This window comes from Myotis myotis, unplaced genomic scaffold (genome assembly GCF_014108235.1).
Source record: "Myotis myotis isolate mMyoMyo1 unplaced genomic scaffold, mMyoMyo1.p scaffold_m19_p_4, whole genome shotgun sequence".
Taxonomy (NCBI): Eukaryota; Metazoa; Chordata; class Mammalia; order Chiroptera; family Vespertilionidae; genus Myotis; species Myotis myotis.
In genome coordinates this window covers 81402680-81474768 of record NW_023416346.1, presented here as the reverse complement: position 1 = coordinate 81474768, position 72089 = coordinate 81402680, and the positions used below count along the sequence as shown (strand labels likewise).

The 72089-nt window shown below is 44.1% G+C and overlaps 1 protein-coding gene and 2 pseudogenes across 1 annotated transcript; 2 read left to right on the top strand and 1 right to left on the bottom strand.

Annotated features, from left to right (window-relative positions):
- Window positions 1-10163: 10163 nt before the first annotated feature.
- LOC118653495 lies at window positions 10164-11907 on the bottom strand (annotated as a pseudogene).
- Window positions 11908-35318: 23411 nt separating this feature from the next.
- LOC118653494 lies at window positions 35319-56854 on the top strand (annotated as a pseudogene).
- A 4779-nt stretch (window positions 56855-61633) lies between these two features.
- Window positions 61634-64350, top strand: LOC118653493 (uncharacterized protein CXorf49 homolog). The gene is made up of 3 exons (XM_036304172.1): window positions 61634-62830; window positions 64094-64170; window positions 64233-64350. Exons 1-3 carry the CDS (start codon window positions 61634-61636, stop codon window positions 64348-64350), a joined length of 1392 nt encoding a protein of 463 aa, XP_036160065.1.
- The last annotated feature ends 7739 nt before the right edge of the window (window positions 64351-72089 follow it).

The following is a 72089-nucleotide window of genomic DNA, read 5'->3' as shown; positions in this document are numbered from 1 at the left end:
CAATGAGTGAGATCATGTGGTATTTTTCTTTCATTGACTGGCTTATTTTACTTAGCATAATGCCCTCCAGTTCCGTCCATGCTGTTGCAAATGGCAAGAATTCCTTCTTTTTTACAGCAGCATAGTATTCCATGGTGTAGATGTACCAGTTTTCTAATCCATTCATCTGCTGATGGACATTTAGGCCGTTTCCAGATATTAGCTATGGTAAATTGTGCTGCAATGAACATAGGGGTGCATATATCCTTTCTGAGTGGTGTTTCTGGTTTCTTGGGATATATTCCTAGAAGTGGGATCACTGGGTCAAACGGGAGTTCCATTTTTAGTTTTTTGAGGAAACTCCATACTGTCTTCCATAGTGGCTGCACCAGTCTGCATTCCCACCGGCAGTGAGGAGGGTTCCTTTTTCTCCACATCCTCTCCAGCACTTGTTGTTTGTTGATTTGTTGATGATAGCCATTCTGACAGGTGTGAGATGGTACCTCATTGTTGTTTTGATTTGCATCTCTCAGATGATTAGTGACTTTGAGCATGTTTTCATATGTCTCTTGGCTTTCTGAATATCCTCTTTTGATAAGTGTCTATTTAGGTCCTTTGCCCATTTTTTTTATTGGATTATCTTTCTTTTGTTAAGTTGTATGAGTTCCCTATAAATATTGGAGATTAAACCCTTATCAGTGATAACATTGGCAAATATGTTCTCCCATGCAGTGGGCTTTCTTGTTGTTTTGTTGATGGCTTTTTTGTTGTGCAAAAGCTTTTTATTTTGATGTAGTCCCATTTGTTTATTTTCTCTTTAGTTTCCAATGCCCTAGGAGCTGTATCAGTGAAGAAATTGCTTCGGCATATGTCTGAGATTTTGTTGCCTTTGGATTCTTCTAGTATTTGTATGGTTTCCCATCGTATATTTAAGTCCTTTATCCATTTTGAGTTTATTTTTGTGTATGGTGCAAGTTGGTGGTCTAGTTTCATTTTCTTGCATGTATCTGTTCAATTTTCCCAGCACCATTAATGGAAGAGATTGTCTTGACTCCATTGTATGCTCTTGCCTCCTTTATCAAATATTAATTGAGCATAGTGGTTTGGGTCAATTTCTGGGTTCTTGTTCTGTTCCATTGATCTTTATGCCTATTCTTGTGGCAGTACCAGGCTGTTTTTATTACAGTAGCTTTGTATTATAATTTGATATCCAGTATTGCGATCCCTCCAACTTTGTTCTTCTTTTTCAAGGCTATTGTGGCTATTCGGGGGTTTTTGTTTCCATGTAGATTTTTGGTATATTTGTTATAGATATGTGAAATATGTTGTTGGTATTTTATGTGAGTTTTTTCCTCCCTATATCAGGGAAATTTTCTGTTACTATTTTTTCAAACAGGTTTTCTATTCCTTGCTCAGTTTCCTCTCCTTCTGGCACCCCTATTATTCGGATGTTGTTTCGTTTAGCATTGTCCCAGAGTTCTCTTAGGCTCTCCTCCTGCTTTTTAATTTTTTTTTCTAGAAGCTGTTCTGTTTGGGTATTTTTTTCTACCTTGTCTTCTAGCTCGCTGATGCGGTCCTCTGCTTCTTCTAGTCTACTGTTGATGCTTTCTATTGAGTTCTTTATGGCAGTGATGTCGTTTTTCATTTCTTCTTGGTTTCTCTTCATTTCCTCTTGGTTCTTCTTCATTTCCTCTTGGTTCCTACACATATTGTTGAATTGGTCTTCCATTTTTTTCATCCACCTTATGACCATTACTCTGAATTCTTTCTCTGACAGGTTGCTTGCCTCCATTGCCTCCATTTCGTTTACTTCCTTTTCTGATGATGCCTGTTTTTCTCTCATATTTGGGTTGGTTCTTTGTTTCACCATGATTTCTCTTCTCAAGGTGTTTGGTTATGTAGTTCTCTCTCTGCTGCACTGATTCAAAGGCACACAATACAACACAACAAGGCACGACGTACAAGGCAACAAACTAAATGCATTCACGATATTAATAACCCCAAATAAAGGTGACCCCCCGAGCGAAGAGAATTAGGGGATATAGAAGAAAAAAGAGAAAAAGATTAAAGAGAAAAATAAAAAACAAAAAGGAGTGCCGAAATGAGATTGGGAAAAGGGAGAGAAGAAAAAAAAAAAACAAAAATACAAAAAAAAAAAAAAAAAGTAAGAGAATGAAATAGAGGTGGGGAAGAGGCTATTTGTATGGGGAGAGCGAGGGATTGGAAATTAGATATATAAGTAGGGTGAAATTTAGACAGTGGTTAGAAAGAAGGAATAGGTAAAATCCAAAGCAGGAATAGGGTAAGAGAAACAGGACAACAAAAGGGGAAAAGTGAGGAAGAGAGTTTTGGCTTAAGGGTAAATGTGAGCTAGAGAGAAATGATGCTAAAGGAACGATGAAAATAGTGTGTATAACACTAATCCCAAAATAAAATAAAGAAAAATAAAAAAAAAATAAAAAAAAATAAAATGACACTTGAAAAAATGGTAAAAGGATAGCAATAATACTGGTTAAAAAAAAGTAGTAATTAAAAAGGTAAAATCAAGTGATGAAAAAAATAAAAAATAAAAAAAAAATAATAAAATAGGTTCTTAATGAAATGGTGGAAAAAGAATTTAAAAAAATATATATATATATATATATATATATATATATATATATATATATATATAAAAATATTCGGAAGTGAAGGTGCTTCAGATCTTCCACTCTTCTTTTTGGCACGCCTCAGTCCTGCCAGGCATTCAGGGAAGTGATGAACTTCCCTGCGATACACTGTCCCTCCGTGCAGTAAACCACAGACCTGATTTTAAGGCAGCTTGTATTTGTTTACCAGACTGCCTTTATTTGTGATCGCAGAAGAGACAGTTCGTGGCTCTGCCTCTGGGTGGCAGTGTGTCTGGATTGACCTCCGAGGCTATAAGTCCTCTCTATCAGTAGGATTTTTTTTTTTTTTTCCTCTATGGTATTGGGAACTGATTCAGGAAAGACCACTGCCCAGAGCTGGTTCCTTGCCACTGCCCGCTGTTTCCCAGGCTCCCCAAAAAGAACTTTCCCCTACAGGCTCTGTGAATGACCCCAACTGGGGAATCCCATGCACTGGGTTTAATAATCAAATGCACGGATCTAAGGGGAACTGTAACAAGAGCCTGATAGTTGTGCGAATTCGCAAGCCTCCACCTTCCAGGTCTGCGCACAGTCTCCGCGCGCAGTCTCCGCGCGCTCACTCGCCCCTGGCACCAAGCAGCCAGCAGATTGGCAAAGTCCAAGGCTGCTCCTTTACATCCAGTCCAGCTATGGGCTCATTTTTCGCGTTCCCTTCTGCCAGCAGCCCTGTGGGGCCCCTTCCCCACTCACGGGTCACGCTGGTCCCAACTGCTGCAGACTCTGTGGGGCGCAGATTCCGCCCCGCGCGCGCACGCGCGCGCGCGAGCTCGGTCCTCCCTCCAACCCGAACTGCAAACCGCACCTTTAGGGGATGTCCAACCTTTCCGTGAGAAGAAGCAGTGCTCGTCTGAGTTCACGCAGTCACGCTGCCTGCGATCCCTTGCTCCCGGGTCAGTAGCTGGTCTCTGGATGCCGGCAACAACCACCCAAGATGGCGCAGTCTCCGCTGCTTAGCTGGCGCACCACGAGAGGCTTCAGCCGCAGTCTCCAACCGTCCTTTTTTTCCTGGGGGTTCTCGGTCTTTCCTAGCTGCAGACAGTCTCTCAGCTGAAAATCCTCTGCCTATTCGGGCTGCATGTTACCCGTTTCAGCTGCTCACCCTTATCTGCTCCAGGACAAGGCACAGGACACGTCCGTTTATACCGCCGCCATTTTTCCTCCTCCTGTTGTTGGTATTTTAATAGGGATTGAATTGAATGTATAGATTGCTTTGGGTAGTATGGACATTTTAATTATGTTAATTAAACCAATCTATGAACATGGTGTATTCTTCCACTTGTTTATATCTTCCTCTATCTCTTTTTTTCAACGTCCTATAGTTTTCCAAGTACAAGTCTTTTACCTCCTTGGTTAAGTTTATTCCTAGGTATCTTAATTTTTTGTTGCAATGGTAAGTGGGATTTTTTTTTTGTATCTCTTTCTGAGTGTTCATTATTAGTGTGTAAAATGCATCAATTTCTGAGTGTTAATTTTGTGTCCTGCTACATTCCCAAATTGATTTATTACATCTAGTAGCTTTTTGGTGGAGTCTTTAGGGTTTTTTTGTACAACATCATGTCATTTGCAAATAATGACAGTTATACTTCCTCCTTTCTAATTTGGATGCCTTTTATTTTTTTCTTCTTGTCTGATAGCTGTGCCTAGGGCTTTCAGTACTATGTTGAATAAGAGTGGTGAAAGCAGACATCCCTGTCTTGTTCCTGTTCTTAGGGGAAATGGTTTTATTTTTTGTCCATTGAGTATGATGTTGGCTGTAGGTTTGTCATATATGGCCTTTATTATGCTGAGGTATTATCCCTGTGTTTCCACTTTGCTGAGAGTTTTTATGAAAAATGGGTGCTGGAGTTTGTCAAATGCTTTTTCTGCATCTATTGGTATAGTCATGTGATCTTTGTCTTTCAAATTGTTTATATGATGCATCACATTTATTATTACTTTTTTTTTTAATTAAATCTTTATTGTTCAGATTATTACATTTGTTCCTCTTTTTTTTCCCCCCATAACTCCCCTCCTCCCAGCTCCCGCCCCACCCTCCGCCCTCACTCCCCACCCACTGTCCTCTTCCATAGGTGCACGATTTTTGTCCAGTCTCTTCCCGCATCTCCCACACCCCCTTCCCCCCCAAGAATAGTCAGTCCATTCCCTTTCTATGTCCCTGATTCTATTATGATCACCAGATTATTTATTCACTTGATTCTTAGATTCACTTGTTGATATATGCATATTTGTTGTTCATAATTTGTATCTTTACCTTTTTTTTTTTTCTTCTTCCTCTTCTTAAAGGATACCTTTCAGCATTTCATATAATACTGGTTTGGTGGTGATGAACTCCTTTAGCTTTTCCTTATCTGTGAAGCTCTTTATCTGACCTTCCGTTCTGAATGATAGCTTTGCTGGATAAAGTAATCTTGGTTGTAGGTTCTTGGTATTCATCACTTTGAATATTTCTTGCCATTCCCTTCTGGCCTGCAAAGTTTCTGTTGAGAAATCAGCTGACAGTCGTATGGGTATTCCCTTGTAGGTAACTGGGTTTCTTTCTCTTGCTGCTTTTAAGATTCTCTCATTGTCTTTTGCTCTTGGCATTTTAATTATGATGTGTCTTGGTGTGGTCCTCTTTGGATTCCTTTTGTTTGGGGTTCTCTGCGCTTCCTGGACCTGTAGGTCTATTTCTTTCACCAGGTGGGGGAAGTTTTCTGTCATTATTTCTTTAAATAGGTTTTCAATATCTTGCTCTCTCTCATCCTCTGGCACCCCTATAATTCTGATGTTGGTGCGCTTGAAGCTGTCCCAGAGGCTCCTTACAGTATCTTCGCATTTTCGGATTCTTTTTTCATTTTGCTTTTCTGGTTGGGTGTTTTTTGCTTCTTCGCATTTCGAATCTTTGACTTGATTCTTGCGCTCCTCTGGTCTGCTGTTGGGTGTCTGTATAATATTCTTTATTTCAGTCAGTGTATGCTTAATTTCTAGTTGGTTCTTTATCACAACATCGAGGGTCTCATTAGATTTCTTGAGGATCTCATTACATTTATCGGCGGTCTCACCAGTCTTTTCGAGGGCCTTACTAAGTTTATCGGCAGCTTCTAGACAGTTCTTAAGAGACCTTAAAAGTGTGGTTCTGAACTCAATATCCTCCATTGACAGTTTTGTCCTGTTTCTTTGTCTCCGCATTTTTTATGCTTTCTTGGTTCACCCCCTAGTGGTCTTTGACCGCAGTCTTGTTGCCTTTAAGCCTTGATTGATGTCGGCAATACCGGGGTGATTTGACCTCCAGGCTAACTGGCTAAGAGAGTCTGCTGTGTCTGTAGTGGGAGGGCTTCTGTGCTGGATTTCTAGGGCGGTGCTAATCTAGCGTTTGCCTGAGGCTATCCGGCAAATGGTTCTGTGCAGGGCTTGGGCGGGGCGGGTCCCCGGGGATCTACAGGGCGGGCGGAACAAGCAGTAATGGCGACTCTCAGTTCCTTCCCCAGGGGCTCTGCCTCTCAGAGCCCCAGCAATGGCTGCAAACCTCGGAGAGAAAGCTGCCTTCGAGTTCCGACCGAAGCCAGACAGTCCCGTTTCTCCCGTTTGAGTCTCGGTCCCCAGAGACTCGCCCGGATCTGGAGCTCAGAGTCTGAAACTCCCTCCCGATTGAAAACAACAACCGCGCCCTCCGCCGCCAGCCCGCTCCGCGCGCACACTCCGCACCTGAGTATTTCACTTCAGCACTGCGCCTCCTCTGAGTCTGGGTATGATATTCTCTTTCCTCCTAGTTGTAGAATTTCCACTCAGCCAGCCTTCCCGTGGTTCTGGGTGATGTCCGTTCTGTCCTTTAGTTATATCTCTGAAGTGGTTGTTTGAGGCAGCGATCTCCGGTTAACCTATGCCGCCATCTTGGTTTTTCTTATTATTACTTTTTAAAAATATGTTTTTATTAATATTTAGAGAGAGAGGAAAGGATAAGGATCAAGAGACAGAAACCTCAATGAGAGGGAAATATCAAGGATTGGCTGCCTCCTGCACGCCCCTTGCCAGGAATTGAGCCTGAGACCCAGGCATGTGCCATAACCTGGAATTGAACTAGTGATCTCCTGGTGCATAGGTCAATGCTCAACCTCTGAACCATACCCACTGGGTGTGTATCACATTTATTGATTTATGAATATTGTACCAGCCTTGTATCCCTGGAATAAATCCCACTTGGTCATGGTGTATGATCTTCTTAATACATTGCTGGTTCAGATGTGCTAATATTTTCTTGAGGTTTTAGCGTCAATGTTCATCAGGGATATTGGCTTGTAATTCTCTTTTGTTGTATTATCCTTATCTTGTTTTGGAATTAGGCTAATGCTGGCCTCATAAAAAGAGCTTGGAAGTGTTCCTTCCTTTTGGATATTTTGGAATAGTTTGAGGAGAGATGTGTTAGTTTTTCTTTGAATATTTGTTAATACACCCCTGTGAAGCCATCAAGACCACGGCTTTTGTTTGCTGGGAGTTTTATGATTACTGCTTCAATTTCATCAGCTGTTATTGGCCTATTCAGGTTTTCTGATTCTTTCTGATTCAGTTTTGGAAGAATGTAGTTTTCTAGGAATTTGTCTATTTTATCCAGGTTGTCCAACTTGTTGGCCTATAATTGTTCCCAGTATTTTCTTACATTCCTTTGTATTTCTGCGGTGTCAGTTGTTACTTTATCTCTTTCATTTCTGATTTTATTTATTTGGGTCCTCTCTCTTCGTTTCTTGATTAGTCTGGCTAAATGTTGATCAATCTTGTTTATTTTTTCAAAGAATCAGTTCTTAATTTCATTGATATTTTGTATTTTTTTTAGTGACTGTCATTTATTTCCACTTTTATCATTATTATTTCTTTCCTTCTACTTTGGGCTTTTCTTGTTTTCTTTCTAATTCTTTAACTTGTAGGGTTAGATAGTTTATTAGAAATTTTTCTTGTTTTTTTTTCAGGTAGGCCTGTAGTACTATGAAATTCCCTCTTGAGACTGCTTTTATTGTGCTCCTTAGATTTTGAGTTGTTGTGTGTTCATTTTCATTTGTTTTCAGGAACTTTTGTATTTCTTCCTTGATGTCATTGATTTCCTCATTGTTTTCTTATTTATTTATTTATTTATTTATTTATTTATTCATAGCTCTGTGTGTTTTTTGTTTGTTTGTTTTGAATATTTTTTTAAAATTGATTTTAGAGAGAGGAAGGGAGAGGGAGAGAGGGATAGAAGCGTCAATGATGAGAGAGAATCATTGATCGGCTGCCTCCTGTATGCTCCCTACTTGGGATTGAACCCACAACCTGGGCATGTGCCCTGGCTGGGACTCAAACTGTGACCTCCTTGTTCATGGGTTGACATTCAAGCACTGAGCCACACCAGCTGGGCTCCTCATGATTTTTTTTAATAAAATTTTCTTTTCTCTATCTTACTTTATTATAAGAATACAGCATATAATACATATAAACATACAAAGTATATGTTAATTTACTGTTTATGTTATCAATAAGGCTTCCTTATGTTCAATAGTAGGCTATTAGTAGTTAAATTTGGGGGGGTCAAAAGTTATATGTAGATTTTTGACTGCACAGGATTGGTTCCCTTGACCCCCACATTGTTCAAGGATTAACTGTAACATTCCACAATAAAGATTAATTTTAAAAAAATACCACATGATCTCATTCACTTGTGGAATATAATGATCAACATACACTGATGAACAAGTACTGATCCAGAGACAGAGAGGCATTGATTGGACTGTTGGGCCTTGGAGGGAAGGTAAGGGAGGGTGGGGGTAAGGGGGAGAGATCAACCAAAGGACTTATATGCAAGCATATAAGCCTAACCAATGGACATGGACAACAGGGGGGTGAGGGCATGAGCAGGGGGTAGGGGATAATGTGGGGATAAGGACACATATGTAATATTTTAATCAATAAAAAATATATTTAAAAAAAAGAGCGCAAGAGAAATAGAGGGGGAATTCTAAGAAATCATTGCCTAATACATGATTATAAAGATTTCCTTCTAAGTTTTCTTCTAACAGATTTATAGTTGTAGCTTTGACATTTAAGTCTCATATTCATTTTCGTTTAACTATTGTGTATGGTGTGAGGTAAGGGTCTAAGATTGTGTTTTTGCATGTTGATATCTAATTGTCCTCACACCACATGTAAAAAGACTATCCTTTCACCATTGAATTGCTTTGGTGCCTTTGTTGAAAATTAATTGACCATAAATATTAGGATTTATTTCTGAACTTTAAATTCTGTTCCATTTATCTATCTTTATGCTAGTCACAGAAGAACAAATACCACACTAACTTGATAACTATAGTTTTATAGTGAGTTTTAAAATTAGAAAGTGTAAGTCCTCCAAGTTGATTTTTTAAATATTCAAAATAGTTTTTAGGATCCCCTTCTCTCCCCCCCACCCCCTTCCCTCTGGCAACCGCCACACTGCTGTTTGTGTTCATGAGTTTCAGTTTTATATCCCACACATGAATAAAATCATATGGTTCTTAGCATTTTCTGACTGACTTATTTCACTTAGCATGATGTTCTCAAAGTCCATCCATGTTGTTGCAAATGGCAGTATTTCATCCTTTCTTATGACTATTATTCCATTGTGTATATATACCACATGGTCTTTATCCAGTCCTCTATCTTGGGACACTTTGGTTGTTTCCATGTCTTGGCCACCATGAATAATGCTGCAATGAACATAGGGGTGCATATATCTTTGCAAATACATGATTTTGAGTTTTTCGGGTATATACCCAGGAAAGGGATCATATGGTAGCTCTATTCTTAATTTTTTGAGGAATCACCACACTACTTTCCATAGTGGTTGTATCAGTCTACATTCCCACCAGCAGTGAATGTGGGTTCCCTTTTTCCCACAACCTCTACAACACTTGTTATTGCTTATCTTGTTGACAATTACCACTCTAACAGGAGTAAAGTGGTATCTCATTGTAGTTTTGATTTGCATTTCCCTAATTGCTAGTGAGGTTGAACATCTATTTGCAGGGGTTCTCAAACTACGGCCCGCGGGCCACATGCAAATAAAAATATTGTATTTGTTCCCGTTTTGTTTTTTTACTTCAAAATAAGTATGTGCAGTGTGCATAGGAATTTGTTCATAGTTTTATTTTTTAAACTATAGTCCGGCCCTCCAACGGTCTAAGGGACAGTGAACTGGCCCCCTGTTTAAAAAGTTTGAGGACTCCTGATCTACTGGCTATTCATATGTCTTCTTGGGAGAGGTGTACTTTAAGGTCCTCTGCCCACTTTTTGATTGGATTGTTTGTTTGGTGGTTAGTTTTATGAGTTCTTTATATATTTTAGAATTTATTTATTTATTTATTTTCTCATTAAACTTTGTTATTTTAATGGGTCTCAAAATTCTGTGACAGATTTTTGGTCATGTTGTTTCCATTAAAAAGTACTGATTTTAAAAACTAATAACTTAAAAACTGCCACACACACAAAAGAACCAAATGGTCCACAAAACATTCTCCTTTTCTTCTGAAGGTTTTACGATGCATTGTAATCATTAACCAGTCTTTTACTATTAAACTTAAATGGCCAATTGAGACAAACAGTTCTGAGACTGTTCACGCCACTGATAAAGACTGGGGTGGCAGGTGTTGGGAATAATATTCGTTTAGCCTTCTGAGCTTTCTGGGCGGACTTGGTGACTTTGCCAGCTCCAGCTGCCTTCTTGTCCACTGCTTTGATGACACCCACAGCAACTGTCTGTCTCATGTCACGAACAGCTAAACGGCCCAGAGGAGGGTAGTCAGAGAAGCTCTAAACACACATGGGCTTGCCAGGAATCATATCAACAATGGCAGCATCACCAGATTTCAAAAACTTGGGGCCGTCTTCCCAGAATGACAATCAATCTTCTCCTTCAGCTCAGCAAATTTGCAAGGAATGTGAGCTGTGTGACAATCCAGCACAGGTGCATAGCAAGCACTGATCTGGCCTGAGTGGTTCAGGATAATCACCTGAGCTGTGAAGCCAGCTGCTTCCATTGGTGGATAATTTTTTAAATATATATTTTTATTGATTTAAGAGAGGAAGGGAGAAGGAGAGAGACAGAAACATCAATGATGAGAGAGAATCATTGACAGGCTGCCTCCTACACACCCCACACTGGGGATCGAGCCCGCAACCCAGGCATGTGCCCTTGACCGGAATTGAACCTGGGACCTTTGAGTCTGCAGACCGATGCTCTATCTACTGAGCAAAACCAGCTAGGGCTGGTGGATCATTTTTGCTGTCACCAGTCACATTGCCATGGCGAACATCTTTGACAGACACATTCTTGACTTTGAAGCCCACATGGTCCCCAGGAAGAGCTTCACTCAAAACTTCATGGTGCATTTCAACAGACTTTACTTCAGTTGCAATGTTGACCGGAGCAAAGGTGACCACCATGCCGGGCTTAAGAACACCAGTCTCCACTCAGCCCACAGGGACAGTACCAATACCACCAATTTTGTAGACATCCTGGAGGGGCAGACACAGGGGCTTGTCAGCTGGACGAGTTGGTGGCAAGATGCAATCCATAGCTTCAAGCAGTGCGATTCCACTGGCATTGCCATCTTTATGGGTGACCTTCCATCCCTTGAACCAAGGCATATTAGCACTTGGCTCCAGCATGTTGTCTCCATTCCAACCAGAAATTGGCACAAATGCTACTGTGTCAGGGTTGTAGCTAGTTTTCTTAATGTAGGTGCTGACTTCTTTAACAACTTCCTTGTGCTTTTCTGGCTGTAGGGTGGCTCAGTGGACTCCATTTTGTTAACACCAACAATCAGCTGTTTCACACCCAGTGTGTAGGCCAGAAGGGCATGCTCACGGTCTATCCATTCTTGGAGCTACCTGCTTCAAATTCACCAACACCAGCAGCAATAATCAAGACAGCACAGTCAGCCTGAGATGTGCCTGTAATCATGTTTTTGATGAAGTCTCTGTGCCCTGGGGCATCAATGATGGTCACATAATACTTGCTGGCCTCGAATTTCCACAGGGAGATATCAATGGTGATACCTCGCTGGCATTCAGCTTTCAGTTTATCCAAGAGCCAGGCGTACTTGAAGGAGCCCTTCCCCATCTCAGCAGCCTCCTTCTCAAATTTCTCGGTGGCTCTTTTGTCGATGCCCCCACATTTGTAGATCAGATGGCCAATAGTGGTAGACTTGCCGGAATCTACGTGTCCAATGACGACGATGTTGATGTGAGTCTTTTCCTTTCCTATCTTGGGTTTGAGTTACTGGTGGTTTTCACGACACCTGTGTTCTGGCGTCAAACCCGTTGCGAAAAAGCTATATTTTAAAATTTAAACCTTTGTTGGAACTACTGTTTGCAAATATCATCTCCCATCTAGTTGGCTGTCTCTTTGTTTTGTTTTCAGTTTATTTTGCTGTGCAGAAGCTTTTTAGTTTGATATAGTTCTTTTCATTTATTTTCGCCTTTTCTTCCCTTGCCTTTGGGTCAAGTTCATAAAATGTTCTCTATGACCAAGGTCTATAAGTTTGGTACCTATATTTTCTCCTATATTTCCTCCTTATAGTCTCAGGTCTTATATTTAGGTATTTGATCCATTTTGAATTAATGTTTGTACATGGGTATAAACTGTAATTTAGTTTCATTCATTTGCATGTGGCTTTCCAGTTTTCCCAGCACCATTTATTGAAGAGACTATCTTTACTCCATTGTGTATTTCTGGCTCCTTTGTCGAAAATTATCTATTCCTAGACACGTGGTTTTATAGCTGGGCTCTCTATTCTGTTCCATTGCTCTGTGTGTATTTTTCTCTGCCAGTACCATGCTGTTTTGATTACCAGGTGTACCAGTTAATAATGCAGATTTTTTTCAATAGATGGAGTTACACATATGTTGATATATATGCGATTTGATATGTATGCTATTTTGTTGTATTGACAGCAAGCTTCAAAACTTCATATGTCAAATTTGCTGAAGGTGTTAACATCATAGATATTTTTATGCTTAAAAATGTCGAATTTTGTGCCAAAAAGAGCATTTGAGGGAAGTTTTAATTTATTACTTTATTTTGAAGAAAAAGTTATTGTATACTTCGGGAAGCTTATGGTGAACATGTTCCATCTCAAGATACTTGTAAACACTGGTTTAAACGCTTTAAAAGTGATGATTTTGATGTGAAAGACAACGTTCAGGTCAACCGAAAAAGTTTGAAGACCAACAATTACAAGCATTATTGGATGAAGATGCGTGTCAAAAACAACTTGCAGAAAGATTAAACATTGCTTAGCAAACAATTTCTGATTGTTTACAAGCAATGGGAAAGATTTTAAAGGAAGGAAAATGGGTGCCACATCAACTGAACTACAAATGGAAAACTGAAAAGTCATCAGTAAATTGTTGCTTCAACGGCACAAAAAACAGTCTTTTTTTGCATAGAATTGTGACTGGTGATGAAAAGATTTATTTTGAGAATCCCAAATGCACAAAATCATGGGTTGACCCAGGTCAACCGTCAACATCTACTGCAAGGCCAAATCGCTTCGGAAAAAAGACAATGCTCTGCGTTTGGTGGGATCAGGAAGGTGTGGTGTATTATGAGCTTCTAAAACCAGGTGAAACCATTAATACTGATTGTTACCAACAACAAATAATCAATTAGAACCATTCTTTGATCATAAAATGACCAGAATGGGCCAGAAGACACAGCAAAGTAATTTTGCTTCATGATAATGCATCATCACCCACTTCAAAACCAGTAAAAGACACATTAAAAGATCTTGCCTGGGAAGTATTAACCCCCCCGCCGTATTCACCAGACCTTGCTCCTTCAGATTACCACTTGTTCTGATCAATGGCACACGCACTTTCTGAGCAGCACTTCAAACATATGAAGAAGTGGAAAATTGGGTCTCTGAATGGTTTGCCTCAAAACAAAAGTTCTATTGAGACAGTATCCACAAATTACCTGAAAGATGGGGGAAATGTGTAGCTAGGGATGGACATTACTTTGAATAAAGCACTTTTGATGTTTCTCTTGAAATTATCATGTTTTCTTTTATTACAAAATCCGCCATTATTAACCGGTACACCTAGTGTATACACTGAGTGGCCAGATTATTATGATCACCTGACATTTGTAGGCAAATTAGCTATAATTTCCCCCTGAAGTTGCTAGAGGGCCAGGTCATTATAAACGTATGAATAGCACAACATACCTAAGTATCATTGCTGATCAAGTTCATCCTATCATGTTGATGGCGTATCCCAATGGAGATGGCTTCTTCCAACAAGACAATGCTCCATGCCACGGTGCTCGTACTGTGAAGGAGTGGTTTCAAGAACATGAGGGAGACTTTACCTTGCTTAGGTAGCCCCCACAATCACCAGATCTCAATCCAATTGAGCATTTGTGGGACAAAGTTAAAAGAGCCATCAGGCAGCTGGTTCCACAACCATCAAATTTCACAGAACTGGACAGTGCTATTCATCAGGCATGGTGTCAGATTCCTCGCATCACCTTTCAGCATCTTGTGGAGTCAATGCCAAGAAGAACTGCTGCAGTGTTGAAGGCAAAAGGTGGCCCAATGAAGTACTGATGGGGTGGTCATAATAATCTGGCCAGTCATAATAATCTGGCCACTCAGTGTATATGCTTTTGGTTATCATAGCTCTGTAGTATAATTTGAAGTCAGATACCTCCAGCTTCATTCTTTTTGTGTTATCTTTGGCTACTTGGGGTCCTTTGTGATTCCATACAAATCTGATGATTTCTTGTTCTTTAAAAATGACACTGGGATTTTGATGGGGATATTGCATTAAATCTGAATATTGCTTTGGGTAATGTGGCCATTTTAACTATGCTGATTCTTCCAGTCCATGAACACAGGATATTTTTCCATTTCGTTGTCTTTCTCAATCTCTTTTAAAATAATGCTTTGTACTTTTCAGTATATATGTCTTTCACGTTCTTTGTTACATTTATTCCTGGGTATTTTATTCTTTGTTTGCAATTACAAAAGGAATTGGTGGGGTATTTTTTATTTCTTTTTCTGAAGTTTTGTTGTTAGTATACAGGAAGGCAATGGATTTTTGTACATTGATTTTTGTATCCTGCAACTTGACTGTATTTGATTTTGTTTGTTTGTTGTTGTTTAAATCCTCACCCAAGGATTTTTTTCCCATCGATTTTTAAAGAGTGGAATGGAGAGGAAGAGACAGAGAGAAACATTGATGCAAGACAGACACATCAATTGGTTGCCTCCTGCATGCCCCCAACCAGGGCTGAGAGCCTGCAATCAAGGTATATGCCCTTGATCAGAATCAAACCCGGGACCCTTCAGTCTACAGGCTGACACTCTATCCACAGAGCCAAACCAGCTAGGGCTGTATTTGTTTATTGATTCTTATTATTCTTATTATTAACAGGTTTTTGGGGTTTTTTTTGGTGGAGTCTTTAGGGTTTTCTATATACAGGATTATGTCATCCACAAAAAGTGACAGTTTTTCTTCTTCCTTCCCTATTTGGATGCCTTTTATTTCTCTTTTGCCTTATTGCTCTGGCTAGGACTTCCAGCACTATCCTATATAATAAAGAGCTAATATGCTAATTAGATGGAATGGCAGAATGACCGTCTGGACGACCAGATGAAGCCAGGGCTGCAAGGGCTGAGGCAGTCAGGGCTGCAAGGGCCAAGCCCCTTGCACGAATTTTGTGCATTGGGCCTCTAGTGTTGAATAAGAGCAGTGAGAGTGGACATCCTTGTCTTGTTCCTAATCTTAGAGGAAAAGCTTTCAGTTCATCACCATTGAGTATAATATTAGCTGAGGGTTTATCATATTTGGCCTTTATTATGTTGAGGTACTTTCCTTCAATTCCTATATTATTGTTTTAATCATAAATGGATGTTGTATCTTATCAAATGCTTTTTCTACATCTTTTGATAAGATGATATGATTTTATCCTTTCTTTTGTTAATGTGGTGTAGTACATTGATTGATTTATAGATGTTAAGACATTCTTGTGCCCCTGGAATGAACCTCACTTGATTGTGATGTATTATTTTTTTGATGTACTGTTGTATTCAATTTGCTCGTACTTTGTTTAGGATTTTTGCATCTGTATTCATCAGAGGAATTAGTCTGTAGTTTTCTTTGTGTGTGTGTGTGTGTGTGTGTGTGTGTGTGTGTGTGTGTGTGTGTGTAATCTTTGCCAGGTTTTGGTATCAGGATTATATTGGCCTTGTAGAATGTGTTAGGAAATATTGCCTGTTCTTCAATTTTTTGGAAGAGTTTGAGAATGATAGATTTTAAATCTTCTTTGAACATTTGGTAGAATTCACTGTTGAAGCCATCTGGTCCTGGACTGTTATTTTTTGGAAGTTTCTTTTATGATTGTTTCTATTTCTTCACTGTTGATCAGTCTATTTAGATTTCCTAATTCTTCATGATTTAGTCTAGGAAGGTTATATATTTTTAGGAATTTATCCATTTCTTCTAGGTTATTGAATTTGGTGGCATATAGTGTTTCATAATATTCTAGTACTAGAGGCCCAGTGCACGAAATTCATGCACTCTGCGGGGGGGAGGGGGGGAGTGTTTCCTCAGCCCAGCCGGCACCCTCTCACAGTCCAGGAGCCCTTGGTGGATGTCCAACTGCTAGTTTAGGCCCACTCCCCTAAGCCAGCAGTTGGACATCCTTAGTGCTGCTGTGGAGGCAGGAGAGGCTCCCACCACCACCACTGTGCTCACCAGCTATAAGCCTGGCTTCTGGTTGAGTGGCACTCCCCCTGTGGGAGCACACTGACCATCAGGGGGCATCTCCTGCATTGAGCGTCTGCCCCCTGGTGGTTAGTGCACATCACAGCGACCAGTCGTTCTGCCATTTGGTCAATTTGCATAGTAACCTTTTATTATATAGGATGATCTTTTGTATATCTGTGATGTCTGTGGTGACTTTCCTTTCATTTCTGATTTTGTTTATATGGGTCTTTTCCTTTTTTTCCTTTGTGAGTCTTTCCTGGAGTTTATCAATTTTATTAATCTTTTCAAAGAACCAGCCTTTTATTTTATTGATTTTTTTGTATAGTCTTTTTGTTCTCTATTTCATTTCATTCTGCTCTAATTTTTATTATTTCCTTTCTTCTGCTGACTTTGGGTTGCTTTTGTTCTTCTTTTTCAAGTATTTTAAGATTTTATGCTAGGTTGTTTACTTGTGATTTCTCTTGTTTCTTGAGGTAGGCCTGTAATGATATAAACTTCCCTCTTATTACTGCTTTTGCTGCATCCCAGAGGTTTTGCTATGATGTATTATCATTCTCATTTGTCTCTATATATCTTTTGATCTCATATTTTATTTCTTTTTTGACCCAGTCATTTTAAGTCAACATTAGTATGTTGTTTAATCTCCATGTATTTGTGGGTTTCTTTACTTCCTTTTTACAGTTGATTTATAATTTCAAGGCACTGTGGTCAGAAAATATGCTTGGTATAGTTTCAATCTCTTGAATTTGTTGAGGCTAGTTTCGTGACCCAACATATGATCTATCCTTGAGAATGTTCCATGTGCATTGGAGAAGAATGTATAAAGTGATGATCTGGGATGAAATGTTCTGTAAATGTCAATTATGTTCATTTGATCTAGTGTTTCATTTAAGTCCAATATTTCTTTATTAATTTTCTGTTTGGTTGATCTGTCTAGAGCTGTCAATGGAGTATGAAGTATTAAAGTCTCCAACTATGATTGTGCTTTGATCTGTTTCTCCCTTTAGTTATGTGAGTAGTTGTTTTATACATTTTGGTGCTCCCTGGTTGGGTGCATACATAATGAGAAGTGTTATGATATGTATTACTTTCAACAATAAAGATTTATTTTTTAAAAAAGAAGTGTTAGTTTTATTGATGTATTGTTCCCTTTATCATTATAAAGTGTCCATCTGTCTCTTGTTATCTTTGTTATCTTGAAATCTATTTCTTCTGATATAAGTCTGGCTACACCTGCATTTTTGTGGATGTTGTTTGCCTTGAGAATTATTTCCCACCTTTATACTTTGAATCTACCTTTGTCTTTGCAGCTTACATGTGTTTCTTGTAGGCAACTTATGGTTGAGTTTTGGTTTTTTATCCACTCTGCTACTCTGTGCCTCTTTATTGGTAAATTTAGACCATTTACATTACTTACACTTATGTAATTATTCATGCATGAGGATTTCCTATAGCCATTTTATCTTTTGTTTACTGTTAGTTTTGTGCCTCCATTGGTACTTTTCCGCTATGTTTCAGTCTCTTGTTTTTGTTTGATGGTTCTCCATACATCTTTCCTCTGTTTCCTCTTTCTTTTTTTAAAAAAAATTGGTAAGCCTTTTATAAAATTTTATTTTATTGTTTAAAGTATTACAAATAGTAGTACATATGTCTCCATTTTTTTTCTTCATTGACCTTCCCCCTATTTCTTCTTTTTTTAAGTTATATGCCCTGGTTTGGGGATTTTTGTGTGTGGTTACCATTAGGTTCATAAAATATAAAGTTTCATATATTCTGTGGTTTTTTTCCCCTTTTGAGTGAAAAAACTATGGTGTATATTCCAGTATATACATATTCCTTTGCCAATTCAGACCTTTTCTACCTCTCCTGTTATGTTTTTGTCGTCACAAATTATCCCTGTTTTTGCTGTAAGATTTTTGGTGATCTTACTCATAGTATCGTGACCTTATGTTCTTTTGTTTCAGATAGAATAACTCCTTGAGTATTTCCTGCAATAGAGTTTTTCTGGTGATAAAACCTATCAGCTTCTGTATGTCTTGGAATGTGTTTATTTCTCCATATTTAAAGGATAATTTTGCTGGATATATATTCGTGGCTGGTAATTTATCTCTTTCAGACATTTGAATATTTGGTTCCACTCTCTTCTGGCTTGTAGAATTTCTGCTGAGAAGTAAGATGAAATTCTGATGGGTTTTCCTTTGTAGGTCACTTCCTTATTTTTCCTGGCTGCACTGAGAATTTTTTCTTTGTCATTAATCTTTGACAGTTTTAATACAAAGTGTCTTGGAGAGGGTCTCTTTAGATTGAGGTAACCAGGTGTTCTGTTTGCTTCTTGAATTCGAGGATCTAGTTCTTTCCATAGACTTGGAAATGTGTCATCCATTATTTGTTTGAATAGACTCTCTATTCCCTTCTCTCTTTCTTCCTCTTCTGGAATGTCTATTATTCTAATATTGCTTTTTCTTATGGAGTCAGATAGTTTTTGTAGAGCTCTTGCATTTTTCTTTATTCTCGGGTCTCTCTCTTTTTCCATCTGCGTCATTTCTACCTTAGATATCACTAAATCTTTTCTCCATCTGGTTGACTCTGTTTTCTATGCTCAGTAGTTTACTCTTAATCTCCTTGATTGCAAGCTTCATTTCCAGGATTTCTGATTGTTTCTTTTTTAAAGTTTTAATCTCCCTGGTAAAGTACTCATTTTGTTCTTTGCTTTGTTTCCTGAGTGCATTGAATTGCCTGTTTGTATTTTCTCACATCTCTTTGAGTATTTTCAGAACTGAAATCTTGAAATATTTGTCATTTGTATCAAATATTTCCATGTGTTCCAGCCTGCTTTCTGGGTGTGGGGAGCTGATGTAAGGTTAAACCTCAGACTGACCTGTTGGCAAAATCACAAACAGGTCTTCCGAGTCTTAAACAACCCAATCCAAGAGGTGGCCACTGATTTACACGCGCTATCATTTAAAAAATAAAAAAGGGGGAATTTTATGGAAGCCGGTCCATCCTTGCTGCTTGACCCAGTCGCTGCAGGGAAGAAACATCTGCACAGCATATGTTTCAAGGGACCTGGCGTATATGGCATACTCTTCTTAATATGTTTGCTCCCCTTCTTAGCGCCATGTGTTTTAACCAAGGTCACCTCTCTGAGAAAGGTTGTTTCCCCAGGTGGGGATTTTTCCCTAGAGTTAGGGATTAACAGGACTAAGGAAGGGAATAAAACCCCTTAATTAAGTGCCAGGCGGGAAATTAATCACTTTAACTACGAACAATCACGCTTAAGATACATAATCTTTACTTAGGATAATCTCCTTCAGTTACTTCCTTGTAGCTTAACAGAACAATAGAGTAGTGACCTTGGAATGGAGATAACAAACGCCCTAACCTTTGGAATAGAATGGATAGGATTAAAATTAACTGGTATAAATACAGATGTAATAGGAGAACCTGGCTATGCTGATCAACTGAACGCTGTCTCCGTGTCCTTCCTTCTTCGCCAACTCCGTCCACACCTTTGGGAACCCCTGGACCTGCTGGGGCTGGACCCCAACAGATGGTGCCCGAACATCTTACCTAGGAGGGCCCCTAGGTAAGCCCTCCCCTCCCCCCCATTGAGAACCCCCACACTCGGGATGGATAGGACTCCACCAGGGTGCTGCAGACCCCCTATAGAGGATAAGTAGGGTAAGAAGGTGGATAGTACAGAACTTAGATTGAGAAGATGTGCCATACTGAGTCCAAAGAAAGAAGACTCTGTATTGATCTTTTAACACATATGCTTGCAAGCAGAGGAGTTAAGGTTACTCCCAGCCAGACGGAACGTTTTATACAAGAAGTATGTCCATGCTTTTCTGAGGAAGGAAAGGTAAATGTAAAGGCATGGGAGAAGGTAGGCCCAAGGAGCCTTATCCTTAACCCCACTGCAGCCTTTCCACCCCGGGAAAGTGCAGGATTGGCAAGCTCTCCCTGGGGTGATAGATCAGGACTCAGGTAATAGCGGAAAGCGCCAATCCTACTCTTAAAATGGATACAAGAGAGCATTTGGTCTGGTCATCATCATTACTGTGGTTCTTCATGATATTTTCTGTCTTTTTTTACTTTTGCATTTACCTCTGAAGAGGTCTTTCTACTATTTTCCAGTAGATGGCGCTGAATTGCAAGATTTTTTTTTTTTTTTTTTTACCTCTGTGTTCCAGTTTTGAACATCCACAGCTTCCGTAAGACAGTATAGCTGTACTGCTTGGGGGTGAGGGTTGTTTTGCTTTCACTGTAATGGTGAACCCTGACCTCAATGGGGTCCCACCTCAAGCACCCCTCCTGGGTATTAGTCACAGAGGGAAACAATGATACTACTGCAACATTGGTTTACTACAGCTCTTGGTTTACAGATAATATGCTCCTAGACCCAAAATTCGGGAGGTGAATTTTGGGAGTCCAAGCAGTGTCAGGGCTCTCTGGTTCTGTTTCATTGTCTGAAACAATACCACCCAGTCTGAGAATGGGGAGACACATGGCAGAACCCCATGCTCTGTCCGGTGTCTGTGGACTCAGACACTGTTCACTCTCTCTGCTCACCACTTGCCCTGCTGGGCTGCCCCCTCCCCTCAGCTCTCTGCTCCTCCTGGCCAAAATAAGTGCCTGCTACCACCTGCTTTCTTCCCTCTCCCAGCCGAGCCTTAAGCTCCCAGCTGCAGGGCTGTGTCTGTGGGCCATCTGCACTTTCCTACCTTCTCATCTACCCATTTATTCCTAGTTGCTCATCTTTAGATGTTTCAGTGTGCAGGTCTCTCAGGCATGCATCTGTGTTGAGGAGGTGTTTTTTGTTGAATTATAGATGGATAACTTGTTGAAATGTCAGGGGGAGAGCAAAAGATACACCTTTATGCCACCATTCCTCTGACATCACTCCTGGGTCTCTTGCATTTACATATGAATTTTTTAATCAGCCTGCCAATTTCTGAAAACATCATGCTGAAATTTTCATAGATAAATTTGGGGAGAATTGCAATGTTAATATTGAGTCTTCCAACCGTGAACATGCAATCTCTCCCCATTTATTCAGATCATCTTTAATTTTCCTAGGCATCAATTTGTGTTTCTCAATGCATGTCTTACATTTTGTATCTTAAATATATGCCTAAGCATTTTATTATTTTTGCTCCTCTTTTCACTAATTTTTTTTTACTTAATTCCATTATTGGATTATTCACTACGGTATATAGAAGTACAATTTATTTTATATATTGATTTTGTACTCTTGCCACATTTTAAAACTTGTTTATTAGTTCTAATAGATTTTTTTGGATTACTTAGGATTTTTTGCATAGAAATCATGTCATCTGACAATAAAAAGTTTTGCATTTTTTCCCTTTCTATGGGAGTGCCTTTTATTTATTTCTCCCTGTTTGAACTGGCTCAAACCTCCAGTGCAATGATAAATAATAGTAGCAAGCTTGTCTTGGTTCCTGATCTTAGGGGGAAAGTACACAGTATTTCATCACTAAATACGGTGTTAGCTGTAGGCTTTTCATAGATATTCGTTATTGTGCTGAGGAAGTTTCCTTGTACTAGTTTGTTGAGTATTGTTATCATGAAACGTGGTTGGATTTTGTCAAATACTCTTTCTACATCTGTTGATAGGTGATTATGTGTTTTCAGTCCTTCTACTAATATATTGTATTATATAATTTGATTTTTATATGTTAAACCAACCTTGTGAGGAAAGGAAAGGGGGCTTACACTCCTCTCACTAAATCAGGAATCATGGAAGAATAATGAGCCTATCTAAATTCCTCCTATTGCAAACCATGGGAGATAGTCATATATATATATGACCTACAAACTTTTGAAACTAAAGGTCAGTGGTTACAGAAACAGTGTCTGTTCTTTCTACATCCAGATAAAATGCATGTCAGAGTTTCAAGGCAATTTAATTGTCTCTAGATCCAATCTTGTATTTCCTACACATCCTTTCCATTTGCTATAAAACTATTAATCACTGAAATATATGTACCCTAATTAAAACTGCTCCAGATATACTTTTCACTTACTCCTCTGCCTATATAAGCACCCCTCACTTTTCCAAAGTTGGAGCACTGTTTCGAGGTTTCTTGAAGCTCTGCTCTCAGGCTATACTCCTCAGATAGCCCAAATAAGAATTATTTTCTTAAATTCATAGAGATTCGGGGTTTTTATCATTGACATGTACTTGGTGTAGTATGACAGGATCCAGAGTGAACCTCCCCGGACAACTTGAGTTTGTGTGGACCTAGCATTTGGTAGCAGCCCGGACCCATTGTGTTCCTCTGGCTCCACAATCTCCTTCGAATGTACTTGGTGAATCCTCCTGGATTTGGACCTCCCAATTGGTTATAGGTTCTGATTTTTATTGGGCCTGTTAGACTCTCCTAGAATGAGAGATAAAAGTGGCTCCCAGGATAATAAGCCAGTGAGAGACAGAGAGTGAAAGGGCTGGCTGCCTGTTTATTCAGGCTGTGCATCTGAATAATACCGTAACAATGGGAGACTGAACTTACACGTCATCTCTAAAGAAAAGGGACACTTGCTCCTTCCAGCTTCTGGGTGTTCCCAATGACTGGGGACCTGGTGGAAGTGTTGGGGAGTCTCTTCCATGAAGTGAAGGGGTCCCATAGGGAACCTCCTGAAGACCATCTTAATTAAAAAAAGGCTTGTCCAGACAATACACATAAGGAGTGGTCATCCAGTGTTTCAAACTCCCACCATAGTTTTAGACGAGAGGGAGAAATCAAGACACATAAGAGAACTGAAATGACTCAAGGTGACACCTTGTGCTAAGTGTGCCAAGCTTATAAGCAGCACACTTTGACCCACTGCATAAAAATCCATAGAAATTGTTCTGACTGCACAGACTTTAACAAAGAAACAAAAAAAGGGAAATGGGAAATCAAGCTTCAAAAGCTGGCAAACCCCCAGAAGGGCAGCCTCCTACTGGAACTCTGGCAGGGATCATGTACAATATCCATAGAGGCTCTACTTGCAAGAGAAATATGGGAAGCATATTTTAATTGGTCTTTCAAAGCTTCAAATTAAAGAACTTAAAAAATTAACCTCAAAAAAGAAAAAAAATTAGCCTCAACATAGGAATCAAATAAGAATATATTAGAGTCTGTCTCAGAACTTTAAAGGCTTTTGAAGCCAACATCTATCAAACTCCTTATCACTCCACCACTCCCCTTTATCCACTCTTTCCTAACATCCTTATCCCCATCCTCCTCTCCCTCCAAGTGCATCCAGATTAGAAGAACTACCTAAAAATATAGAATCTAATGAGCCTATGGAAGAGATAATTGTAATAGCACTTTTCAAAGAAAAGTCAGTTACAGGAAAGGGGGAGACTTCACTTACTTGTGTTCCCTTGGACAAGGGTAGAATTAAAAAATTTAACCAAAGATTTTCCAGATCCCTTTCAAGATCCTATTGGATTTCCATATTAATTTCATTTAAGAATTAGGGCATATGAATAAGGATATTCTGATTTATACCAATCAATTGATTCACATGCTAGTCCCTGACAGCTAAGGGAGATCGGAAAAAAAAATCCTTAGAGGATTTTGCAAAGCATATGAAAGCTGGTCAAGACTAAAGCCTCAAAATTGCTAAGCACTTATATAAGGCCATCCCCAAACTTTTTCCTAAAACTATTGGGTTGGTTAAGATCCAACAATGCCAAAAGCAGCCAGATGAGACTGTATTTTATTTCTTTGAGAAGTTCAAAAGGACCTTTAAATAATATTCAAGAATGGCACTTGCTAGCCTCCAGAGTCACCAAAATGACTCTAATCAATTCAACATTTTAAAATAGGCTAGACAAAGAAATTATCACTTTAATAAAATGCTGCAATTTAGACTGAGCCACAATGCATGCTAATGAATTAGGAGGCTTAGCCTATCAGCTATCTAAAACCAGTCAAAAGAAGGAAAATGATAAAGCCACAAAATTATAAATTTATAACTATAATGAAGTAATTAAACTAGGACAATGAGAAAACCTATGCTCACAAAAAACAAAGGAGTCTGTTTTTATTGTAAGAAACCTGAAGGGTTGCCAGAAACTAAAATGGAATCTTTTTTTTCTTTATTAAGGTATTACATATGTGTCCTTATCCCCCCAGTGCTCCCCCCCCCTCATTCCCTCACCACCACCCCCACCCCCCGGTGTCTGTGTCCATTGGTTAGGCTCCTATGCATGCATACAAGTCTTTGGTTGATCTCTTCCCCTTACCCCCACCCTCCCTTACCTTCCCCTGAGGTTTGACGATCTGATTGATGCTTCTCTGTCTCTGTTTTGTGTTCATCGGTTTATGCTGTTCATTATATTCCACAAATGAGTGAGATCATGTGATATTTATCTTTCTCTAACTGGCTTATTTCACTTAGCATAATGCTCTCCAGTTCCATCCATGCTGTTGCAAATGGTAGTCTTGAGAGAGAAAAGAAAATTAAGCAAGCTTAGGGGTGCTCCAAGAAATAAGAGAGTGCATTTCCCCCTCTCCTTACTAATACCTTAAGAGAAATAGAAATAAGCATAAAAGGGGAAAGTACTATGGCTCTTAGCAACACTGGGGCCACACTATCTTGTCTTTCTTCATCCTCTCCCTCAAAGTAAAAATACAGTACAAATGCTAAGGGTATCAAATTTACCAATGTCAACTTTTAAATCAGAATCAATTGCTTTCAACTTAGGAAATATTACAGGAGAACATGTATTCCTTCTAATTAAAAGCACTCCAGCACACTTACCTGTCTGAGACTTTTTAGAAACTCATAATGCCCACATTTCTTTTTCACAAAAAGGTATAATGTTTTTAGAATTAAGGAGTTCAGATTCAAACTATGATACAAAAATAAAAAAATAATGGCTATGAAACAAACAGATGAAGAAAAAAGTGGAAAAATGAACAAATAATACAAAGTGTGCCTGATTAATAATGGGCATGCTTTATCTCAGATATAGGAAACTATTGATGTGACCAAGCTTTTGTCCAACATATGGCAATACCCATTAACACTAGAAGCATTGACTGGAATTAGACCCATTATCCAGGACTACCTTAAAAAGGATGAATGATTTCTTGCATTAGTCCTTGCAATATACCTATCCTTCCTGTGAAAAAGCCAAACAGGAGCCCTACCTGGTTTATCTCAGTGGATAGTGTTGGCTCATGGACAGAAGGGTCTCGGGCTCAATTCCAGTCAAGGGTACGTACCTCAGTTGTAGGCTCCATCCTAGCCCTGGTCATAGTGAGTGTGGAAGGCAATCAATCAATGTGTCTCTCTCACACCAATGTTTCTCTCTCTGTGTCTCTTTCCCTCCTTTCCACTCTCTCTAAAAATCAATGGAAAAATATTATTGGGTAAGGATCAACAACAAAAAAGCCAAACAGGAAAGGCTGGAGACTTGTACAAGATTTGAGGGCTGCAATTGGCTATTCTCTCAGGAAAAGGCTTAGCTTGTACTTCAAGACTAGATGAACCCCACTCAGAACCTTTGTCAGATAGTCACTCAAAGTCCTTTTATTCCCTTCTCAGAGACCATCCTGAGGCCTTTCCAGAATTAAAAGTTCCTAAATCTAGCCCAGCCAGCGTGGCTCAGTGGTTGAGTGTCAACCTATGAACTAGGAAATCACGGTTGGATTCCCGGTCGGGGCACATGCTTGGGTTGTGGGCTCAATCCTGTGTGGGGTGTGCAGGAGGCAGCTGATTGATGATTCTCTCTCATCATTGATGTTTCTATCTCCCTCTCCCTTCCTCTCTGAGATCAATAAAAAAAAATTTTTTTAATGAAAATAAATAAAAGTTCCTAAATCTAGAACTTTCTAGAAATAAAAAGATTTAAGGGCTGTAAATAATATTGTGATCCCTAGACATCCTAGTCTACATACCTTACTTCCTACCACCCCAATAAATAGTAATTACTTTTCAGTGGTAGACTTATATAGAGTGCACATTCAGCATTTTAGTAGACAAAGACAATATCTTTTTGTCTTCACTGGGGAAGAGCGCCAATATACATAGACTGTTACGCCCCAGGGATATACTGCAAGTTCTATTTACTTTTCTCAAATATTAAAAATGAATGTAGATGATCTTAAATTTCCAAGACATTCTATATTGATTCAACATATAGATGATCTGCTTCTGTGTGCTGCAACTCTGTCAGACTCTCAAGAAGATACTGTTTACTTATTGCAACAATTGGCTTCAAGGAAGCATAAGATCTCTGAAGATAAATTCCAATTTTGCCTGCCTAAAGTAAAATATCTCAGACATTTAATAGCAATGTATGGACTACTAATTAACCCTGAATGAATGAAAGGAATTTTTGATTTTGCTCTTCCAGAAGCAGAAATATTTAAGAGGATTTTTTAAGGGCTAACTGGTTATTGTAACAAATGGGTACCAAATTTCTCACTTACTGCTCAACCTTTTTATGCTCTTCTCAGATCAGATAACCTGACCCAATCAAATGGACTCCATAAAGTGGAAAAGCTGTAAGTACTTTAGAAAACAACTTAACTAAAACTCCAGTTCTTGGACACCCTAACTATGATTTGCCATTCTTTCCCTTTTATACATGAGGATAAAGGAAACATTTCAGTAGTGAGCACCCAAAACCACAGTGATCGCCCATCAGCCTATAGGGTATTACAGCCAACAACTAAATTCAGTAGCAAAAGGGCTAACCTCATACATGAGGACCATCTCTGCAGCAGCACTATTATGCGAGGCGATTGAAGGAAATGTCATGGGGTTCCCATTAAATATCTATGTCCATTAGTTAAAACTCTTTTAAACTCTCACCATACTCAGCATTATTCTATCAGCAGATTAGCTTCTTATGAAGTACTGCTGCTTTCCACTCCCAACATTACTTTAGCTAGAAGTAATATTATCAACCCTGCTATTTTGCTTCCTTCTCTGTAGGACAAAAATGACCATGGCTGTGTTCTATTAACTGATTATCTTCTGACTCTTATTGATAACTAGAGACCCAGTGCACAAAAATTCATGCACTGTGGGGGGTGTCCTTCAGCCCGGCCTGCCCTCTCTCACAGTCCAGGAGCCCTCAAGGGATGTCCTCCTCTGCAGGAGGTGACCAGGCCAATCAGGGGAAGGCACCGCCCCCATCACCCCGCTGCTGTCACTGCCTGCCCATGGAAGTTACTGGCCCTCAGCCCTCACAGCTGCTGCTAGGGCTGCTGGCCTTCACTTCTTAGCGCTGGCTCCACCCCCCTGCCCACTGGTGGGTGGGGGGTAATCTGGGACAAGGTTGGCTGGGGGAGGGGATGTGGGAGGTTGAGGCACAGCAGGTCACACCCTGTTCAGCCTCTGTGGAGGCGTGGCGCAGGTACCGGCCAGTGCCGCTGCCTCTGTGACTGCCTCTGTGGAAGAGGCAGCTCTAGGACTGGGACCGCACAGCCCCTTCTCCTGCTGCCTCTGCAGAAGGGACCTTGGCACTGGACCAGCCCACGCCAAGGCCTCTCCTGTGCCACCTCTGCAAAGGGGGCTGCAGTGCTGCCTTCTTCCACGGCATTGTGAGCGCCTTCTCCTCCTGCAGCACTGTGAGAGCCTTCTCTTCCCGCTTCGCCTCCTCTCCTGTGCCACAGGCCCTCGGCCCTTGCAGCAGCTGTGGCTTTGTCTGGAAGGATGTCCAGAAGACGTCTGGTCTAATTAGCATATTACCCTTTAATTAGTATAGATGCTCACCTAATTTGGTTTACAGTTGGATCTTCTTTAAGGGATATGCCATTACCTCTTTAGTTGATATAATTGAAAACTCCTATATGTCAGGAATAAAGACAGCAGAGCAGGCTGAATGAATTGCCTTAACTTGGGGCTGTCACCTATTTAAAGATCTGACAGAAAAAATATATACTCATAGCCAGTATGCTTTGGGAGTGGCACATGACTTTGGCATGCTATGGAAACAAAGGTTTCTTTACCTCCTCAGGGCCACCTATTAAAAGTGGAAAACAGGTCGAAAAATTATTAGAGGGCACACAACAACCAAAACAATTGACAAGAGAGGGAGAAAATGGCGCTGCATAGGCAGACCTGTTGTGCACCTTGTCCCAGGGCCAGACTGAAAATACAAGTAAATTGGAGAACATTCACCTGGAATTACCAACTGAGGTCCAGCTGAGGAGGTGACATAGCAAGAAAGGGCAGAAAACACCTGGAGACTGGTAGGAAGGGTGAGGTCGGGAGAGGATTGAACCCAGCTCTCAGAGGTGGGAGGCCACCAGGCTGAGAGAAGGGAGTGCTGAGTTATGGGAGGATCTGTTCCCTCAGAAGATAGAGGCCAAGAGCCCAGGCTAGGCTCCACAGCCCGGAGCACCAGAGCCGTGATCCATGGCCCACATAACATCAAACCACAAATTTAATCTAAAAATAAAATGAATAAAAAATCTGATGAACAGAATAAACTGGTGAATGGAATAGAATCAGGGGCATGGAAATGGAACAGACTGATGATTCTCAGAGGGAAGGGGGGTGTGGGGGTATGTGGGAAGAAATTAGACAAAGATCTTATATGCATGTATGCATTACCTATGGACAAAGACAATAGGGTGGCGAGGGCCTGGGGTGGGGTGGGAACCGGGTGGAGGGGAGCTACGGGGGGAAAAAGAGGGACATCTGTAATAATCTAAACAATAAAGATTAATTTTTTAAAAAGGTGGCAGAACTCCTAGCTTCTGGGTAATCGGGAGCTGAGACCCATGTGGCCCACATAACAACCAGCAAAAGGTAGCAGGACAGCTGGCCTAGGCGGAGTCTCTAGCTGGCAGACTGGAACCAGTTGGAGAGAAAGCCACAGTTTTGTTGTTGTTGTTTTTCTCTAAACCCAGAGTACAGGAATTGTAATTTGCAACTACTCACCCAAGGCTTTGGTGCATGGAGGGAGGCATGGATTTGCGGTGCCTGAGGAAAGGCTGGGGTGGGAAGCAGAGCAGGGAGACCTGGAAAAACAGTAGCCAGGAGTCCTGCATTGGGTTGTTCATATGCTTCCAAACTGAAATGGCCATTTTTTTCCTGAGAGGAGCTAGTTGCTCCCAACAGCCAGGGGGCAGATAAAGAAAAATAAAACCCACCCTAGGTGATATAGCCTGCTATACCCTGAATTTTGAACTCTTCAGAGGAAACAAAGGCAGAGGCCAAGCTTAAGGGACTGAACAATCTCAGGGACTAGATTGGAGGAGGGGCCATCCACCCCACTATTCTGGGAACCAGACTGATAAAAACTCCAGGGTCCCAGCCAACCCCATTGATCTCCATACAAAGATTTCTGTCCAGCCAAGGGCAGAGTAATATTTTGGGCCACTCACAGAAGAGTAGCTCTGGGACAGGAAAACATACCCACCATATTCTCTGAAAGCTCAATAGCACCTCCCCCATTTAAAGCCTTACCAGAAACAGGCTTTTGAGTAATTAAGATTGACAGCTAGCCGTCAGGCAAAGGTAGGCAGAGGTGGAGCCTGGGAAACCAGGTAAAGTTTGCTAAACCAGCCCTGGACCCCATGCTGCCCTCTAAAGTAGCTAACAAACCTACTTTAGAGGGCAAATTGGCCGCTCCTGCTTGCAGCCAAGGCCTGTGGAAACACACACAAGCCGTAGACTGGTGAATTGCTTGGAGCTTCAAGCAGAGTGCTAAAAGCCAAAAGACAGTACTTGACAGTGGTCAGCATCTAAGTACCTAATAGTAAGCCCAGAATATTCAGACAGAAGAGTGGGGTCCTAAGTGATCTTCCATGGGGCATTAAACTTGACTGAAATGAACACTTCACTTTTTTTTCCACTTCCCTTCCCCCTTCTCTTTTTTCCTCCTGTTTTTCTTTTTTTTCTCCTTTTTAGTTTTTCTTCTCCCCCCTTTTAAATTTACCTTCTTTATCTATCTACTTTATTGATTTGTTATTATTCTAGTCTTCATAGTTTTGTTCATATATCTAATTTTCCTCTTTCCTTCTACTCAATTTTCCTTTCTCTTTTCTTTCTTTCACTATTCATTTTTTTTCTCTCTCTCTTCTTTCTCTTTTATTTTTCTCCTGATTTATTGTCTTTTTTTCTCTTCATTAATTTAGGTCTATCTGCTTTCTCCTCTATTTTCCTTTCAACATTTTTTCTTTTTTTTTCATTTATTTTCTCCCTCCTTTATTCTAAATTGTTTTCCTTCCCCAATTCATTCAATACTTTATTCTCATTTTCTTTATTTAAGCTCTGAATCTACATATCCTGCCCCTTTATTGTTGTTTTTTGTTTGTTTGTTTGTTTTGTTATGTTTTTCCTCCATATATTTTTTCTTTTTTTTCTATCATTCTTGCTCTCTTTTCTCTTTTCTAATTCTCTCTGCTTGGGTGGTTGCTTTTGGGGGTGCTATAGGGGTCTTGTATATGTTCTTGTTTTGTTTCCTCTGTGTTGTGTTCTGTCTTGTTGTATTTTGTTCTGTTTTATGTGGTCAGGGATGAACCACATAGTCAGATACCCTGAGAGGAGATGTCATCCATGAATGGGACAAAAAAATTCAAGACCCAAATACAACAGAATCCAAATAAATCAAGAAGGGGGTTTTCCTAAAACACCCAACTCAGGAGATCCGAGAGACTGCACCACTGGGGCCCATAAAACATCTACTACATAAAAGCACCCCAAGAAATCAGGATGACTTAGCATTTTGATCTAATACATAGAAGCAAATACAAAGGGACAGCAAAAATGAGGAGACAAACAATCTCCAAATGAAAGAAAAGGAGTCACTAGAAAAACAACTAAATGAAATAGAAGCAAGTAATTTGTCAGATAAAGAATTCAAAGTTATGGTTATAAGGATACTCAAACATCTTACTGAGAATTACAAGCAGCCAATGAGAATTATAAGGAGCTGAATGAGAAATATACCAACATGAATAAGAATCAATAGGAAATGAAGAATGGCATAGCTGCAATAAAGAACACCTTGGCCTGGCCAGTGGGGCTCATTGGTTGAGCATCAACCTATGAACCAGGAGGTCACAGTTAGATTCCCAGTTGGAGAATATGCTGGGTTTCAGGCTTGATCCCCAGTGCAGGTGGCAACAGATCAATGATTCTCTCTCATCATTGATGTTTCTATCTTTCTCTCCCTCTCCCTGTCTGAAATCAATAAAAATATATTTAAAAAATAAGAAAATCCTTGAAGGTTTCAACTAGAAGAAGCTGAGGACTGAATCAGCAAGTTAGAAGACAAAATATTAAAAAAGCACCCACTCAGAGCAACAATTAGAAAAAATTAAAAAGTAGGAGGACAACTTAAGGGAGCTTTAGGACAACATGAAATGAAACAACATCTGCATAATAGGGGCTCCAGAGGGAGAAGAAGCTGAGCAAGGAATAGAAAACCTGTTTGAAGAAATAATGACTGAAAATTTCCCTGACTTGGGGAAGAAAAAAGTCACAAAGGCCAGGAAGCACAGAGAGTCCCAATCAAGATGAAACAAAAAAGACCCACAACAAGACACATCATAATTAAAATGGCAAACATTAAAGACAAAGAAAGAATCTTAAAAGCTTTGAAAGAGACAAAAAGTTACCTACAAGGGATCCCCCATTAGACTATCAGCTGATTTCTCAATAGAAACACATCAGGCCAGAAGAGATTGGCATGAATTATACAAAGTAATGAAAAGCAAGGGACTTAATCCAAGACTACTCTATCCAAGGCTATCATTCAAAATTGAAGGTGAAATCAGGAGCTTCACAGAAAAATAAAAAGGCTAAAAGAATTTATTACCACCAAACCAGCAATGCAATAAATGCTAAAGGACTATTGTAAAAAGAAGAAATAGAAAGGGAGGGAGGAACACAGGCATAAAGAGTAAAAATGTCACCCTAACTGATTTGGCTCAGTGGATAGAGCTGCAGACTGAAGAGTCCCAGATTCAATTCTGGTCAAGAGCACATGCCTGGGTTGTGGGCTTGATCCCCAGTGGGGGACAGGCAACCAATCAATGATTCTCTCTCATTATTGATGTTTTTATCTCTCTCTTCCTCTCCCTTCCTCTCTGAAATCAATAAAAGTATATTAAAAATATTAGCAAATCGGACCCAGCAATATATTAAAAAGATCATACACCATGACCAAGTAGGATTTATTCCAGGGATACAAGACTGGCACAATATTGACAAATCAATAAATGTGATACAGCACATAAACAGACTGCAAGACAAAAATCACACGATCATATCAGTTGATGCAGAAAAAGCATTTGACAAAATCCAACACCCATTTTCGATTAAAAAAACAACAACACACACACCAAAAAAAACCCCACCTCTCAGCAAAGTGGAAATAGAGGGACACCAGTTGACAAACCCACAGCAAACATCATGCTCAACGGGAAAAAACTAAAACCATTTTTCTTAATAACAGGAACAAAACAGGTGTGCCCACTTTCACCATTCTCATTCAACATAGTACTGGAAGTTCTAACCATAGCAATCAGACAAGAAGAAGAAATAAAATGCATCCAAATTGGAAAGGAGGAACTAAAACTCTCATTCACAGATGACATGATATTGTACATGGAAAACTGTAAAGACTCCATCATAAAACTACTAGACTTAATAAATGAATTCTGCAGTGTAGCAGGATACAATATTAACACCCACAAATCTATGGCATTTTATACCCCAATAATGAACTCTTAGAAAGAGAAACTTAACAATCTCATTCACCATAGCAACAAAAAAATTAAGATGCCTAGGAATAAACTTAACAAAGCAGGTAAAAGACCCGTACTCGGAAAACTACAGGATGTTGAAAAAAGAGAGAGGAAGGCATAAACAAGTGGAAGTATATACCGTGTTCATTAAAATGTCCATACTACCCAAAGCAATCTATAGATTACATGCAATGCCCATTAAAATACCAACGGCATATTTCACAGACCTACAACAAATACTCCTAGAATTTATATGGAGCCAAAAAAGACTGAATAGCCACAGCAATCTTGAGAAAGACCAGATGTCAAGTTATACTACAAAGCCACTGTACTCAAAATAGCCTAGTACTGGCACAAGAACAGGCATATAGATCAATGGAACCGAACAGAGATCCCAGAAATCGACCCAAGCCATTATGTTCAATTAATATTTGACAAAGGAGGCAAGCACGTACAATGGAGGCAAGGCAGTCTCTTCAATAAATGGTGTTCGGAAAATTGGACAGATACATGTAAAAAATGAAACTAGACCACCAACTTACACAAAATAATAAACTCAAAAGACTTAAATGTAAGACCTGAAACCAAAACATCTTAGAAGAAATCATATGCAGCAAAATCTTAGACATTTCTCCTAGCAATATGTTTACTGATACATCTCCTAGGACAAAGGAAACTAAGGAGAAAATAAACAAATGGGACTACATCACAATGAAAAGCTTCTGCACAGCAAAATAAACCATCAACAAAATGAAAAGGGAGTCCATTTATGGGAGAAAATATTTGGCAATGATACATCTAATAAGAGGTTAATCTCCAAAATATATAAGGAACTCTTACAACTTAACAAAAGGAAGAAAACAATTCAATTAAAAAATGGGCAGAGTTGAGCGTCAACCTATGAACCTGGAGGTCCCGGTTCGATTCCCAGCCAGGGCAGATGCCCAGGTTGCAGGCTCAATTCCCATTGTGGGGCATGCAGGAGGCAGCCAATCAATTATTCTCTCTCATTATTGATGTTTCTATCTCTCTCTCCCACTCCCTTCATCTCTGAAATCAATAAAAATATATTTTTTTAAAGTGGGCAAAGGACCCAAATAGGCACTTCTTCAAAGTGGACATACACAAGGCCAACAGACATGAAAAAAATGCTCAAAGTCACTGACCATCTGAGAGATGCAAATCAAAACCACAATGCGGTATCACCTCACATGTGTCAGAATGACTACCATCAGCAAATCAGCAAAAGACAAGTGCTTGGAGAAAAAAGATGGCAGCTGGCAGGACAGAGGTGAGGGAGAGGAAGTGAGTGAGTGAGGGGATGAAAGGAGAGTGTGTGGATGTGTGTGGTGTGTGTGTGAGTGAGTGAGGGACAGCTAAATCCGGAAGGAGCAGCAGAGGCTGGCAGACCAAGCTCTCTTGGACAGAGAGAGACTACCACTGCTGCGGGCACTCCCCGGACTGCGGGACTCGGGCACGGAGCCCACGCCATCTTGAAGGGGAGAGCTGCCTCTTCTAGGAGCTCATTAGCACCACCACCCAGACAGGCCTTAGACACTGCAGTGAACCAGAAGCCACACTAGCCAAAATCCTGCTGCTCCACCCACAGACCCGTGGACCCTGAGACCTCCACCTCCAAAGGTGCACTGCTCCTGCAGCAATAAGTGCAAATTCCCTCCTCCCCAGCGGCAGAACTCCGGACACCACATTCGTGCGTTCCCAGCTCGCAGGCATCCGGGACACACCACTCTATAGGCAGCTCTTGGATGCCACTGTGAGCCCCTGCTGGGTGTGATTTTGAACAGACAAGGGTGCGCTGCCCCACAGTAGAAATTCTGAATTCCATCTTCCTGAGTAACTGCCCACAGACAACCCAGCTGTGCAATTTCAGTGCCAGGGTCCCTCAGCGTGCCTCAGCGTGCTCTGTGCCAGCAAATGCACTGCCACAGTCATGCATTTCCAATGAGCAGGCACCCAGAGCCCATCTATCCACAGGGCGCTCTGGGGAGCTGCTGTGAGCCTCTGCTGGCTGCGACCTTGGACAAACAGGGATGCACTCCACCCGGCAGTAGAAATTTTGAATTCACTCATCCTGGATACCTGCCCACAGATGCCTCAATTACGTGGCTTCAGTGCCAGGGCCCTTCAGAATGCGTCAGTACACCCTGCTGGCAAACGCACCATGGGTGTCCCTGTGAGTCGCCACTGGGGGCATGTGTATCCAACCATGGAAGCAGCAGCAAAAGCTGAGTCTGCTCACCCCACAACTACAGAACTCTGGACATCACAGTCATGCCTTTCCAGAGCACAGGCCTCCTGAGTCCCATCACCCCAAAAGACAGTTCCTGGGTGCCACTGTGAATCCCCGCTAGGCAATTTCAACCAAGGGCACAAGACAGCAAAAATTGGGACACCCCCCTCCACGGCTGCTGCTGACTTCTAGACACCACAGTTGTGCCTTTCCAGCTCATAGGCCTACATCAAGAGAACCCAAATAGCTCAAGTAGGGAGTTACACCAGATTACCAAGCCCAGGAGACCTGAGAGATTACACCAGTAGCACCATCCCCAAAAGAACCTGGGTAGCAAAGCTATCAGATCTACAATTAAAATGTTACAGCAAAACATGGGAAGACAAAAAAGCAATTTCCAAAGGAAAGAAAAAGAAGAATCACCAGAAAGGGAGTTAAATGAAACCGAGGCTAGCAACATATCACAGAAAGAAGTCGGAGTAATGGTTATATGGATGCTCAAATGGCTGGATGACAAATACACACAACTCAATGAGAATTATAAGGAGCTGAATGAGAATGTCACCAACATGAAAAGGAACCAAGAGGAAATGAAGAACGACGTAGCTGCAATAAAGAACACAATGGAAGGCTTAAACAGCAGACTACAAGAGGCTGAGGACCGCATCAGCGAATTAGAAGACAAGGTAGGAAAAAACACACAAACACAGAAGCAACTGGAAAGAAGATTTAAAAAGCAAGAGGATTGCCAAAACCAGTTTGGCTCAGTGGATAGAGCATTGGCCTGTGGACTGAAAGGTCCCAGGTTCGATTCCGGTCAAGGGCATGTGCCTGGGTTGCGGGCACATCTCCAGTAGGCAGTTGATCGATGTTTCTCTCTCATCGATGTTTCTAACTCTCTGTCTCTCTCCCTTCCTCTCTGTAAAAATCAATAAAATATATTTAAAAAAAAAAAAGCAAGAGGAGAGCCTAAGGGAGCTTTGGGGCAACACAAAAAGAAACAACATTTGCATAATAGGGGTACCAGAAGGAGAGGAAGAGAAGCAAGGAATAGAAAACCTGTTTGAAGAAATAATGACAGAAAACTTCCCTGATATTGGCAAGAAAAAAACTATGCAAGTGCAAGAAGCACATCCAGTCCCAAACAAGATGAACCCCAAAAGACCAACACCAAGACACATCATAATTAAATTGGCAAATACCAACGACAAAGTAAGAATCTTAAAGGCTGCCAGAGAGAAACAGAAAGTTACCTACAAGGGAGCTCCTATTAGAATATCAGCTGACTTCTCAACAGAAACACACCAGGCCAGAAGGAGGGAATGAAATGAAATATACAAAGTCATGCAAAGCAAGGGACTGAATCCAAGAATACTATACCCAGCAGGGCTATCATTCAAAATTGAAGGTGGAATCAGGACCTTCACAGACAAAAAAAAGGGCTAAGAGAGTTTATTACTACCAAGCCAGCAATGCAAGAAATGCTAAAGGGACTGCTGTAAAAAGAAGAAACAGAAAGGCAAGAAGAAACACAAACATTAAGAATAAAAATGACATCAAACAAGTACTTATCAATAATAACTTTAAACGTAAATGGATTAAATGCACCAATCAAAAGACATAGGGTAGCTGAATGGATAAGAAAACATGACCCAGGGAGGTAAGATGGCTGCCGAGGGGACTGCAGGCTGCTAGATAGTGTGAGACTGAGACAGCGAAAGGTGAGTATGTGGATGTGCGGGGAGTGTCAGTATTTGTGAGTGAGGGACAGCTATACCCCAAGGGACTGTTGGGGACAGGCGGGCCGGCCCCCTGTAAAGGGACAGCCTCTACTGCGGCTGAAATCTCTCCCGGAGCGGCTGCCTCTGCCACAGAGGTCGTGCCATCTTGAAGGGGAGATGGCTGTGATCGGAGACTGACTGTGATGGGAACCCCAGCCTTACCTTCAACTGGGGAGACCTTGGATGCTTCCTGGGACCTTACAGCCACAACACCCAGGGACCAGTTACCTCAGCTGCAAACCCACGAATGCCGGAACTCCAACCTCACGAACCATGGCGCCTGGGAGGTCTGCAAAGGAGGAGACAAATGGTACAAATTCCCGGACAGGCCCTGCGCCTTCTCACAGAGCAGAAGGAACAGCTGAATCAAAGAGCACCTACCCGGAACTGGCGAACTAAACACAGCTGGCATTGCCTAAAGAAAGGTGAGATTTGGAATCCAGGCTGGAGGGAGAAATGTATGCAGTGGGAACTAGAGCCTCAGAGGAAGACTGCCCTCACAAAATTCGGGGCTGTTGGGGTCAGTGTAGCCCTCATATGTGGAAGGGGGTCCACAAGGCTGCTGGCAGAAAGGGATTCTAGACTAACCCACAGCTGGACTGGACCCAGAAAGGCAGCCTGGAATACTGTACCAGCTGCGAGAGTCACGCACAGAGTCATGCACAGAAATGCACGCAGAGCCAGAGAGGCCTTTTAGCCCCGGATATTAAGACAGAAACACTGCCACCCAGGGGCTGTAGCAGAAATTGACTCGTGTGTAAATACAACTAAAGACAGACTGAGAACCAAAGAGAGCAGAAAGGTCACCCCTGCTTGAAAATAGGGTTGTGGAGTGTAGAACATTTCCATCTTCTCAGAAAGTTGCTTCATGACCCTTCTAAGTCAATCCCTGCACTTCCCTCAGAGGCAACCACACATGTGACATCTATAGCCACAGTTTGAAGCAGGAGTCAAAAAAGGCCCATACATTACAATTGGTTGTTGTCTCTTCTAAACTGACTCCAGGCCCATTGCAAAATGAAAATTCAAGACTCCTTAGAGCTTCTTAAGAATTTTAATATGGACCTCTTGTCTTTGGAAGTTCTACCTCCTGAACAAATTCTTGATTTTCCCAAATCTTTTCTATTTTACTTTTAATGAGAGAAATAAAAATATATGTCTGATGCTAAAAAAGAAAATAGGTTTGTGGCTTGGGACACAGAGGAGCCGTGCATTGCAGGGAACTTCAATACTGTGCTGACTACCTACAAGGAAAAAGACCTGCCAAGCAGAACAGTGGAGGAAGTGAACGACCTTCACTACTTCACATTTTTATTTTTTACCTTTTACTTAAGAAACTAATTTTTTCTCTCACTAGATTTTACCTTCTTTTTAATTATATTTTTATTTTTAACTATTAGTATTAATACTATTATTTTACCCTTTTAAAAAAAGTTTTATTTTATGTTATTTTTTTTCTTTATTTTATTTTGGGATAGTGTTATACATTCTATTTTGATTTTCCCTTTAGCATTGTTTTACTCTATCTCAGTTTTTCCTTCATGCCAACACTCTCTTCATCACTTTTACCCTTTTTTTCCCCCCCTGTTTCTCTTACCCTGTTCCGGCTATAATTTTTCTCTAGCCTTTCTTTTTACTCACTGTTAAAAACTGCTTTTACTCATACATCTAATTTCCTCTCCCCTGCTCCAAACCCATACACACTTCTCTCTTTGCTTTCTTCACTATCCAAATTCTTTTTCTTTTCTTTTTGCCTTTTTCTTTCTTTCTGTATTATTGTTGTTTGTTTGATTATTGGTTAGTTTTTGTTTGTTTGTTGTTTTTGGTGTGTTTTTTTTTGTTTCGTTGGTTTTTTTTGCTTCTCTTTTTCCTCTCCTCGCTTGTTCTCTTCTTCTACTAATAGCTTAACTAATCCAAATCACCACCTCAGGCCTATCTACTCTCTATCCTCCTTTTCCAATAGTAAACAAATACACAGATATATTAAAGAAGGAGGAAATTTTTTTATATATATTTTATTGATTTTTTTACAGAGAGGAAGGAAGAGGGATAGAGAGTTAGAAACATCGATCAGCTGCTTCCTGCACACCCCCCACTGGGGATGTGCCCGCAACCAAGGTACATGCCCTTGACTGGAATCGAACCTGGGACCCTTCAGTCTGCAGGCTGACGCCCCATCCACTGAGCCAAACCAGTTAGGGAAAGAGGAGGAAAATTTTATATATATATCTCCTATCTAATAATAGAGAAACATGGTAATTAGCCATACAACCACTACCCTTCCCATTGGCTAATCAGGGTAATATGCAAATTAACTGTCAGCCAAGATGGTGGTTAACCACCAACCAAGATGGCGGTTAATTTGCATATACTGTCTCTGAGCGAAGACTGAAGACAACATGGAAGCCAAGGGCTATAGAAGGGAGCAAAGTAGAGGCCACAGACACAGTAAAGGAGCCAAAGCTGCAGAGGCAGGAGGCGAGAGGGGAAACCCAGCCACAGCGGCTGGGAGTGGGAGGGGAAACCAGGCAGCAGCGGCTGGGGGCAGTTTGGGCAAACTCACAAAGCCTGAGCGGCTGGGGCGGGTTGGGCAAACCCACCAAGCCTGAGCGGCTGGGGGCGGGTTGGAAAATCCCACCAAGACTGAGCGGCTGGGGGCGGATGGAAAAACCCAGCAGCAGCGGCTGGGTGCAGGTTGGGCAAACCCACCAAGATGGAGTGGCTGGGGGCGGGTTGGGCAAACCCACCAAGCCGAAGCAGCTGGGAGCAGTTTGGGAAAACCCAGCAGCAGCGGCTGGGTGCAGGTTGGGCAAACCCACCAAGCTGGAGCGGCTGGGAGCAGTTTGGGAAAACCCAGCAGCAGCGGCTGGGTGCAGGTTGGGCAAACCCACCAAGCTGGAGCGGCTGGGAGCAGTTTGGGAAAACCCAGCAGCAGCGGCTGGGTGCAGGTTGGGCAAACCCACCAAGCCGGAGCGGCTGGGTGCGGGTTGGGAAAACCCACCTGTTATGGGTTGGCTCAGCGAGATAGACCACTGACTCAGAATTTAAATTTAAGAGCCTTTATTAAGCTGGCCAGCTGACCACAGCGCCTATCTCCCCCTCTGGGAGCTTCGGAGCATGTGGCAGAGATCAAGGGTGCAGTATGATCCTTTATAGCACAACAGTGTTACCTTAGAAGTTCATAGAAAGTTCATAAGCACAAAGGGGGGGTAAACAGAGTCACACCTGGCTGGAGCGTATCATAACACATTGTTTTTCTAAGACAATCTAGCAATTTTTCTTCCATGGTTCTTAACCCTGGCACAATCCTCCATACGTCAGTCCCCGCTCCCAGCACATTAAATTTCTCATGTCCCATTTCCTTCCCTTAGCACATTCTGTAACATTCTGTAACCCTTCCATGCCGCAGTCCCTCACCCTAGCACACCACCCAGCTGGAGCAGCTGGGTGTGGGTTGGGAAAACCCACCCAGCTGGAGCGGCTGGGTGCGGGTTGGGCAAACTCACCCAGACTGAGCGGCTGGGGGCGGGTTGGGAAAACCCACCAAGCTGGAGCGGCTGGGGGTGGGAGCGAAGCCCACCTCAGCAGGTTTTGTTCCCTTCTCTGCTTTGCTCCAGCCATAGTAAGCCCTATTCTTGCAGGAATCTTCCTGCAACGGGCCTCTAGTATATATATATATATATATATATATATATATATATACATATATATATATATATATATTTCTTTTATATATATTTTTCTTTTTTTTGTATTTAGTTTTTTACTTTTCTTCTTATACACCCATTCTCTTTCTACCTTCTCTATACTGAATTGTGGCTATTTCCCCATTCATTCAATTCCTTGAACTTACCTCCTGGAAACACTATGAACAGCTCTATTCCAACAAAATGGACAACCTAGATGAAATGGACATATTCTTAGAAAAATACAAGCTCCCAAAACTCAATCAAGAAGAATAAAAAAAACTGAATAGGCCGATAACTACCAAAGAAATTGAAGCAGCAATCAAAAATCTTCCAGCAAACAAAAGCTCTGGTCTGGATGGCTTTACAGGGGAGTTCTACCAAGCATTCAAAGAAGAACTAAAACCTATCCTCCTCAGACTATTCCAAAAAATTCAAGAGGAAGGCACACTTCCAAGCTCTTTCCATGAAGCCAGCATTACCCTAATCCCCAAACCAGAAAAAGACACCACAAAAAAAGAGAACTACAGGCCAATATCCTTGATGAACATAGATGCTAAAATTCTCAACAAAATTCTAGCAAATCGAATTTAGCATTGCATTAGAAAGATCATACACCCCAACCAAGTGGAATTTATTCCAGGGATGCAAGGATGGTACAATATCTGCAAATCAATACATGTGATATATCACATAAACAAACTGAGAAACAAAGATCACATAATCATATCAATCGATGCAGAAAAAGCATTTGACAAAATCCAACACCCTGTCTTGATAAAAACTCTCAGCAAAGTGGGAATAGAGGGATCATATCTCAACATAATAAAAGCATTATATAACAAACCTACAGCCAACATTATACAATGGGCAAAAACTAAACTCATTTCCCCTAAGAACGGGAGCAAGACAGGGATGCCCACTTTCACCACTCCTGTTCTATACAGTACTGGAAGTGCTAGCCCTAGCGATCAGACAAGAAGAAGAAATAAAAGGCATACAAATTAGAAAAGAAAAAGTAAAACTGTCCTTATTCGCAGATGACATGATACTATACATAGAAAACCCCAAAGACTCCATCAAACAACTACTGGACCTAATAAGTGAATTTGGCAAAGTAGCAGGATAAATAATTAATGCCAAGAAATCTATGGCATTTTTATACAGCAATAGTGAACTTACAGAAAGAGAAATTATAAAAACAGTCCCATTTACCATTGCACACACAAAAAAGTTAAGATACCTAGGAATAAACTTAACTAATGACGTAAAAGACCTGTATTCAGAAAACTACAGGACATTGAAAAAAGAGATAGAGGAAGACATGAACAAATTGAAGAATATACCATGTTCATGGATTGGTAGAATCAACATCATTATAGTGTCCATACTACCCAAAGTAACCTATGAATTCAATGCAATCCTCACTAAAATACCTACAACACACTTCAAAGACCTAGAACAAACTCTCCAAAAATTCATCTGGAATAAAAAAAGACCCAGAATAGCTGCAGCAATCTTGAGAAAGAAGAACAATGTAGGAGGGATCACAATACCAGATATCAAGCTATACTACGAAGCCACTGTTCTCAAAACTGCATGGTACTGGCACCAGAACAGACATATAGACCAGTGGAACAGAACAGAGAACCCAGAAATTGACACAAGCCAGTATGCTTAATTAATATTTGACAAAGGAGGCAAGAGCATACAATGGAGATAAGACAGTCTCTTCAATAAATGGTGTTGGGAAAAGTGGACAGATACTTGCAAAAAAATGAAACTAGACAACCAACTTACACCATACACAAAAATAAACTCAAAATGGATAAAGGACTTAAACATAAGATGGGAAACCATAAAAATACTAGAGGAATTCAAAGGCACCAAAATCTCGGACATATGCTGAAGCAATTTCTTCACTGATACATCTCTGAGGGCAATGGAAACTAAAGAGAAAATAAACAAATGGGACTACATCAAAATAAAAAGCTTCTGCACAGCAAAAGAAACCATCAACAAAACAACAAGAAAGCCCACTGTATAGGAGAACATATTTGCCAATGTTATCTCTGATAAGGGTTTAATCCCTAACATCTACAGGGAACTCATACAACTTAACAAAAGGAAGATAACCCAATCAAAAAAATGGGCAACGGATCTAAATAGATACTCTTGGAAAGAAGACATAAGGAAGGCCAAGAGACATATGAAAACATGCTCAAAGTCAATAATCATCTGAGAGATGCAAATCAAAATGACAATGAGGTACCATCTCACACCTGTCAGAATGGCTATCATCAACAAATCAACAAATGACAAGTGCTGGTGAGGATGTGGAGAAAAAGGAACACTCATGCACTGTTGGTGGGAATGCAGACTGGTGCAGCCACTGTGGAGAACAGTATGGTGTTTCCTCAAAAAACTAAAAATGGTGCTTCCATTTGACCCAGTGATCCCACTTCTAGAAATATATCCCAAGAAACCAGAAACACCAATCAGAAAGGATATATGCACCCTTATGTTCATAGCAGCACAATTTACAATAACTAAGATTTGGAATCAGCCTAAGTGCCCATCAGCAGATGAGTGGATTAAAAAACATTTCTAAAACATGTTTCCGATTAAAAAGAACCAAGGAAGCTTCCAAGATTTAGAAGAAGATAACATCTGGGTAATCAGCTATTCTGAGATTCTAGACCTGACCTGCTAAAAATTTGGGCTTTAAGACTCTTTATGAAGAGCTAATATTACATTTCTTCCTTCTTATTCTATTTTGATAGTCATACCTGTAGAAATTGTTGTAAGACTTTGTTGGGTTATATATATGCTTATCTATAAATAAGCTAATCTAAGATAGAATAAGAATAGAAAATGAAACTGATTTACATTCTTATAATTTTCTTCCTACTATACCTATCTAGAAACTGAATATGCCTTCTTAGACACTCTCCCTTACTAAACATAGAAAGGTTAGATTGGAAGCCCACTAACCTTTCCCATTTATTATTAGAAAATGATGTTCTGCCTTAACTGGTTTGACTCAGTGGATAGAGTGTCGGCCTGCAGACTCAAAGGTCCCAGATTCGATTCCAGTCAAGGGCATGTACAAGGGCCTTGGTTGTGGGCACATCCCCAATAGGAGGTGTGCAGGAGGCAGCTGATCAACGTTTCTCTCTCATCGATGTTTCTAACTCTCTATCTTTCTCCCTTCCTCTCTGAAAAAAATCAATAAAATATATTTTTTAAAAAAAGAAGGGAGAGAAAACCAAGATGGTGGCATAGGTAAACACCAGAAATTGCTGCCTCCACGCAACCACTTCAAAAATACAGCTAAAAGACAAAACAGACATCATCCAGAACCACAGAAAGGCTGGCTGAGTGGAAATTCTACAACTAGAAGGAAAGAGTAAAGCACACTGAGACTCAGAGGAGGTGCGGAAGTAAAGTGTAGAGGTATAGAGGTGCATGTGGAAAGGGCTGGCAACTGAGGATGCGGTTGTCTTTTTCAATCAGGAGGAGGGAGTCTGAAGCTCCCGACGGCTCTGAACGCCAGTTCCGGGCTAGTCTCTGGGGACCCAGACGCATACGGGGAGAAACTGGACTGTCTGGCATCAGTCAGAACTCCAGGGCGGCTTTCTCTCAGAGGTGCTTGCAGTGATTACTGAGACACTGAGACTCAGGGCCTTGTAGGGTAGGACTGAGGATCAGCCATAGCTTTTTGCTCCACCCTGTTGATTCCCTGAGACCCCGCCACACCCAAGCTGTGCTCAGAGGCTTTTGCATATGAAAGGCCTGGCCCTTTGCAATCTGAAAATTACCTAACAAACTGCAGCTGGGCCAGACAGACCCAGAACTTCCAAGAGAAGGCCCAAGGCCCCACAGCAGCTTGCATTGCTTCACAACTGGGCCTCATCTGGGCACCTCCAAACCCCAAACAAAGAAGAAGAATCTGTAGATCTCTCCATAGCTCCTGCTGTGTAGCCTCAGGCAGAGGCTAAATTACCACCTCCTTAGATCCAAGAGCCAGTGTACCCAGTGGTCAGAGTGGGACCATCCAGATTACAACTCCTCAGATCCATAAGGGACACACTCAGGGGGCAGACTCAGTGAGCACCAAAACCCCACTGAATCAAGTCTTGCCCAAGAAGGGTGTCTTCAGCACAGAAGTTCCCCAACTGTAGACACAGCTGATTCCCACAGGCAATTGGCCTGGAGGTCAATTCCTTCCAGTGATACCTACAACAATCAAGGCTTAACTACAACAAGACTGTGCACAAAGTCAACAAAGGGGCTCACCAAGAGTGTTCACCTCAGGTAATTGGGGAGGCTGAGCCACTGGGCCCTATAGGACACCTAGCACAAAAACCCACTCTATCAACACAGGGAAGCATAAAAAATGCAGAGACAAAGAACCAGGTCAGAAATGACAGAAATGGAGGAAAGCAAACTACTGGATATAGAGTTCAAAACCAAACTTATAAGGTTTTTTAAGAATTTTCTAGAAATCGCTGATAAATTCAGTGAGACCCTCAAGAAATCTAGTGAGACCCTTGAGTGTATGAAAAAGGACCAACTAGAAATTAAGCATACTCTGACTGAAATAAAGAATATTATACAAAGTTCCAACAGCAGACTAGAGGATCAAAAGAATCAAGTCAAAGATTTGAAATACGAAGAAGCAAAGAACACCCAACCGGAAAAACAAAAAGAAAAAAGAATCCAAAAATAGGAAGATAGTGTAAGGAGCCTCTGGGACAACTTCAAGCATACCAACATCCGAATTATGGGGGTGCCAGAAGAAGAGAGAGAGCAAGATATTGAAAACCTATTTGAAGAAATAAAGACAGAAAACTTCCCCTACCTGGTGAAAGAAATAGACCTGCAAGTCCAGGAAGCCCAGAGAACCCCAAGCAAAAGGAATCCAAAGAGGACCACACCAAGACACATCATAATTAAAATGCCAAGAGCAAAAGACAAAGAGAGAATCTTAAAAGCAGCAAGAGAAAAAAAGTCAGTTACCTACAAGGGAGTACCCATACGACTGTCAGCTGATTTCTCAACAGAAACTTTGCAGGCCAGAAGGGAGTGGCAAGAAATATTCAAAGTGATGAATACCAAGAACCTACAACCAAGATTACTTTATCCAGCAAAGCTGATCATTCAGAATTGAAGGTCAGATAAAGAGCTTCACAGATAAGGAAAAGCTAAAGGAGTTCATCACCACCAAACCAGTATTATATGAAATGCTGAAAGGTATCCTTTAAGAAGAGGAAGAAGAAGAAAAAGGTAAAGATACAAATTATGAACAACAAATACACATCTATCAACAAGTGAATCTAAAAATCAAGTGAATAAATAATCTGATGAACAGAATAAACTGGTGAATATAATAGAATCAGGGGCATAGAAAGGGAGGGCACTGACTATTCTCGGAGGGGAAATGGGAGTGGGGGGTGTGGGAAGAGACTGGACAAAAATCGTACACCTATGGATGAGGACAGTGGGGGGGTGGGGTAAGGGCAGAGGGTGGGGTGGGAACCAGGTGGAGGGGAGATATTGGGGGGAAAAAAGAGGAACAACTGTAATAATCTGAACAATAAAGATTTAATTTAAAAATAATAATAATAATAAAATGAAAAATAATTTCAAGGAAAAAAAGAATAGTAGTTTGGAAATAAAAGAATAAACTATTTCTGTATTTTCTGTGCTAGAGCTAAACACTGAAAATCAAATTCTGAGGAATTTTGTGAGCTCGTTGTGGAAAATTGGTGATTTCAAAAAATTAAATTATAAATACTTAGAGTTAGGTACCTGCATTGAAGACAAGAGCAATAAATACTTAAAACTGAAAAAAAAGAAAATGATGTTCTAATCCTTCATTATGATGATGATGACGACACTGATTCTTTACTAGCTACCTACTGGCTTTTCCTCACTGTTAACATAACTTTAAGTCACATACTATTAACCAAATAATCGTGGTTGCATTGTTTTTATTGTTTCTCTTTTTATTATGTTAATAGATGCAGAAGGAAGATGCACAACAGAAATAACAATACTCAAATCATGATAGCCCATACATTAGAAATGATCCAGAGCTTTTTTCCTTAACTGTCAAATGCCTGACTAAACGTAATGGGAAAACCATTCTTAAAAAACAATAATTTGGCCCATGCTCATATTCCAGGTTACCTAAAAGCCTCTTCCTCCCCATTGGCCAGAAGGAAAAATGCTGTAAACTGTCTTAACATAACCACAGATGAAGTCCTAGGAATGAGCCTTCCTAGCTTCATGGGACTGAGCAATTATCAAAATAGTCATCAATACATCTTCTGGATTGACTTATGACCAAAAGGGGGAAATGAGGAAAGAAATGGAGCTTAAGCTCTTCTGACTAAATCAGTAACCAAGGAAGAATAGTCTAAAAATTCATCCTATGGCAAACCATGGGGAATAGTCATATATATCAGTGATTACAGAAAACAGTGCCTGTTCTTTCTATACCCAGATTATCAATGTAAGAAATGTCCAAACCTGTACAGAATTTTTATAAGAGTTTATTTAAGACAAATGATGACATGTCTGGGAGCAAGATCTCAAATGATCCAGAGAATAACAGTTTTTCAGCTTCTTTTATGCATTTGAGATTAAGGAGGGAACATAAGGAAGATTATATGAAGGTGGGAGGAAGCAAGCAAGGATGAGATTATAGGACAGTTACGATTATGTGTTCTCTTGAGGTGTCTGAAAGGGAGCATTTCAAAGGTGTGTTAATCTAGATGCATAGAAACAATGGGCAGGGCTTGCTTAAGGCAAAGATAAGCCTTTTACTAAAAAAGTTATGTACCTGGGGCATGACACCCCACCATGACCTGTCCAATTAGGAATTTATGATCAAATCCTCTAGGGAGGTTACTCTCCATAGAACTCCTTTTTGTCATCCACAAGATAAAATGCATCTCCAAGAGTTTCAAGGCAATTTAATTGTTTCCAAACCCAACCTTATTTTCATATACATCCTTTCCTTTCATGTAAAATTGTTAATTACTGAAATATATGTACCCTAATTAAAAATGAGCCAGATGTACTTTTCACTTACTCCTCTGCCTATATAAGCACCTCTCACTTTTTCGAAGTTGGAGCACTGTTTCAAGGTTTCTTGAAGTTCTGCTCTCAGGCTACAGTCCTCAGATGGGCCCAAATAAAAATTCTTTACATTTCCAGAGATTCAGTTTTATTTTCATTGACACTTGTATTCCCAGAATAAATCCCACTTAGTTATGGTATATAATACTTTTTATATGCTTCTGAATTCAGTTTGCTAATATTTTGTTGAGGATTATTTCATTTATATTTAGGAGAAAAAATGATCTGCACTTTTCTTAATTTTGGATGTTTTTGAGTGTCTTTGGCATCAGAGTAATTGTTTTGTGCTGGTCTCAGCTTATTAATGATACTATTGGCTAGAAATGCCTGGAGGTATTAGGACCCTGGACCCAAGGTGAGCCCTCTTTCTGAACCAATGTTGTGGCTGGATCAGCATTTGTGGTTCTTAGCATGACTGAGAGAGAAACCTCAGCAGTAAACATCAGGAAACTTTGAAAGAACAAGGTTTATTACTTACAAGTCCTGAAGGGTACAGGGCCACTTGGCAAGGTTGCAGATAAAGAGTGCTTGAACTTGGGCTCTGCTTTTATTGGAGTCGAGGGTGAGGGGCCTAAGGTTTCACAAGTTTACTCTTACTTGGTGAATTCAAAACATAGGAACAGGAATTAAAGTGCAGGAAAGGGAAAAAAAGAGTGGTCAGAGATCTCTAAAACAAAGGAAACTTCAGGGGTGCGGCAGCGTAGCTCTTTATTCAGTCCTGTAGCTGGCAATGCATTTACTCGAGATATCTGTCTTTGAAGAGGATGTCTCAGCAATTTAAAGCTTAATATCAGGCACTTGCATTACAATAAAAAACCCAACTGTCAGGGGTTTGCACTACAGTAATATTGGCTTAATAGACCTGTGGCAGGATAGTAAGAAGTTATGAAAATTCCTGGGCAAGTGGAAGGGTAAACTGAGACAAGAGAATTAAACAAGGCCAAACAGTTTGGGCAGTTTGTGAATTGTGACCTTATCTTCCCCAACCAAGGAGACTTGGATGCAAATGGTTAATGGCTCTCCTCCTTAACCATAGAATACATGGCTTAAATCACCCTGGCCTGGGAAAATAGAGAACAAAGACCTTAGCTAAACCCAAGGACAAATATCACTTGGGGGATGCTGAGGAAGCAAGAGGGGAAGGGTTTAAGAAGGGGAGAGTTTTATCTTACTAAACAAAGAAGTCAGCTGTCTTTGGGAAGGTGTGTTGGGGGTGGAGTTTATCTCACTCACTGAACAAAGAAGTCAGTAGTCTTGGTACTTGCCTAGATAAAATCCCCAGATGTTCTCATAAATTCTGGGAAAAGCCACAACAAAGTAAAAGGGGGACTTTGAAATCTAGTCTGTTGCCCAAGATATCTGGCAAAGGAACCTTGAAACCTATAGACAGAAAACTTCCACCAGGTGAGGTGCTCAGATTAGCTGGGTTTCCCACTTGTGCTTTATATCATGTATTCTTTTTTTTATTTTATTTATTGCTTAAAGTATTACAAAGCGTATTACATATGTGTCCATTTTATCCCCCCGCCCTAGACAGTCCCCTAGCCTCCCCTATCCCCCAGTGTCTTATGTCCATTGGTTATGCTTATATGCATGCATACAAGTCCTTTAGTTGATCTCTTACCCCCCTACCTCCTGCCCCCCAACCCTCCCCGGCCTTCCCGCTGCAGTTTGACAATCTGTTTGAGGCAGCTCTGCCTCTGTATCTATTATTGTTCAAAAGTTTATAATGGTCTCTATTATCCATGAATGAGTGAGATCATGTGGTATTTTTCCTTCATTGACTGGCTTATTTCACTTAGCATAATGCTCTCCAGTTCCATCCATGACGTTGCAAATGGTAAGAGTTCCTTCCTTTTTAGAGCAGCATAGTATTCCATCGTGTAGATGTACCACAGTTTTCTAATCCATTCATCTACTGATGGGCACTTAGGCTGTTTCCAGATCTTAGCTATGGTGAATTGTGCTGCTATGAACATATGGGTGCATATATCCTTTCTGATTGGTGTTTCTGGTATCCTGGGATATATTCCTAGAAGTGGGATCACAGGGTCAAATGGGAGTTCCATTTGTAGTTTTTTGAGGAAACTCCATACTGTCTTCCATAGTGGCTGCACCAGTCTGCATTCCCACCAGCAGTGCACAAGTGTTCCTTTTTCTCCACATCCTCTCCAGCACTTGTCGTTTGTTGATTTGTTGATGATAGCCAGTCTGACAGGTGTGAGATGGTACCTCATTGTTGTTTTGATTTGCATCTCTCGGATGATTAGTGTATGTCATGTATTCTTAATAAATTTGCTTGCTTTGCTACAACGTTGCTGTCTGTCACTCCTCTGGAACCTTTCTTATGAGATTGACAGGAGCCGAGGAGGGGACAGCCCCTCTCCGATTCAGAGCTGTCCGCTAACATAGCTAATTTGAAAGTGTCCATTCCTCATCTATTATCTGGAAGAGTTCTGAGTAGTGTTGTTATTATTTATACCTGAAATGTTTGATAGAATTAAGCAGTAATGCCACCTGGACAGGACCTATTCATTATGGGAATATTTTTAGTTATTAATTTAGTTGATTTTTTAAATCTTTTACTGATTCTATGAAAAATGATAGAAACAGAGTCATTTCAAAATGGAGTCCAAGCCTCCACCTCAGAGGAATTGCCTTGCACATACCTCTTACTCCTCAAACCTTTGGAATGTTTGAAGTGGACAAAATAACCTTTGGACTGGGCCAAAGCAACATTGTATTCCAAACAACTGTTTGTAAAACTAACAGGTAAGCAGATGAAAGGACTGAAAATTAAGGACGTTCTTTAGAGTTCGCACCACCATGTATAGCTAACGAATAACTTAGCTTATTAGCACTAATAGAAATTTCTTCCTTCTATTCATGTAATGATTCCTCTTCCTTTTCTCATAAAAACCCCTTGCCTTCACCCCATAATCAGAATATTATTTGGGTTTCTGCCTGAATCAGTGCTTCCTGAATCTACTAGTATTCTTTGATCTCAAATAAACGCTTGTTGCCTCTCCCCTTAGCTTTTGTTTTCAAGTTAACAAGTCTGATTTGGAGTTTGTGTCTTCCCTCAAATGTACTCATTGCATCTTTGTGTATAATTTGTTCTCATAAAGTTGTCTCACTATTTTCTTCTAATTTTTTCAACTTACATAGAGTCAGTGGTGCTGTTTCTCTTTTTAGTCCTGATTTCGGTGATTTCTGAGGAATCTCTTTTTTTTTTTAAAGTTTATTTTATTGATTTTTTTTTTTTACAGAGAGGAATGGAGAGGGATAGAGAGTTAGAAACATCGATGAGAGAGAAACATCGATCAACTGCCTCCTGCACACCCCCAACTGGGGATGTGCCCGCAACCAAGGTACATACCCTTGACCGGAATTGAACCTGGGACCTTTGAGTCTGCAGGCCAATGCTCTATCCACTGAGCCAAACCGGTTAGGGCTGAGGAATCTCTTTTTCTTCCTGGTCAGTGTGCTTAAGATTTGTGATTTTTTTATTATCTTTTCAAAAATCAACTTTTGGTTTCATTGATTTTATGATGACAAATTCAGAATAAAGATTACCTCTGAGGGGGGCAAAGAGAATGGGATCAAGAGGACTACAGCAGACTTGCTAGGTAATAGTGTGTGATCAAACACTCCTAAAATATTTGATGAGGGAATGAAGGACTCCTAAGTATGTATTTCTAACTCTGACTACTCACTGGAGCTCCAGAATCAAAATTTTGAAGTACAATCTGGATAATTCCATTAGCATGTCCTGTAAGATCCTCAACCTTAACACATCTAAAAACCATCACCTCATTCCCCAAACTGCTCAACTTCCTGGAGACTGACTGCCATTTCTCAGGTGACTGTACAGTGAGGAAAAGACAAATACGCAGACCTATCTGATGTCTGTCTACTGAACTTCACTTCCTCTTGAGCAAAAGCAAGCTGACCAACTCTTTTTGATGTTGCTGTTGCTTAAATTTTTTTTTATGAAAGTATAGTTGGTTGGCATATAATATAGTATATTAGTTTCAGGGGTACTGTGTTGGGCTGCATATCTGACGCTTCGGCCAGGTGGGGCACGCTGTCCTAGAACATATAGATAGGAAGGTACTGACATCAGGCCAGGCCTTGAGATATGGTCTCATGGCCCCTTCCCAGCACGCAGGCCTTCTTTCTCAGAAGGCGTGGAAGTCTCATTCCAAATTTGGGAGACAAAGGACTGGAAAAAGTATAAATAAAAAAAGTTTCCTCCATATTGGGGGCCCAGAATTTGAAAGACACATTTTTCTCTGGGCCTCCACAGAATCTACACTAATAAAAGAGAAACATGGTAATTGGCATACGACCGCTACCCTTTTCATTGGCTAATCAGCGAGATATGCAAATTAACTGCCAGCCAAGATGGCGACCGGCAGCCAGGCAGCTTGAAACTAACATGAGGCTTGCTTGCCTCAGTGAGGGAGGATCGGAGGATCGTTGGAGGAAACCAACGTTCCCCGCCTGCGGCTGCAGGACTCTGAGCAGGCAGTTTAAGAAACATTGTAACAAATACCATAGGACTTCAGCCAGCAGATTCGCAACATTGTATGCAAAGGCCAGAAACCTACTTTCAGCAGCGGGAGGCCTAAGAGCTGGAGCCAAGCCTCAAGCTAAAGCTGGCCCAGAATAAAAAAAAAAAAGGAAAAAAGGAGCAGTTGGGAGCTTCAGTCACCCCCAGCCTGAAAACAGCCCTCAGCCCCTCACCCAGACTGGCCAGCCACCCCAGTGGGGACCCCCACCCTGAAGGGTGTGTGACCAGCTGCAAACAGCCATCATCCCCTCACCCAGGCTGGCCAGGCATCCCAATGGGGACCCCCACCCTGATCCAGGACACCCTTCAGGGCAAACCAGCCGGCCCCCACCCGTGCACCAGGCCTCTACCCTATATAGTAAAAGGGTAATATGCCTCCCAGCACCAGGATCAGCGGAGCCGCGAGGCCTCCCAGCACCGGGATCAGTGTGACAGGGGGCAGGGCCCAAACCCCCTGATTGCCCTGCGGCTCTATGTGTGACAGGGTGCGGCACCCCAACCCCCCCACCCCCACGGGCCCTGCTCTGTGTGTGATGGGGTAGAGCCATAACCTCCCTATCGGCCCTGCCCTGAGTGTGACAGCGGCGGCGCCCCAACCCCCTGATTGGCCCTGCTCTGTGGGTGATAGAGGGCGGTGCCCCAACGGCCCCCCCTGCCCCTCCACGGGCCCTGCTCTGTGGGTGATAGAGGGCGGCGCCCCAACCCACTGATCTGCCCTGCTCTGTGTGTGACAGGGGACAGTTCCCCAACTCCCCTATCGGCCCTACTCTCTGAGTGACAGGGGGAGCTCCTCAACCCCCTGATGGGCCCTGCTCTGTGTGTGACAGGGGAGAGCTCCCCAACCCCCTGATGGGCCCTGCTCTGTGTGTGACAGGGGGGAGCTCCCCAACCCCCTGATGGGCCCTGCCCTGTGTATGACAGGGTAAGGAGACCCAACCCCCCGATGGGCCCTGCTGTGTGCGTGACAGGGGGCAGCGCCCCAACCCCCTAATTGGCCCTGCTCTGTGCATGACAGGGGGTGGCGCCGCAACCTCCCCATCGACCCTGCCTTGAGTGTGACAGGGGGTGGTGCCCCAACCCCACAATCGGCCCTACCCTGAGCGTGACTGAGGGTGGCATCGCAACCTCCCAATCTGCCCTGCTCTGTGCATGACAGGGGGCGGTGCCCCAACTCCCCAATTGGACCTGCTCTGAGCCCGACCAGGGGCTGCAACTAGGGATTGGGCCTGCCCTCTGCCACCCGGGAGCAGGCCTAAGCCAGCAAGTCGTTATCTCCTGAGGGGTCCCAGACTGCGAGAGGGCACAGGCTGGGCTGAGGGACCCCCCTCCCCCCCGAGTGCACAAATTTTTGTGCACCGGGCCTCTAGTTTAATAATAAAATGTAACTCCTGTAGTTGGCACTGCAATTCAGCCTCTGCTTCGGCAGGGTGCTGTAACTGTAGTCGCTGGGCATGGAAGTCGGCACTGCAGTTCAGCCTCTGCTTCGGCAGGGTGCTGTAACTGTAGTCGCTGGCCAGCTTAATAAAGGCCCCTAAATTTTGATCTGAGTGCCTGGTGGTCGTCTCTGGGGGTTACCCCATTACAGTACAAAATAAGTGATTCAACATTTATATACCTTATTATGTGAAAATTAAAAACAGAAACACCATACAACCCAGCAATTCCACTTCTGGATATTTATCTGAAGAAAAGGAGAACACTAATTCAAAAAGATGGATGTACCCCTATGTTAATTGCAGCCTTATTTACAATAACCAAGATATGGAAGAAAACCAAGGTCTATCAATGGATGAATGAATAAAAAAAAGAATGTGCTACATATATACAATGGAATACTAACCAACCAACTCTTTTATTCTCAGTGGCCTTTAGGCAAATAGACAATGTTCAGAGACAGATGAGGCAGAAACTACTTGCTCAGGTAGTTCCCCAGGAAATCCCAAAATCGGATGCATGCTCCCCAGGAAGAAACTGGGAGGTGGGTTTTTCTCCTGCTCAGTTCCTCAGGGAAATGTAGCAGTCCAAACTGTCGCCTTTGTTCTCCAAAGCCCCCAACCTAGCACCCTTTCCTGTCAGTGCTTAGATTTGGGCAAGACAGAAACAAGTCCTTAGGGCAGCCTCTCAAAAAGGATGAATGTAGGATGTATGTTTCTTTCCTCTCTTTCCCTCCCCAGGGAGAAGCTGAGGATCTGGGAGTTTTCTCCCAATTGCCACACTGTGCTGGGAGGAGGGATAATGTGTACTAGTCTGAAATATTACTTTTTTCAAAGCAGTCCCTGATCTGTGGTGCTTAGATGCTGGCAAGGAAGAAACCAGCCTCTTAAGAAGTGTCTCTGGAAAATTGGAACATTGGATGTATTGAAACAGTTTTCTCTTTCTCTCTTGAGGGAGAAGCCACTGAGCTAGGAGTTTTCCTCCTGCTCATTGCACTGTCGGGGGAGAGACTCCGGTAAGTGAGAGCCATGAATTTTCCTACCCACTTCAATGTAGTTGGTTTGTCACTCCCCTGGGGTGCACAAGCTTCTTAACTGGTTTCTGGATTTCTCACAAAGGGAATTGGGCATGTGCCATTCTTGAGTCAGTGTCGCCATGGGGGAAGGAGGATGTGAGGCTTCTTACTGCACCATCTTGCTGATATCACCCTCTGATTCAGATGTTATAAATGAGTAAATTACATGGTATGTGAACTATATCTTAAAAGGTGTTTTTTTTTAAAATCCTCTGTGCTGTACAACTGAAACTAATATGAAATAATGTTGAATGCACACTGTAATAGGAAAACAAAATAACAAAAAAGAAAAATTAAATAAAAGTTTTAAAAAGATATATTTAAAAAAGAAAAGAAAATGGAAACAAAGGCCACAAACTGGGAAACAATATTTGAAAAACACACTTATTATCACTTTGTTTTATTTTATTCATTTTTAGGGAGAAAAGAAGGAAGAGGGAGAGAGAGAGAGGACAAAAACATTAATGTGAGAGAGAAACATTGATGGGCTGCCTCACACAAAATGCAGAACTGGAATCAAAACTGAAACCTGGGACTTCAGCTTGCAGATGCCAGCAAGTTACCCATCTGAAAGAGCTTCTCCAGTCCTCTGAAGATAAAGACAAACGGGCCTGGGACCTGCTGAGCTGGATTTTATCCTCAAAGGTCCTGACAGTCCACAGTGCAGGGAAGTCAGAGTTTGAAAAGATCTAAAAGCTGACTGGTGCCCCTCACACTCCTGTCCCTGTGCCGGACTTCCTATTTGAAATCGAGTACTCGGACCCAGCGAATGCCAAATTTTATGAGACCAAAGGAGAACGAGACCTAATCTATGCCTTCCATGGGAGCCGCCTAGAAAACTTCCATTCCATCATCCACAATGGCCTGCACTGCCACCTGAACAAGACATCCTTGTTCTGGGAAGGGATCTACCTCACCAGTGACTTGAGCCTGGCCCTCATTTATAGCCCCCATGGCTATGGGTGGCAGCGTAGCCTCCTTGGCCCCATCCTCAGCTGCGTGGCTGTGTGTGAGGTCATAGACCATCCAGATTGAAAGGGCGAGGACTACGCCCTCCATCTTACCCTGGGTCCTCCATTTTTGGGCAGAGCCATGTGCTCGGCAAGGCTTCTTCCCGGAAGAAGCCTCTGCTAGCCACACCCAGGATTTCTCTGGACTAACCAATGATAATCAAGGGAAGTGCACACCATCAATATGACCACATCCTGTGTAATGAGACACCGACTCGCGCCTGGCCAATCGGAGGGGCCCACAGTCCCCTCTCCTGCCCTTACCCCACCCCCCTATAAAACTCCTCGTCCCATCAGGCTTCGCTCTCTCTGCCACCTGCTGCTGTGTCAGTAAGAAGGGTGGGGGAGCCAGACCTAGGTTTGAAATAAAGGACTCTTTGCTTTTGCATCGGACTCGCTGGCTCCCTGGTGGGCTCTTGGGAATCTTGAAATCTGGGCAAAACACAGATGTCAAGTGCCAAACCAAGAAGAACGACTCCAAGGAGATAGATCGCAGGAGAGCGAGAAACAAGCACAGTGAAGGAGGAGACATCCCTCCAAAGTACTTTGTGGTCACCAACAACCAGTTCCTGAGAGTGAAGTACCTGCTGGTGTACTCACAGAAGCAGGCCAAGAGGGCTTCAAGCCAGCTGTCCTGGTTTTCCAGCCATTGGTTTACGGTCATATTCCTGTACCTGCTGCTGCTGCTCATAGTGAGTGTCATCAACTCCTCCACTTTCCAACACTTTTGGAATCGTGCGAAAAGATAATCTTTCTGGGCCGGGAGTGGGGACCACCTCCACCATGTGCCTTGTTTTGTACCTCCCATGCCCCGCATCCAGCCAGGTTGAGCCTGGGGGCCAGTTGGGGACCACAAGACAATTTTCATATGCCATAAATATAGATTGCCTTTGATGATGCTCCAGCCACACTCCGGCCAATAGGGACCACTGGGCCCTCACTCATAGGTTTTGGGTAGCCCTCCTGTCTGCTCCTGCCTAAACAGCCCTAGGGAGTTGGCTTTTCCATCAGGGCCAAAGGAAAAAGTCCTGCTGCATTTAAAAACAAAGTGTCCAAGCTGTCAGTGGTATGTTTACAGTCGCTCCTGGCGGACGTTGGCCCTTTCTCTAATGCCTTCTGGAAGGCGGAAAATGCGTAGTGGGGACGATAAATCACTAGGCAGTTGCCTTGTTTTGACTTGAGACCCTCAAGAGGAATAGTCATGTTTTTCATAAAAATCGGTGGGGATCAGTTTTTGAATTCCATCCACCTTTGTAAGTACAAAACATTTTCAGTTTTCTCAGGTCAACAAACAGCACTCTGCTGCAGCTGTAACCCCGTGCCCGACCATGGATGAGAATGGAAGGAGTCAGAGTTCTGATTAAAAAATACAAACCTAAAAAAAAAAAACACAACACAACAAAACAAACAAACAAAAACAAAAAAAACCTGAAACCTGGGCATGTAGCCTGACCAGAAATTGAACCAAGAGCCTTTGGTGCCCAGGATAATGCTCTAAGCAACTGAGCCACATGGGCCAGGGCAACACACATATTATAAAAGGCTTATATCTGAAACAGAAAATGAACATTCAATGTTCAACAATACAAAATTAAGCAACTCAATAAGTAATGAGCAAGAAAATGGAACAGACACTGTGCTAAAGAAGACAATGGAAGACCAGGAAGCTACTGAGAAGATGTTCAACCTCATTCATCTTAAGGGAAACACCAATTAAAGCCACAGTGAAATGCCACCACATGCCTATAAGCTTAGCTAAAATTAAAAATAAAATACAGAGAATGCTAGTGCTAGAAAGAATGAGGAAGCACCAGAACTATCGTGCATTCTTGGGGAGAATGCAAAATGATATAGACAAACTGAAAAACATTTTGTAGGTCACTTATATAGTTAAAAATATGCTTACCATTTGCTCCATCCAACAAGCCGAGTCCTAGATAATTGCCCAAGAGAAATGAAATGGACAGCAAACCTGTTTGCATATGTTCATAGAAGCTTTCCTAGCTGATTGGGTGACTGTACACTGGGGCTGGACGAATACCCAGACATATCTAGGACTACTGGAAACAGAGTCTAAGCTGACATTGATCCTGGAAGCCCAAAGTGTCACGATGGGCAGGGGGGGGAGGGGGGGGGAGCTGTTTGAGAGGGGCTTGTGAGGCATGGTAATAAGAGAAGTTGGGAATAGAGTCTGGTTCACAGTGAGCCGACCTGGTGTTTCGATCAACAGATGAACACAGTGGTCGTTTCTCCATCCCCCAAGTTAATTGCCAGTGGTACACTTGGCCGTTGGAGCAATGAATCCCACAGGGTCATTGGTCTGTGGGGTAAGAGCTATCGTGGTGGGGAAGGCTAAGTGAATCCCCTGATACTGGCCCCACCCCAGGCCAAGATAGTAGGTCAAAACCAAAAATGGGGATATTGCGGGAAGGGCGTTAGCAGAGATTGGTGAGGACCTACACAAAGCAGGGAAACTGGAGCCAGTAGAGCCCCAGGGATGAGGAGAGTGGGGGAGGTGTGGAGAAGTTCTAGGATTCTCCCTGTGGGGTAGAGAGGGAAGGAGGATGGGAGGGAAGAAATGGAAATGGCCAGAGGGATGCTGAGGCTTCCACTGGATGGATGGGTAATGTTTCCTAGGACCGTGGTGGGCACAGGAGATTTTGCTATATCCTTCCTCATCCATCTTAGCAGGTCGGAAATAGCACACCATGTCTTTAAAAGTCACTGGGAGGAGTGGGAGAGGGCATCAGCTACACACAGGCAGAGGTTGGGGGGAGGGGAGGCAGGGCACACTTGAGGAGGAGGATCAGAGATTTAGAGTGTACCCAATCTCCCTGCTGCATAACCTTCTCTATCAGAGCCAGAAAAATTGGGTCTTTGAGTGCCCTCTGGCAAGAGGTGTTCAGACAGCTCGGGCCTCTCTAGGAGATCAGCCAGAGTAGGCTGCAGGAGGGAGAGGCGACTGGAAAGACAGAGGAGTATGGCCCGACCAGGCATGGCTCAGTGGTTGAGCATCAACTTATGAACCAGGAATTCACGGTTGGATTCCTGGTTAGGGCACATGCCCAGGTTTCAGGCTCGATCCCCAGTAGGAGGTGTGCAGGAGGCAGCCAATCAATGATTCTCTCTCATCATTGATGTTTCCATCTCTCCTGTGCCGAGCCAGCTCAGCCAAGGGTTCGAAAGCCTGAGCGAGGGCGGTGAAGGATGAAGAAATGACAGACAAAGAGAATAAGCTGGGTCTAGGGGTGGATCTTCCTGTGCCTGGCTGAGGCCACAGAGAGAGATCCAGAGGCGAGGTGAGCCTTTATTTTATAGCCAGAGGTAAACAAGGTAGTGGTCACCATAGTTACAATGTTCTTGTGAGTTTCACTTGTTTTGGCAGCACTTGCTACATCTCCCTCAGCCCATTAGCTTCCCAGATAAGATCTAGGGAGCAACATAAGGTCAAGCCTAATTATGCTAAGGGGACTGTGCCCTCTAAGCTGGGACTGGTTTGTGGCTTTGCCAACAGGTCAGTCCGAGGCTTAACCCTATAGCCACGCCCTACATTCTCCCTGTCCCTTCCTCTCTCTGAAATATATATAAAATATATGTATATAATATATATGTATATAATATATATAATGTTTTTAAAGACAGGGGAGTATGAATGGGAAAGAGAGGAAGAAGGTGTGGAAGGAAGGGAGGAGGGCTGTTGGAGTAGGGGTTGGGTGGCAAGCAAGTGGAAATTCTAACACTGGAGGGCCTTATAGAAACCAAGGGAGGGCCAAGGCTGCTTAGCTCAGGGAAGCTGGGAAGCTGGGAAGCAGGCGGTTCAGGAAAATTTGAGAGACAACTGGCGCCCTGGCGGGCTGCCCACTGGTAAGCATTGGCTGTGCGTCCTCCCAGGCCTTTATAACATGTCTGTAGGCACATCTATATGTACTCTCAGACCTTATATCGGATTGACTAGTTTAAAAAAAAAAGTTACAAATGCGTATCCAACGCCATTGCTCTGCAGCTTGCTGTGTGCCTTTGGAATCTGTGCATTCTTTTGACTGGGGCGTTTTCATCTACCCAGTCAAAAGATGTAGGGTGCATACACTACACTGCATTCATCCACCTCCTTCCTGGTGGGAATTTAGAGTGTTGCCAGTGTTTCCCACCACCCTTGAGCATGTGTCCTGATGCACTACACGTACCAGCGTGTGTCCAGAAGGTGCACTCGGCAGAGGTCCATGCCTGGTCACGGAGGGAATGGGCGCTTTTTCATTTTTAAGATTTTCTGCTCCAAAGCAAGGGCTCTGGAGCGGGACTGTGTTGGTTGCGATCCTGCCGCTGATCGCTACAAGCCCAGTGGCCTTGAGCCAGTGGCCGAACCTCTCAGTGCCTGCTTCCTCACCTGTAAGAGGGTGGTGACGGCGAGTACTTCAATCCTAGCATGGTCGGGAGGATGTGTCACTATTTATCTACAGCGCTTATGTAGCAAGGGCTGTGTAAGTTGCTTTTCCCGGATTCTGCGCAATTGCCTCCCCAAACGGTTCTTCTGTGCCTGCGCACAGGCCGCCGCTTCCCTCCCCCCAGGCCCCCCACCTCGACCACTTCACAGTGGGCCAAGCACGGGCTTGCTCATAACCTCTCCCACCCGTGGGACGGTTAAGCTCTGTGATTATTGCAGACCTGCTGTGAAAATGGGTTTATGGTTTGCGTCCGTGTCCCCAGGATCAGTGATGGTGAGCATCTTTTGGGGTGTGCACTGGCCATGGGGATTCCCTCTTCTTTGAACTGACTCAGAGTGGGGGCGGGGCTGAGGGAGGGGGCAAACCCCAGCCCTTCCACCAAACCGGCCCAGCAACACACAGCCCTGGGCCGATTTGACCACCCATCCTAACGGAAACGGAGTTGTGACAGAGGCCCTGCCGCCCGTAAATGCCACAACTTTTGCTCCCTGGGCCTTTATGGAAAATGTATGTGGACCCACCGCTGACCACGCGCTCGGGTGTGCGTTTCCCTGTTGGGTCGTAAGTGTTGTTGCAGAAGAGTGGCTGGTGCTTCACCTCCATCCTGAGCTTGCACCCTCACCACCCCTCGACCCACCCCCCAGACAGGTGCATCATCTCCCCGCTTCGTACATGGGAAACGGAGGCTAGGTGCTTTGACTCCGGTTGGACAGTAGGTGCCTGGCCGGGGGAGGCGGGGCAGGAAGTGATGGGAGGAGCCCCCCTATGACCACACTCCTCCACCAGATTGGCTTCCAACTGCCGCTGTGACGTCGCAGGCACGCCTGGACCAACCAGAGGCCCTCCACCCTATTGGCCAGGGCCTGGGGGGCGGGCCTAGAAGGGGCGCACTGATTGGCAGGCGGTGGGACACGCACCAATGAGAACGCCTGGACGTTGATGGCTCTTGGGAGTCGCGCACGCTTGGAGGCCACCGCGTGAGCTGCCTGTGGTGACAAACGCTCTCTCAGAAGGTCAAGGCCTCGCGCTCCTGCCGCTGCCTGTGCTCAGGGCGACCGTTTACCCTGTACCTGGGCTGTCGGGACTTGGCGACATGAGCTCCCCCAACAAGGACGAGGGGTCTGTTTGGGGAGTGGGGTCCCACCCAGAGGGCGGGGAGCAGGCCGGTGGACTAGGCCATACTTTGGGGACGCCCCTGCCGAGCAGCCAGGACGAGGGCGCGTTCTCAGACCCCGAAGGCTTCCAGGACGAGCGGGAAGTGATGGAAGGGGTGCTTTGGGGTTGCGAAGGCCGACCTGGCTCCCCGGCCGACTTCGACGGGGGCACTCTGGACTACCTTGCGGAGGAGGCCGCGATGGCCACCCTGCAGCAGCTGACCGACCGGGATCACCTGGCTGTCTGCAGAAACCCCTCCCCAGAGAGCTGCTGCGACTCTGAGGCGTCCGCCCTTTGGGTGGACTTGCAGGCAGGTCCCGAGGGTAGAAGCTCGCAGGCCTATGGTCTGGTGGGATCTCGGCGGCCTTCCACAGCCCGGCTGCCCGTCATGGGGCCTGGGGGAGGCCGGGCCTGGGGAAACTGCAAAAGAGGAGCTAAGAATAGGTCAAGGGTCACCGTGGGTCCCCAGTGGTCCTCGGAAGAAGGCCTGGTGGGCTGGCCTTCCCACTCCGAGCCATCAGATGACTTCAGCGAGCTGTGCCTGCTGAGTTTGAGCCTCTATGGCAAAGGAGGGGGCCAGGCCAAACCCAGGAGCCTGCAAGACACACCCAGACACTCGGGTGCCCATGCCAGGGACAAGTTCCTTTGCGTGCCAGGCTCTTTCCTGCCCTCCGCTCCCCCACGACTGGCTTCAGTTGGGGCGAGGCGGGCTGTTGGAGAGCTGGACGCGTCCCGTAGGAAACCCCAAAGTGTGGTCTGCGGGAAGGCGGGGAGCAGACCCAGCTACCTGCCGGGAGCCGCTGCTGCAGGCAGCCCGCCCAAGGCCACTCCTGGAAGGAAAGTGGCCCAGGAGAAGAAATCCCTAGGGGGGGCCTCCAAAGTAGCCCCCCAGGGTACCTTCCCTTCCTGGGGGCAGGGAGTCTCAGCAGCTGCCCTGGAGCCAGCCACCTTCCCCCCAGTCGCTGGTGGTCCGGCGTTTGGGAGGGGCAAGGGGTATTCCTTGGACCCTTTGGGAACCACACAGCCCAAGCACACCGGCGCTGGGCAGAAGTCTGGGGCCAGGAGGAAGAAGGGGTCCCTGCCGGTGGTGGTAGAAGAAAAGGAACCGGAGAGCGCCCCAGGCCCAAAAGTCCAAGTGAGTATGAGGCCACGGTCCTCCCCGCTCCCCAACCCGCCCTGCACTTCTCTAGGCATGCTCCCTCTGTCCCTCCTCAGGGCTTGTCATTGGGCACCCTGGGTCATTAGGATGCCAGATCTGGGTGGTTTTAGCCAGGGCAAACCCTAAGCTAGCCCTCCATGTGTGCCAGGCACCATTCTCCGCACCTGGCAAGTTTCCCCGCTAGGGTGGTAGGGAGGGCTGGGGCAGCTGGTTTGGATCGGGGGACCCCTTAAGACTTTGGGCCCCAAAGCTTCAATGTTTAGAACCATCGGCTCCCTGACTCCTACTTGCTAGCTGCTCCCCGAGCTGTCCTTGCAGGGGGCCGTGGGCTGTCTCAGCACCCCACTGTTGTGTCTAGCTCAGCCTGGCCTCCTGACCGGGGCTCACTGAGGGCGAAAGTGCTGATGGGGTCCGCCTCAGAACTGCCTTCCCTATTCCCTGCCTCACCCCAGCCCCTACACACACACACACACACACACACACACACACACACACACACACATCCCGAGTCCAAATAAGTGAGAAATTTTTATTTCGTCCTCAGACACACAGTCCAGGGCCATTCTGCCGAGAATGCAACAGCGGTGACGGCTACAGCAGAGCCGCCGGGGTTCCAGGACAAGCACAGCCCTGGGCCCTGAGCCAGGGAGAAGTCCTGCCCAGAGGGCCCACAGCCTCCAGTGAGTCCCATGGGTCTGCTGGGAGCGGGGGGGGGGGGGGGGGGGGAGGCTGAGGAGGGAACCCTCCTGCTCTGGCTCCACCAGGGGCTCAGCCCTGCTCCCTGCCTCCCTGCCTGCCCAGACAGCTTCTCCCACAGGAAATAGGGTGCCTGGACAGGGCAGGGCTCAAGGCACTTCATCCTCTGCATGGGGTTTGTGCACAGGGGTGATTCTCGTGGCTGTGCCCCAAACTGCCACTCCAGACACAGAGTTTCAGCGGAACAGGGCCTTTTCCGATTGGTCGTGTTGGGCCACTGGGCTCGCCCCAGGGGCTGGTTTTGCCTGCAGCTCTGCAAGCATCCAACCCAGGGCCACACACAGTGTTGGGGACCACAGCCGTGGGTGGGCTGCCCCTGGGGAACAGGCGAGGCAGGCCCAGAGAGAAGGGTGGAGCTGCTGGGCAGAGCAGGGGCGACTTGCTGCCAGCAGAGGGGGGTGCTGCCTCACGTGAGACCCTGCTAAGCCCTTTCCACCTCCCTGGGAGCTTTGGAGGCTGGATTTTGTGTCCTTTCCCTCTCAGGTGACCAGGCACCACTTGGACATCCCCCAGCACCGAAAAGGCAGCAGCAACCACCTGGAGCAGAGGGTTGTCCTCGGGTAATGCTTCCTCTGGCTCCTAGAAGTGCATTTCTGAGCTAGACTGTGGGATGTGTGTCCAGATTAAACCGACCCGTGTCTGTCCCCTCTCCCCACACCGCCGCCGCCGCTGCCGCCATCCCACACCTCAAGGAGGGCATTGCACCTCCTTTTCCCACTGAGGAGCCCATGCGGGGCTAGCCCAGGTGGTGGGGGCGGGGGTGTCGTCGAGGGGCGAGGAGGCCTGAGTATACTAATCATTTCTCTTTCTCTGGTGTCTGCTGGCCTAGTGCCCGGAGCTGCAGAGACAAATATACGACCTTAGACAGCAACTAGGTAGGAGGAACCTCTGGCTGGGGCAGGGGCAGGGGCAGGGGCAGGGGCAGGGGCAGGGCCAGACTTCAGTGCCTTAGCATGGGGCTGGGGCAGGCTGCAGGTACAGGCGGCCTCACAGGGCCCAACATTCCTGTGGGGAGGAGAACTCAGCACGCCTGGCCCTGGAGCCTACTGTGCATGTACAGCTAGGTGTGTGGACAGAGAGGAAAGAAAGTGTGGTCGGAGCTACAAGCACACTTTGCCAAGGAGAACCGGTCCTAGAGATCTTCTCTCAGGACGGACGTCTAGAGATGCCTCGCTGATTCTCCCTTCAACTGCTGCTTGCTATGGCTTCTGTGGGTCTTGTTTGTTTGACAAATTCTGAATGGTTCTGATATGCCCCAAAGCTTGCGTGCTGGCACACTTTGTCCTGTTTGGAAAACGTTTCCACACTTAATTCAAGTGGTGAGTGACTGAGTCAGGCCCAGGGCTCCTTGGGTAGGGACTGGAGGGGGTTTCAGGTTGCAGGGCTAGGCGGTTCCCCACAGGGACAGGGGGTCGGGCTTCTCGATCCCTCCATCTGGAGTGCCTGCTTATGCCTCTCTCTGTTGCAGCGGCCATGCAGTCCCTGGCTGACAAGTTCCGGAACCTTTGATGTGAGTGTTACACACACCATACCCCTTCCCACAGCCGTGGCTGTTGAGGAGGGCTGTGGGCTGGCCCTGGCTTGAGGCTCCTCCCCGACTCTGCTCTGTTGGACAGGTGGAGCCCAGCATCTTGGTGCAAGAGGAGCAGCCCGGGAGCTGCGGCCAAGCTGGTTCCCTCCTGTTCCACATCAGCCAAGGCTTCCTCTCCCCCTCCTTATGCCTCCTCCCCACCCCATTTCTCAGCAGTTTCAAATTAAGGTCCCTCTCAAATTCTGTGGTCTCACCCTGGCCGATCTGGCTCAGTTGGCTGGTTGAGCATTGTCCCGTGCACCAGCAGGTCACAGGTTCGATTCCGGGTCAGGGCACGTGTCCAGGTTGTGGGCTCGCAGCCGATTGATGTTTCTCTCTCATGTCCATGTTTCTTTCTCTCCTCTCTCTCTCTCTCTCTCTCTCTCTCTCTCTCTCTCTCTCTCTCCCTCTCTCTCTCTCTCTCTCCTCAATAAAAGCCTGTTTGTTTAAATAAACAAACCTCTGTGGTCTCTCTTGGGGGCGGGGGGCGGGGGGACAGGTGGAAGAGGGGATCAGGGCAGGGAGGGATTGGAGCTGCTCCATCTCAGCGCTTTTTCCAGAACAATACCTCCAGCATTCTGTGGTGGGCCTTCTGCCTGCGGGGAGTCTGAGCCAGCCTCTGATAGGAGCCTTGCAGCCAGAAGACCAGGTCGCCCCCGGGTCTGGGCTCTGCCTGGATCTGCCTGGCCACATTAGCTTCTCTCCCCTTTCCCCTGCAGGCCCTCTTGGTGTTTGAAACTCCTCCGCGTTTGGGGTCTCATGCCATTCATTGCCCATTTCCCCTCCCCTTCAGCAGGAACTCAGGACCCCCTTCCAGAGCTCAGTCCCTCTTTCCCACAGTCATTGGGTCTCCTCCCATCTACCCTGCTTTGCTGTCCGAACACGCTTGATCTCCCCATGGCTTTCCTTCGGTGGCCTTCCCTGCACCTCTACTCCAGCGGGTGTAAAGAGCACACTCGAGCTCATCTTCCCCCTTCCCAGGACCAGGCCTCCCTGTGGAGTCCTTCCCTCCCGCTGGCGCCACCTCACGCACATGGACAACTCAGCCAGCAACCCGGGGGTCGGCCTCCTCCCCTCTTTAGCTCTCACCTTTGACGCTCCGCTCCGCTCAGTTCTCCCTCCTGGGTTTCAGTAGAGAGGTGGAGGCAGAAGCCACAGCCCAGGGAGTTGCGGATCACAGGGGAAGGTACGGGAATACAGAGGAAGAGCAAGGGTTAGACTCCAGCCTGAAGGACAGGGAATGAGTCTGTTCTGGGGGCTGCGGGCCAACCTGAGGAAACTGCCTAGCAGAGGGTTCACACCCTGCCTGCCCTAGCCCACTAATGCCCCTCCTCCCGCCAGTTTCTATGGCGAGGGTGGTTGATAAGTCTCCGTGTGGTACGCGGTCCCCTTCAAATACTATATTTAACCAGCCCGAGACACAGGTCCTCCTGGAAGTGGCAGTTCTGCGCCCCCGCGCAGTCTCCCCCACTGCCTCGGCAGGTCACACAAGGTTGAGTCTCACTCTGTGCTCCCTTTCCCCTTCACTGAGGGCTGGGGTCCGGTTGCTTCCCTGAGCCAGGACCTGGCAGGGCTGTGCGGGCCTGGGACTCAGAGGGACACAGACTTGTGTTTGAGTGAGTTGAGGGTTGGTTCTGCCAGACTCCATTCCCCCAGAGACCGGTGTCAATACACACACACACACACACACACACACACACACACACACGGCGGGGCAATGGTGGATAGAACACTCGAGGCTGGAGAAGGGGATCTGGTTTGGAATAAAATTAACCGGGGATAATGTCCCTTGATGTGGTTCAGGCAGTAAAGGTAGTACTAGAGACTGTGGGACTGAGTGAGCCAAAGCAAGGGTGGGATCTACTTTTTTCAAGGGGCATTGTTAAATTCCTGACACATTGGGTGGGGGGTGGGGGGAGGGGGTTTGCGGGGCTGGGAATGATGCGGAAGTCACCAACCCCAAGGCAGGGCGTCCAGACACCCAAAATGTGGGAGTTGCTGGAGGTGGCTCTGGATCTTACTCTGCGATCCTATGGCGTCTGACAAAGGTGCGTGCGTGGATGGAGTGAGAATGCAGAGGACAGGCCCGGACAGGCTGCATCCTAGGGTCAGGGAGCTCACGTAGAGACTGCCCCTACAGTAGCCAACCGGGGCATGGGCAGGACGGGCGCAGTGAAGATGGGCAGTAAAGAGTGATGGCGCCTGGGAAATAGGGCAGACTCGGTTCCACCCTCCTTCCTCCATATTCTCACCCTGTCTCCGTTCCGGGCCCTGTGGCATGAGCTCAGGTGGACAGAGCATCACACATGGGATGGGACACCCACAGCCCTCAGAGCCAGAAAAGAACGTTCGTGGGACTTCATCCTTCCACTTCAAACCCCTCTCTGGAGAAGGTGGGCTTGGTTGCTTAGGCTATGGCTGTGATCCTGACCCAGTGGTTATTTCTCGGCGGGGTGACCTGCTGTCTGAGTGACGAAGTTTGGAAGAGATTTTCCAGCTGGGCTTTCTGCCCACATAGATATACATGGGGGCGGGTTGTGATGGCGGCTAGTCCAGCACCAGCACCGCCCAGGAGCCCTGGGGCCCTCGTCGCCAGGGAGAGGAAGGGGAGAAGTGCATTGAAGGGGTCGTGGGAGGCAGGAACACGACCTGCGGTGGCTAGCTTTGCCAGCCTCCCTTCCCTCCTCTGAGCACACAACCTCCCTCTTTCATTTTCAGACCAACCGCAGCACAGTAATGCTGCTGTAAACTTGCACATCGCAGGCTCCTTCCAGTTCTGGAGGGGGTGGGGTTGGGGGAGGGGGGGGAAGCGGCAGATACTGGGGCATAGATTATGGAAACACATCGGGGCCCCAAGAAAACCGACCTGCTCTCCAGGCTGGGAGGCAGTGGTGGCTGGCCTGGAGAGCCCTAGTTCCCAGCCTGCCTCCTTCTGCTACTGGCCTAGTTCCTGGGCAGACCCCCCCTTCCCCACCCTCACCCCTCACCACCATCAGCAGCAGCACCACCAGGACCAGCCAACTGCTCTTTCCGGACTCTCTGGGAGGATTGGCACACACAGGGGATGTAGTGGGAGGTGAGCGCTGGATAGGGAGCTGAGAGTGGTGAGCAGAGCAGTGGTGCCCAAAGATGTCCACGTCCTAATTCCTGGAATTGGCTGATATGCCACCTTGCCTGGTAATGCGGAGGGGTGGTTAAGGTTACAGGTGGTTAAGGTTACAGGTGGTTAAGGTTACAGGGTGCTATGCATCCGACTGAGGTGCACAGACTCTCCTCGTGCGTTTGCCGGGTCCAGCCGACCCGCCTGTGCTGCCAGGGTGGCCATGTTGACTGTACCTGCCTGATTCCAGGGGGCACCATTAGCGCGACTGCAGGGTGCTGCATGCCCCTGTGCTTGTGCAATGTTGACATCCTGCTAACAACCACTCAGATGAAGACGGAGAACATGCCAGCAGGTTTGGACCCTCCTTTTGCTCCAGGACAATCATGTCCCCATCCCTGGTCCTCCTGAGGTAACTGATGTCCTCATAATGGTTCCTGATAACGGTTCACTTCCTTTCAAAGATTCACATTCACTATTTAATAAATAACCCTTCCAAAGTTATAAAAGATAAATGGCATGAAATCAAATACTATGTATATTTATAAAACACACTCTGAATATAAACACAGTGGTAACAGACCTATACTCAAAAAATTATAAGACATTGAAGGAAGAAACTGAAGAAGCTACAAATAAATGGTAACATATACTGTGCTCATGCATAGGAAGAATTAACTCTGTTAAAATGTCCATACTCCCCACCCTGGCTGGTATGGCACAGTTGGTTAGAGTGGGTTTCCATTTTCTAAATGGTTGCTGAATTTCCAAGGCAACCTTTGAGAGTTGGATTCCTGATGGGGGCACATATGTGAGATAACTGAGGGATTATTCTTTCATACATCAATGTTTCTCTCTCAAATGAGTAAATCATATCTTCAGGCGAGGATTAAATAAAATTAATTAATTAATGAATGTAAAATGCGACACTTCCCAAAGCAATCTATGGATTCAAGGCAATCCATGTTAAATTACCAATGGTGTTTTTCACAGAGCTAGAACAAATAAACAAAAATAAATTATATGGAACCAGAAAAGACCACGTATAGCCAAAACAATCATGAGAAAGAAGAATAAAGTTACAGGCATCACACTACCTAATAAACTATACCACAAGGCAATAGTAATAAAAACAGCATGGTACTAACATAAAAACAGATACAGAGATTAATGGAACAAAATAGAGAGCCCAGTAATAAATCCATGCTCATATGATCAATTAATCAATGGCAAAGATGGCAAGAATATACAATGGGTTAAAGATAGTCTCTTCAATAAATGGTGTTTGGAAAATTGAACAGATAGTTGCAAAAATATGAAACTAGACCACCTTCTTACACCATATGTAAGAGTAAACTCAAAATGTATTATAGACTTAAAACCATAAAACTCATAGAGGAAAACATAGGCAGTAACCTCTCTGATATTTCTCTTAGCAATATTTTTTCTAATATATCTCTTGTGGCAAGGGAAACAAAAGAAAATATAAACAAATGGGACTACATCAAACTAAAAATTTAGGGAGGATTCCAAGATGGCTGCAGAGTAAGTTGAAGCTCTATTCACTTGCTCCCAACTCCGGACTGGTCTTGCAGCTAAACTGCAGAGCAATCAGCTTGAAAAAAACAGTTGAAGTGTGGCTGATCTGAAATAATGAAAGCAGGGAACACAGAGGAATGACAGAAGGAGATGGGGGAGGGTGATCCCCCTTGTGTGTGTGCATGGCTGGGAAGCTGGAGGGATATTGCAGCAGCAAAACCCTTGCCTCTTGGGAGTGTGGGGTCTCAGGACCATGTAGGTAGCCCCAATCCAGAGCAACAGAGAAAAGAAGGGGAACCTGTGTAGCATCTGTCAATGGGAATCAATGGTGATTCCGTCAGCCTTGGAGGTTCAGACTGCATCATCCCAGGCAACAAATGATTCAAGGTTATTACAATAAAAGTGGCCAAGGTTAAAGACAGAGAATCTTAAATGCAGTAAGAGAGAGATAGTTACCTACAACGGTAGTTCCCATAAGGCTGTCAGCTGATTTCTCAAAAGAAACACTTTAGGCCAAAAAGGAATGGCATGAAGTATTCAAAGCAATGAAAAAGCAAGGATCTGAAATCAACACTACTCTATCCAGCAAATCTATCATTTAAAAATGATGGGGAAGTAAACGTCTTCCCAGACAAAAAAGGATAAAGGAGTTTATTGCCACCAAACCAACATTGCAAGTAATGTTAAAGGGACTGCTGTAAGAAGAAGAAATAGAGAGAGGAACATAGGCATAAAGAATAAAAATGAGGGAGGAGAGAAAATGGCGACCAGCAGGAAGGTAGGGAGGGAGAGAGTGTGAGAGCGCAAGGAAGTGATAGAGGAGTGTGTGGACGTGTGTGGTGTGTGTGTATGAGCTAGGGACAGCTAGATTCTGCAGGTCTTCTAAGGGGCTGCTAAACCGGGCAGTCTTAGGCTGCGGAGTCCCGCTCCCTGCACGGACACTCCTGGGCAGCCAGCACAGGCACTGCGACCATGCCATCTTGGGAAACAGAGCTGCTTGAGACTAGGATCCTGGCCTCAGCACCACCCAGTCTGATCTCAGACGCATACCAGGACCCTGCAGCCACTGGGGACAGAGACCTGTGACCACAGCTACAGACCTGCGGACACCAAAAGTTCAGAAATCCCCGCGGCAGATCCGTGAGTAACAGAGTCCATCCCCCCTTCCCGCAGGCTTGCGGGGCAGAGCCAGAGTAACTAACTGATAGACCCACCCCTTGCTGGGGCCTCAGTGCTCCAGGAACTTTAGCCTGGAAGTACGCGAGCACCTTGGAACTGATCCCGCATAGGGCAGGGTTCAGGAGCCCTGGGCTGGGAGCAAACGTGCGAACCCCAGGAACTGAGCCTACCCATGCTGCCAGCTTCGGAGCCCTGGGCGGGGACCAATCACGCGAACACCAGGAATTTGTCCCAATTATCACAGGCCCAGGGACCCCGATTCTCTGGGCAGGAGGCAGCGCCAAGCACCAGTGACTTGACTGTGTTTCTTATCACCTGCGCCTGAGATCCTGATTTCCTGTGCATTCATACTAAGAGCCAGTGACTCCAATTCCTGGTGCAAGGGCACACAGGGACCCTGATTCTCAAGACAAGGTCGCGCAAAGCAACAGAGATTCTGATACTGGATTCTGGGGAACTCTGACTCCTGGCGCACACTAGGGGGCTCTGGTCTTCAACACGCTTCAGGAGGGTCTCTGTTTCAGCACGGTGCAGGCGGGGTCCCTGATTCTAAGGGCGTGTACGAGGCCACATTGAGCACTGACAACACTGACTCTGAGCGAGCCTGGTTCCCACCAACCCACAACAACCACACATCTTAGTGCCAGAGCTCGTCAGTGACACTAGGGTGGTGGGAGGCTCCCACTGCGCATGGCCCAGGCTCACGCAACTCGACGTTTGAACCATCGGGAGATAATCAGAATGAAGAGACGAAACAACACCCAGAGGAAAAACAATGAGGAGTCGCCAAGAAAGGACATTAATGAAGTTGAAGCATGCAACATGACAGAAAAAAGAATTCAGAATAATGGTTGTACAATTCATTCACCGGATGGATGAGAAAATCAACAACCTATGCAAGAATCAGGAAGAAATGAAAAGTGATATAGCTACAATCAAAAACACCATGGAAAGTTTCAACAGCAGACTAGAAGAAGCAGAGGACCAAATTAGTGAATTAGAAGATAAGGCAGAGAAACAAGCTCAATCTGAACAGCAATTGGAGAAAAAAATTAAAAAGCAGGAGGAGAGCCTAAGGGAGCTTCGGGACA

Excerpts from the sequence above, each read along its gene's own strand:
- LOC118653493 (XM_036304172.1), top strand. The coding sequence starts at position 61,634 with ATGAGCTCCCCCAACAAGGACGAGGGGTCTGTTTGGGGAGTGGGGTCC. Across the intron at positions 62,831-64,093 it reads CCCCAGGCCCAAAAGTCCAA|GTGACCAGGCACCACTTGGA; the intron begins GTGAGTATGAGG and ends TTTCCCTCTCAG. Across the intron at positions 64,171-64,232 it reads GAGCAGAGGGTTGTCCTCGG|ATTAAACCGACCCGTGTCTG; the intron begins GTAATGCTTCCT and ends ATGTGTGTCCAG.